General features: G+C 35.8%; 2 protein-coding genes across 3 annotated transcripts; both read left to right on the top strand.

Annotated features, from left to right (window-relative positions):
* Positions 1-13,232: 13,232 nt before the first annotated feature.
* On the top strand, positions 13,233-45,637 carry LOC146750847 (nuclear receptor-interacting protein 3-like). The gene is made up of 7 exons (XM_085493378.1): positions 13,233-13,323; positions 25,925-26,079; positions 38,236-38,421; positions 38,718-38,800; positions 40,326-40,465; positions 44,702-44,754; positions 45,188-45,637. Exons 2-7 carry the CDS (start codon positions 25,948-25,950, stop codon positions 45,266-45,268), a joined length of 675 nt encoding a protein of 224 aa, XP_085349504.1. The 5' UTR covers positions 13,233-13,323; positions 25,925-25,947; the 3' UTR covers positions 45,269-45,637.
* A 7,315-nt stretch (positions 45,638-52,952) lies between these two features.
* On the top strand, positions 52,953-67,967 carry LOC100329074 (aristaless homeodomain transcription factor). Of its 2 annotated transcripts, none has more exon segments than NM_001171214.1 (5): positions 52,953-53,155; positions 55,856-56,196; positions 63,742-63,873; positions 65,587-65,778; positions 65,986-67,967. In NM_001171214.1, coding segments are annotated over 4 exon segments (771 nt in total). In that variant the 5' UTR covers positions 52,953-53,046; the 3' UTR covers positions 65,776-65,778; positions 65,986-67,967.
* Positions 67,968-70,002: the final 2,035 nt, after the last annotated feature.

Here is a 70,002-nt window from a genome sequence, read left to right as displayed (position 1 = left end):
TCAAGGATATATCGTAGTTGAGCTAAGTATCAAGGAAAAATCGTGATTAAGCTAAGTAGCAGGAATAACTCGTGGCTTAGCTAAATATCAATGACATATAATGGCTTAGTAAAGTGTCGGGGATATATCATACCAATGATATAGCATGGTTCAATTAAATATCAAAGATATATCACGGTTGAGTTAATAAGTAGCAAGGATTAATCTTGGTTGATCTAACTAGCAAGGATATTTTTGGTAGAGCTAAGTAGCAAGGATATATCTTGGTTGAGCTAAGTAGCAAGAATAAATCGTGGTTGAGCTAAGTGGCAAGGATAAATCGTGGTTGAGCAAGTAGCAAGGATATATCGTGATTGAGCTATATATGAAGGATAAATCGCAGTTGACCTCTGTATCAAGGATAAATCGTGGTTGAGCTAAATATCAAGTATAAATCGTGGTTGAGCTAAGTAGCAAGGATAAATCGTGGTTGAGCTAAATAACAAGGACATATCGTAGTTGAGCTAAATATCAAGTAAAGATCGTTGTTGAGCTAAGTAGCAAGGATAAATCGTGGATGAGCTAAATAACAAGGACATATCGTAGTTGAGCTAAATATCAAGTATAAATTGTGATTGAGCTAAGTAGCAAGGATAAATCGCAGTTGAGCTAAATATCAAGTATAAATCGTGATTGAGCTAAATATTAAGGATAAATCGTGGTTGAGCTAAATAACAAGCACATATCGTAGTTGAGCTAAATATCAAGTATAAATCGTGGTTGAGCTAAGTAGCAAGGATAACTCGTGGTTGAGCTAAATAACAAGGACATATCCTAGTTGAGCTAAATATCAAGTATAAATCGTGGTTGAGCTAAGTAGCAAGGATAAATCGTGGTTGAGTTAAGTATCAACAATATATCGCAGTTGAGCTGAGTATCAAGCATAAATCGTGGTTGAGTTAAGTATCAAAGATATATCACAGTTGAGATATGTATCAAGGATGAATCATGGTTGAGCTAAATATCATGGATAAATCGTGGTTGAGCTAAGTATCAAGAATAAATCGTGGTTGAGATAAGAAGCAGGGATAACTCATGGTTGAGCTAAATATCAAGGAAAAATCGTGGTTCAGCTAAGTATCAAGACTAAATCGTGATTGAGCTAAATTTCAAGAATATATCGTTGTTGAGCTAAGTATCAAGGACAAATCGTGGTTAAGCTAAATAGCAGGAATAACTCGTGGCTGAGCTAAATATCAAGGATATATAATGGCTTAGTAAAGTGTCGGGGATATATCATACAAATGATATAGCATGGTTCAATTAAATATCAAGGATATATCATGGTTGAGCTAATAAGTAGCATGGATATATATTGGTGGAGCTAAATAGCAAGTATATATCGTAGTTGAGCAAGGTATCAAGGTTATATCGTAGTTGAGCTAAATATCAAGGATAAATCGTGGTTGAGATAAGTAGCAAGGATAAATTGTGGTTGAGATAAGTGGCAAGGATAAATCGTGGTTGAGCAAGTAGCAAGGATAAATCGTGGTTGAGCTATGTATGAAGAATAAATCGCAGTTGAGATATGTATCAAGGATGAATCATGGTTGAGTTAAATATCATGGATAAATCGTGTTTGAGCTAAGTATCAAGAATAAATCGTGGTTGAGTTAAGTATCAAGGATAAACCGTGGTTCAGCTAAATATCAAGGATAAATCGTGGTTGAGCTAAATATCAAGGATAAATTGTCACGTTGGTTGAGCTATGTATCAAGATCGTGGTTGAGCTAAGTAGCAAAGATAAATCGTGGTTGAGTTAAGTAGCAAGATGTGTCGCGGTTGAGCTAAGTATCGAGGATAAATCGTGGTTCAGCTATGTATCAAGAATAAATCTTGATTGAGCTAAATATCAAGGATAAAACGTGGTCGAGCTAATTAGCAAGGATAACTCATGGTTGAGCTAAATATCAAAGATAAATCATGGTTGTGCTAAGTAGCAAGAAATACTCGTGGTTGAGCTAAATTTCAAGGATAAATCGTCGTTGAGCTAAGTAGAAAGCAAGAATCGTGGTTTAGCTAAATATCAAGGATACATTCTTGTTGAGCTATGTATCAAGGATAAATCGTGGTTGAGCTAAATAACAAGGATAAATCGTGGTTTAGCTAAATATCAAGGACAAATCCTTGTTGAGCTATGTATCAAGGATAAATCGTGGTTTAGCTAAATAACAAGGATAAATCCTTGTTGAGCTATGTATCAAGGATAAATCGTGGTTTAGTTAAATATCAAGGATAAATCCTTGTTGAGCTATGTATCAAGGAGAAATCGTGGTTGAGCTAAATAACAAGGATAAATCGTGGTTTAGCTAAATATCAAGGACAAATCCTTGTTGAGCTATGTATCAAGGATAAATCGTGGTTTAGTTAAATATCAAGGATAAATCCTTGTTGAGCTATGTATCAAGGATAAATCGTGGTTGAGCTAAATAACAAGGATAAATCGTGGTTTAGCTAAATATCAAGGACAAATCCTTGTTGAGCTATGTATCAAGGATAAATCGTGGTTTAGCTAAATAACAAGGATAAATCGTGGTTTAGCTAAATATCAATGATAAATCCTTGTTGAGCTATGCATCAAGGATAAATCGTGGTTGAGCTAAATAACATGGATAAATCGTGGTTTAGCTAAATATCAAGGACAAATCCTTGTTGAGCCATGTATCAAGGATAAATTGTGGTTTAGCTACATATCAAGGATAAATCCTTGTTGAGCTATGTATCAAGAATAAATCGAGGTTGAGCTAAATATTAAGGATACATCCTTGTTGAGCTAAATATCAAATGTCACGAATGTCAAACATTAAATCATGTTTATGTTGTATGTCGTGATGGTGGCGTTTTGTGTTTGTCTTACGGCGATAGATAGGCAATGTTGTTTTTGGCGATAGATAATTGTTAAATATAGAGTGGCAAGATGTTTCTTTTAGTCAGCACTAGGGAAGCGGACTTTGATAGAACCCGATCTGAACGTTCATGTGATCAAATGTGGATGTCCGATCTTGTAGGTACCACAGTAAGCCATTGAATAATATTGCATCATGGGAGTTTGTGATCTATTCTGGAGGACGTCGGTTCGCCGTTGCTGGCAGTATACCATTTTTTTACGTGTCTACTAATCACGCGTTTGCATTTGTTAGAACAATACACTGTGTATTGTCATACAAATTAATGTATTGTGATCTACGGAATGTGCATCATAAAGATAATTCTATTGGCCAATTCCGGCCTACTGCAGTTAACGAGTGGGGAAACTCGCCAGTGAATGACATTCCCGATTTTGGTTCTGAACTGGATGTGCCTTCTAATTTATGTTACTGGCTACAGAGGTGTACTGCGGTGCAAGGGAATCCACCCGGACCACTCTCCTTCTACAAGTTACGAATATTGGACAGATAAACTCTGTAATTGATTGGTATCGTGCTCGACCGAGTGTGCAGCGTGTATTCTACGACTACAGTGCTTCTGACTGTGTTCTGTAATTACCGTCGTCGCCACCGTTAGCAGAGACTCGCTGGAAAATACACCGTTATCACGCAAAGACCCGTTTTCATCTAGTTTGAAGAAACTGTATGTAGGTAGGGCTGTGTCCGATCGCCAGTATATTATTTGCGTCCGTTGTTTGTTATGTACGTTTGTCTCTTAGTTTTATGCATGCATGCAAGATTCTATGTTAGACAATTATTTACATTATCGATTTAGGCATTTCCCCGTAATAGTATAACGTAATCCACTACCCCTTTATAGAGGGTTTGGCATTTCTTGCCTACCCTTTTCCCGTGTGAAAATATTACAATATTATTACTGAATTATATTTCTAGTGTTATATTTTTGTGTAACAAAACAACGTGTACCCCACTACCCCTTGTAACGGGTCAGGCATTTCCTGCCCATCTTTTAGGTGTGTGGAATAAAGTACGTTGTTTAAACCTTACTCATGTAGCGTGTACTTGTTGTTTATGTCGCATATAAATTATACAACTGTCTTAAGTTTCGAATTATTAAAGGACCCAGTTCACAGGGGTGTTATGGGTGTCATTTGTTTGGGACAATTTGAAACCTTAGCTCAACCCAACTAGCACCCTGTGACACAAAGATAAATCGTGGTTCAGCTAATTAGCAAGAATAATTCTTGGTTGAACTAAATTTGAAGGATATATCGTAGTTGAGCTAAGTAGCAAGGATATATCGTGGTTGAGCTAAATATCAAGGATAAATCGTCGTTGAGCTAAGTAGCAAAGATATATCGTGGTTGAGCTAAATATCAAGGATAAATCGTGGTTGAGCTAAGTAGCAAGAATAAAATAGCAAGAATAAATCGTGGTTGAGCTAAATATCAAAGATAAATCGTGGTTGAGCTAAGAAGCAAGAATAACTTCTGGTTGAGCTAAATATCAAGGATAAATCGTAGTTGAGCTAAATATCAAGGATAAATCGTGGTTGAGCTAAGTAGCAAGAATAAAATAGCAAGAATAAATCGTAGTTGAGCTACATATCAAAGATAAATCGTGGTTGATCTATGTATCAAAGATAAATCGTTTGAGCTAAGTAGCAAGAATAACTTCTCGTTGAGCTAAATATCAAGAATAAATCGTGGTTGAGCTAAATATCAAGGATAAATCGTAGTTGAACTAAATTTGCAAAGGTAAATTGTGTTTGAGTTAAGTAGCATAGATATATCGTGGCTGACCTAAATTTTAAGGATATATTGTAGTTGAGCTAAATAACAGGGATAAATCGTGGTTGAGCTAAACATCAAGGATAAATCCTTGTTGAGCTATATATCAAAGATAAATCGTGGTTGGACTAAGTACCAAAGATATATCGTGGTTGAGCTAAGTAGCAAGGAGAAATCGTTGTTCAGCTAATTAGCAAGAATAATTCTTGGTTGAACTAAATTTCAAGGATATATCGTAGTTGAGCTAAATATCAAGGATAAATCGTCGTTGAGCTAAGTAGCAAGGATATATCGTGGTTGAGATAAATATGAAGGATAAATCGTCGTTGAGCTAAGTAGCAAAGATATATCGTGGTTGAGCTAAATATCAAGGATAACTCGTGGTTGAGCTAAGTAGCAAGGATATATCGTGGTTGAGCTAAGTATCAAAAATAAATCGTGGTTGAGCAAAGTCGCAAGGATAACACGTGGTTGAGCTAAGTAGCAAGAATAATTCGTGGTTGAGCTAAATATGAAGGATAAATCGTAGTTGAGCTAAATATCAAGGATAAATCGTGGTTGATCTATGTATCAAAGATAAATCGTAGTTGAGCTAAGTAGCAAGAATAAAGTAGCAAGAATAAATCGTAGTTGAGCTAAATATCAAGGATAATTCGTGGTTGAGCTATGTATCAAGGATAAATCGTGGTTGAGCTAAATATCAAGGATAAATCGTAGTTGAAGTAAGTAGCAAGGGTAAATTGTGGTTGAGTTAAGTAGCAAGGATATGTCGTGGCTGACCTAAATTTTAAGGATATATTGAGCTATATAACAAAGAAAAATCGTTGTTGAGCTAAGTAGAAATCATAAATCGTGGTCCAGCTAAGTAACAACGATAAATTGTGGTTGTGCTAAGTGGCAAGGATAAATCGTGGTTGAGCAAGTAGCAAGAATAAATCGTGGTTGAGCTAAATATCAAAAATAAATCGTGGTTGAACTAAGTACCAAGGATAACTCGTGGTTGAATTAAATATAAAGGACATACCGTAGTTGAGCTAAATATCAAAGATAAATTGTGGTTGAGCTAAACATGAAGGATGATTCGTAGTTCAGCTAAGTAGCAAGAATAACTCGTGGTTGAGCTGAGTATCAAGAATATATCGTAGTTGAGCTAAATATCAAGGATATATCGTAGTTGAGCTAAATAACAAGGATAAATCGTGGTTGAGCTAAATATCAAGGATAACTCGTGGTTGAGCTAAGTAGCAAGGATAACTCGTGGTTGAGCTAAGTATCAAAAATAAATCGTGGTTGAGCAAAGTAGCAAGGATAACACGTGGTTGAGCTAAGTAGCAAGGATAATTCGTGGTTGAGCTAAATATGAAGGATAAATCGTAGTTGAGCTAAGTAGCAAGAATAAAGTAGCAAGAATAAATCGTAGTTGAGCTAAATATCAAGGATAAATCGTGGTTGAGCTAAATATCAAGGATAAATCGTGGTTGATCTATGTATCAAAGATAAATCGTAGTTGAGCTAAGTAGCAAGAATAAAGTAGCAAGAATAAATCGTAGTTGAGCTAAATATCAAGGATAAATCGTGGTTGAGCTATGTATCAAGGATAAATCGTGGTTGAGCTAAATATCAAGGATAAATCGTAGTTGAAGTAAGTAGCAAGGGTAAATTGTGGTTGAGTTAAGTAGCAAGGATATGTCGTGGCTGACCTAAATTTTAAGGATATATTGAGCTATATAACAAAGAAAAATCGTTGTTGAGCTAAGTAGAAATCATAAATCGTGGTCCAGCTAAGTAACAACGATAAATTGTGGTTGTGCTAAGTGGCAAGGATAAATCGTGGTTGAGCAAGTAGCAAGAATAAATCGTGGTTGAGCTAAATATCAAAAATAAATCGTGGTTGAACTAAGTACCAAGGATAACTCGTGGTTGAATTAAATATAAAGGACATACCGTAGTTGAGCTAAATATCAAAGATAAATTGTGGTTGAGCTAAACATGAAGGATGATTCGTAGTTCAGCTAAGTAGCAAGAATAACTCGTGGTTGAGCTGAGTATCAAGAATATATCGTAGTTGAGCTAAATATCAAGGATATATCGTAGTTGAGCTAAATAACAAGGATAAATCGTGGTTGAGCTAAATATCAAGGATAACTCGTGGTTGAGCTAAGTAGCAAGGATATATCGTGGTTGAGCTAAGTATCAAAAATAAATCGTGGTTGAGCAAAGTAGCAAGGATAACACGTGGTTGAGCTAAGTAGCAAGGATAATTCGTGGTTGAGCTAAATATGAAGGATAAATCGTAGTTGAGCTAAGTAGCAAGAATAAAGTAGCAAGAATAAATCGTAGTTGAGCTAAATATCAAGGATAAATCGTGGTTGATCTATGTATCAAAGATAAATCGTAGTTGAGCTAAGTAGCAAGAATAAAGTAGCAAGAATAAATCGTAGTTGAGCTAAATATCAAGGATAAATCGTGGTTGAGCTATGTATCAAGGATAAATCGTGGTTGAGCTAAATATCAAGGATAAATCGTAGTTGAAGTAAGTAGCAAGGGTAAATTGTGGTTGAGTTAAGTAGCAAGGATATGTCGTGGCTGACCTAAATTTTAAGGATATATTGTAGTTGAGCTATATAAAAAAGAAAAATCGTTGTTGAGCTAAGTAGAAATCATAAATCGTGGTCCAGCTAAGTAACAACGATAAATTGTGGTTGTGCTAAGTGGCAAGGATAAATCGTGGTTGAGCAAGTAGCAAGAATAAATCGTGGTTGAGCTAAATATCAAAAATAAATCGTGGTTGAACTAAGTACCAAGGATAACTCGTGGTTGAGTTAAATATAAAAGACATACCGTAGTTGAGCTAAATATCAAAGATAAATTGTGGTTGAGCTAAACATGAAGGATGATTCGTAGTTCAGCTAAGTAGCAAGAATAACTCGTGGTTGAGCTAAGTATCAAGAATATATCGTAGTTGAGCTAAATATCAAGGATATATCGTAGTTGAGCTAAATAACAAGGATAAATCGTGGTCTAACTAAATATCAAGGACAAATCCTTGTTGAGCTATGTATCAAGGATATATCGTCGTTTAGCTAAATATCAAGGATAAATCGTGGTTGAGCTAAATATCAAGGATAAATCCTTGTTCAGCTAAATATCAAAGATAAATCGTGGTTGAACTAAGTACCAAAGATATATCGTTGTTGAGCTAAGTAGCAAAGAGAAATCGTTGTTCAGCTAATTAGCAAGAATAATTCTTGGTTGAACTAAATTTCAAGGATATATCATAGTTGAGCTAAATATCGAGGATAAATCGTCGTTGAGCTAAGTAGCAAGGATATATTGTGGTTGAGCTAAGTATCAAAAATAAATCGTGGTTGAGCAAAGTAGCAAGGATAACACGTGGTTGAGCTAAGTAGCAAGGATAATTCGTGGTTAGCTAAATATGAAGGATAAATCGTAGTTGAGCTAAGTAGCAAGAATAAAGTAGCAAGAATAAATCGTGGTTGAGCTAAACATCAAGGATAATTCGTGGTTGATCTATGTATCAAAGATAAATCGAGGTTGAGCTAAATAGCAAGAATAACTTCTGGTTGAGCTAAATATCAAGGATAAATCGTGGTTGAGCTAAATAGCAAGAATAACTTCTGGTTGAGCTAAATATCAAGGATAAATCGTAGTTGAACTAAGTAGCAAGGGTAAATTGTGGTTGAGTTAAGTAGCAAGGATATGTCGTGGCTGACCTAAATTTTAAGGATATATTGAGCTATATAACAAAGAAAAATCGTTGTTGAGCTAAGTAGAAATCATAAATCGTGGTCCAGCTAAGTAACAACGATAAATTGTGGTTGTGCTAAGTGGCAAGGATAAATCGTGGTTGAGCAAGTAGCAAGAATAAATCGTGGTTGAGCTAAATATCAAAAATAAATCGTGGTTGAACTAAGTACCAAGGATAACTCGTGGTTGAATTAAATATAAAGGACATACCGTAGTTGAGCTAAATATCAAAGATAAATTGTGGTTGAGCTAAACATGAAGGATGATTCGTAGTTCAGCTAAGTAGCAAGAATAACTCGTGGTTGAGCTGAGTATCAAGAATATATCGTAGTTGAGCTAAATATCAAGGATATATCGTAGTTGAGCTAAATAACAAGGATAAATCGTGGTTGAGCTAAATATCAAGGATAACTCGTGGTTGAGCTAAGTAGCAAGGATATATCGTGGTTGAGCTAAGTATCAAAAATAAATCGTGGTTGAGCAAAGTAGCAAGGACAACACGTGGTTGAGCTAAGTAGCAAGGATAATTCGTGGTTGAGCTAAATATGAAGGATAAATCGTAGTTGAGCTAAGTAGCAAGAATAAAGTAGCAAGAATAAATCGTAGTTGAGCTAAATATCAAGGATAAATCGTGGTTGATCTATGTATCAAAGATAAATCGTAGTTGAGCTAAGTAGCAAGAATAAAGTAGCAAGAATAAATCGTAGTTGAGCTAAATATCAAGGATAAATCGTGGTTGAGCTATGTATCAAGGATAAATCGTGGTTGAGCTAAATATCAAGGATAAATCGTAGTTGAAGTAAGTAGCAAGGGTAAATTGTGGTTGAGTTAAGTAGCAAGGATATGTCGTGGCTGACCTAAATTTTAAGGATATATTGTAGTTGAGCTATATAAAAAAGAAAAATCGTTGTTGAGCTAAGTAGAAATCATAAATCGTGGTCCAGCTAAGTAACAACGATAAATTGTGGTTGTGCTAAGTGGCAAGGATAAATCGTGGTTGAGCAAGTAGCAAGAATAAATCGTGGTTGAGCTAAATATCAAAAATAAATCGTGGTTGAACTAAGTACCAAGGATAACTCGTGGTTGAGTTAAATATAAAGGACATACCGTAGTTGAGCTAAATATCAAAGATAAATTGTGGTTGAGCTAAACATGAAGGATGATTCGTAGTTCAGCTAAGTATCAAGAATATATCGTAGTTGAGCTAAATATCAAGGATATATCGTAGTTGAGCTAAATAACAAGGATAAATCGTGGTCTAACTAAATATCAAGGACAAATCCTTGTTGAGCTATGTATCAAGGATAAATCGTCGTTTAGCTAAATATCAAGGATAAATCGTGGTTGAGCTAAATATCAAGGATAAATCCTTGTTCAGCTAAATATCAAAGATAAATCGTGGTTGAACTAAGTACCAAAGATATATCGTTGTTGAGCTAAGTAGCAAAGAGAAATCGTTGTTCAGCTAATTAGCAAGAATAATTCTTGGTTGAACTAAATTTCAAGGATATATCATAGTTGAGCTAAATATCGAGGATAAATCGTCGTTGAGCTAAGTAGCAAGGATATATTGTGGTTGAGCTAAGTATCAAAAATAAATCGTGGTTGAGCAAAGTAGCAAGGATAACACGTGGTTGAGCTAAGTAGCAAGGATAATTCGTGGTTGAGCTAAATATGAAGGATAAATCGTAGTTGAGCTAAGTAGCAAGAATAAAGTAGCAAGAATAAATCGTGGTTGAGCTAAACATCAAGGATAATTCGTGGTTGATCTATGTATCAAAGATAAATCGAGGTTGAGCTAAATAGCAAGAATAACTTCTGGTTGAGCTAAATATCAAGGATAAATCGTGGTTGAGCTAAATAGCAAGAATAACTTCTGGTTGAGCTAAATATCAAGGATAAATCGTAGTTGAACTAAGTAGCAAGGGTAAATTGTGGTTGAGTTAAGTAGCAAGGATATGTCGTGGCTGACCTAAATTTTAAGGATATATTGTAGTTGAGCTAAATAACAAAGAAAAATCGTTGTTGAGCTAAGTAGAAATCATAAATCGTGGTCCAGCTAAGTAGCAAAGATAAATTGTGGTTGTGCTAAGTGGCAAGGATAACTCGTGGGTGAGCTAAATGTCAAGGATAAATCGTGGTTGAGCTAAGTAGCAAACATCTCTCGTAGTTCAGCTAAGCAGCAAGGATAAATCGTGGTTGAGATATAATCCAGGAGATGTCATATCCAAGCTAAATAAGGATATTGCGGTGGTGTTAAATATACATCACAGGAGAACCAAGTATCAAGAATATATTATGGTTGAGCTAAATATCAAGAATATATCGTGGTTAAGTTAAGTAGCAAGGATAAATGACTTAAAAAATTTCAACCAACCAATTATGAAAAATTATGCTAAATATAATATAATTACAATCAACGTATTGCTTCTCGCCATAGTTCTTTAGCCATTGCATACCTTCTCAGCCACCGTCTTATTCCTCTTCAACGCATAAAACCTAGTATAAAACAATGTAACGTACTACACTATGGCATGTCATAACAAAACCTAGCATAACACACTGATTAGACCTGTCATAGTTTGTTTGATTAGAATGTGCATGTCTTCGTTGGTTTGATTCGAATTTACATGTCATCGTTGGTTTGATTAGAATTTACATGTCATCGCTTGTTTGATTAGACATTACATGTCATCGTTGATTTCATTAGAATTTACATGTCATCATTGGTTTTATTCGAATTTACATGTCAATGTTGGTTTGATTCGAAATCATATGTCATCGTTGGTTTGATTCGAATTTATATATCATCGTTGGTTTGATTAGATTTTACATGTCATTGTTGGTTTCGAATTTATATGTCATCGTTGGTTTGATTTGAATTTATATGTCATCGTTGGTTTGATTAGACTTTACATGTCTTCGTTGGTTTGATTCGAATTTACATGTCATCGTTGGTTTGATGAAAATTTACATGTCTTAGTTTGTTTGGTCAGAATTTATCTGTCATAGTTGATTTGATTAGAATTTACATGTCACGTTTGATTTGATTATAATTTACATGTCATTGTTGGTTTCATTAGAATTTACATGTCACCGTTGGTTTGATTATAATTTACATCATATTATTGGTTTATTTCAAATTGATATGTCATTATTGGTTTGATTAGAGTTCGTTTGTCACTGTTGATTTGATTAGAACTTACACATCATAAGTGGTTTAATTAGAATTTACTCCACACCGTTGATATGATTAGAATTTACATGTCATCGTTGGTTTTATTCGAATTTACATGTCAACGTTGGTTTGATTCGAATTTACGTGTCATCATTAGTTTGATTAAACTTTACATGTCATCGTTGGTTTGATTCGAATTTATATGTCATCGTTGGTTTGATTCGAATTTATATGTCATCGTTGGTTTGATTAGACTGTACATGTCTTCGTTGGTTTGATTCGAATTTACATGTTATCGTTGTTTTGATGAGAATTTACATGTCTTAGTTTGTTTGATCAGAATTTACGTTTCATCGTTGGTTTGATTATAATTTACGTTTCATCGTTGGTTTGATTATAATTTACGTGTCATCGTTGGTTTGATTAGAATTTACGTGTCATCGTTGGTTTGATTATAATTTACGTGTCATCGTTGGTTTGATTATAATTTACGTGTCATCGTTGGTTTGAATATAATTTACGCATCATCGTTGGTTTGATTAGAATTCACATGTCATCGTTGGTTTGATTAGAATTTACATGTCATTGTTGGTTTGATTATAATTTACATCATATCATTGGTTTATTTCAAATTGATATGTCATTATTGGTTTGATATGATTAGAATTTACATGTCATCGTTGGTTTTATTCGAATTTAATGTCAACGTTGGTTTGATTCGAATTTACGTGTCATCATTAGTTTGATTAAACTTTACATGTCATCGTTGGTTTGATTCGAATTTATATGCCATCGTTGGTTTGATTCGAATTTATATGTCATCGTTGGTTTGATTAGACTTTACATGTCTTCGTTGGTTTGATTCGAATTTACATGTTATCGTTGTTTTGATGAGAATTTACATGTCTTAGTTTGTTTGATCAGAATTTACGTTTCATCGTTGGTTTGATTATAATTTACGTTTCATCGTTGGTTTGATTATAATTTACGTGTCATCGTTGGTTTGATTATAATTTACGTGTCATCGTTGGTTTGATTAGAATTTACGTGTCATCGTTGGTTTGAATATAATTTACGCGTCATCGTTGGTTTGATTAGAATTCACATGTCATCGTTGGTTTGATTAGAATTTACATGTCATTGTTGGTTTGAATATAACGTATATCATCATTAATTTCAGTAATATATATTGTAGTATTGGAATATTATCTATAACAACTTATTTATATGATTATTGTTTATTTTGTACATGTATCTGTATTATGTGCCGTACATGATATCTTGGCATGGACGTGACTGAAACCAAGCATATTATGAAAAGCGCTGTGTAGTAAATATAGTAAACTTAATTTCAAGCCACTGTTTTGGAGATAAAACAAGAGCCTAACAAATCAATTCTTATTTTTAGATTTGTTTACCCGACTCACGAGCGTATTTGTCTAAGTGCGCATGAGTAGTAGTAAATATCGCAAATTTGTCATTTGTCATCCAATATGTATGATCTACACATAGAATGAACAGGTCTTGATGGGCGTCGGCAAATTCGTTGCCTGGGAATTGTTGAGAATTACATCTGAGGGCGCTATTCATATTGAGGTTGATGAACACAGTGTGAACCTGATATTGCCAGTACTCGAGAAGGTTTGGATCAGGCGAACAGGTAAGAATCATGTTATAATGCAATAATGTTACGCCTTGTGCGTTTGTAATACGCACAACTATTGTGATCTTACCTTCGATGCATTGAAGTACGACCGCGTTGTACATTTCATGCAGATTCTGCTGTACCCAGAGTGAGATAAAAGAGGTCATATCATTTAACATTCGCCTTGTTGTTGGAGCTAAATATAAGGAATCAGTATATGTGAAAAACGTTGTTTTTAAACCCGAAGATGTGCCTATATTCTATAAGATGCAGTCTTCGAAATTGATTCTGTATATGCACTATGTTCTCAGTTACACATGGCGTAATACAGTGATATAAATGGCCACGTATGTAGAGACATTAACCCTGTGTTGATTTCTGTTCAGATTTCGTAAGATTTAACCATATATTTTTCCTTGAAAATTAATGCATTTCTGTGAATGACCGGAACCTAATTATTGGCATACTACTAATGACATTACGAGCATCATTATAGAAACTATTACATAATCATTGTCTAATAATAAGGTATTGAATTGGTTTATTGTAAGTAGCCTTCATAGTTAAGACAGCGTTATTATTTCTCTTGGTTTACCATTTTTATTATTTTTTTTAATTTTATTTTTTTTAATTGCGATTGAAATTATTTGATATTAACTGTCAGATTAGGATACGATTTAAAACATAAATGCTTCTAATATGACATATGATGGAAGGGACCTTCCCCGTTAATCGGCGAAGATACTGTGACAGCCAGACATGAAAGAAGTAATGCTAGCTCGTTGACCTATTAGGATCCTCGTCCAAATCTAAAAAAAAAAAAAAAAAAAAAAATTAGTATAAACATATATTTAGTTTTATTTTAAAAATAAATATTGTTGTTATTGAAATGCGAAGATTCTATAAGCTAACTGTCAAAACCACACGAACAATTATGCCCCATAATGCATCGGTGAATTATCATGTGTTGAAAGGTTCTCGTTATTAAAATGCAAGATTGTATGAGCTTGCCTGGGGCGGGGAAGGAGAGAATTGTTCTAACCTCTGTTCGCTCTGAATTTGTATTTACTCAATTATCCACGGGTTTCAATTAGAACCCCGAGCAGTGATGTGTAGAATATTGAATACGATTTTACTTTCGATATTTCAACAAAATATTTTTCATTCTAGTAACTCATTGGAAATAACAGACGTAACATCAAATCAAACGCCGCCGTTTAGTGAGAATTCGTGCAAGGTTACATCTATAAAGCAGCCACGCTGCACCCGTGTATTCGTGTTCGTGTTTTCAATATTACCTGGCAACATATGTGCCCCCTGACATACGCACACATTTTAATATTTATTTCTATTTTTCATAATCCACCATAGATGTATTGAAAATGACTAAAAAAAATATGGTCACGTGTTCTTGTGTTGTATTTATAACTGCGTAAAATATGAAGACAGCAAACCACTCATTTATTCACAAGTGTCACATTCTTCCTTTTATGAAAGCTATTAAATGATGTGGAGGAGAATGAGCTGCCCATTTTAGAATGAAGAGGTGGCTTTCATACATAGTATGCAAATTCTCGTTTCTGTGGATACCTAGCCGTGAAATTAAGTACACCATTGTTACTATGATATATAAACTAGTTTCTTTTTAGAAAATCAAAAACAATGTATATGTGTATACACGAGTCACATGTAAACGTCGGCACTGCCACAGATGTTGCGTGGCATATATGATAATAACAATTTTAATAAACAACAATATCATTTGAAGGAACAGTATGTTAAGAACAACTACATATATAGATAGGGATGTCATACTATATCTTTATCGTTGAAATGCTTTCATGTTAATATCAATTGATTTATTTATGCCAAGTTATAATATCTGTAGCATCTGTACTAAATCTGACGAATGAGCGTTGATGACGGGGATGATATATTTTCGTCTCCGTTATTGTTTTGTTTTTATCTCAAGACGTATAATTCAATGAGTATCTACTAGTAGTAAATCCATTAGAAAACACTGTAACGTAATACGCCATGGCATATCATAACAAATCCTAACATAAAACACAGTAACGTAATATGCTATGACATACCACAACAAATCCTAACATAAAAAAACTGTAACGTAATACGCCATGGCATATCATAACAAATCCTAACATAAAACACTGTAACGTAATACGCCATGGCATATCATAACAAATCCTAACATAAAACAGTGTAACGTAATACGCCATGATAAATCATAACAAATCCTAACATAAAACACTATAACGTAATACGCCATGATATATCATAACAAATCCTAACATAAAACACTGTAACGTAATACGCCATGATATATCATAACAAATCCTAGCATAAAACACTGCAACGTAATACGCCATGGCATATCATTACAAATCCCAACATAAAACAGTGTAACGTAATACGCCATGGCATATCATAACAAATCCTAGCATAAAACACTATAACGTAATACGCCATGACATATCATAACAAATCCTAACATAAAACACTGTAACGTAATACGCCATGATATATCATAACAAAACCTAGCATAAAACACTATAACGTAATACGCTATGACATATCATAACAAATCCTAACATAAAACACTGTAACGTAATACGCCATGATATATCATAACAAAACCTAGCATAAAACACTATAACGTAATACGCTATGACATATCATTACAAATCATAACATAAAACACTGTAACGTAATACGCCATGACATATCATTACAAATCCCAACATAAAACACTGTAACGTAATACGCTATGACATATCATAACAAATCCTAACATAAAACACTGTAACGTAATACGCCATGACATATCATAACAAATCCTAACATAAAACACTATAACGCAATACGCTATGACATATCATAACAAAACCTAGCATAAAACACTGTAACGTAATACGCCATGGCATATCATAACAAATCCTAACATAAAACACTGTAACGTAATACGCCATGGCATATCATAACAAATCCTAACATAAAACACTGTAACGTAATACGCTATGACATATCATAACAAATCCTAACATAAAACAGTGTAACGTAATACGCCATGATATATCATAACAAAACCTAGCATAAAACACTGTAACGTAATACGCCATGACATATCATAACAAATCCTAACATAAAACACTGTAACGTAATACGCCATGGCATATCATAACAAAACCTAGCATAAAACACTGAAACGTAATACGCCATGATATATCATAACAAATCCTAGCATAAAACACTATAACGCAATACGCTATGACATATCATAACAAAACCTAGCATAAAACACTGAAACGTAATACGCCATGGCATATCATTACAAATCCCAACATAAAACACTGTAACGTAATACGCCATGGCATATCATAACAAATCCTAACATAAAACACTGTAACGTAATACGCCATGGCATATCATAACAAATCCTAACATAAAACACTGTAACGTAATACGCCATGACATATCATAACAAATCCTAACATAAAACACTGAAACGTAATACGCCATGGCATATCATAACAAATCCTATCATAAAACACTGTAACGTAATACGCCATGACATATCATAACAAAACCTAGCATAAAACACTGAAACGTTATACGCCATGGCATATCATAACAAATCCTAACATAAAACAGTGTAAGGTAATACGCCATGATATATCATAACAAAACCTAGCATAAAACACTGTAACGTAATACGCCATGACATATCATAACAAATCCTAACATAGAACACTGTAACGTAATATGCCATGGCATATCATAACAAATCCTAACATAAAACACTGTAACGTAATACGCCATGGCATATCATAACAAAACCTAGCATAAAACACTGAAACGTAATACGCCATGATATATCATAACAAATCCTAGCATAAAACACTATAACGCAATACGCTATGACATATCATAACAAAACCTAGCATAAAACACTGAAACGTAATACGCCATGGCATATCATTACAAATCCCAACATAAAACACTGTAACGTAATACGCCATGGCATATCATAACAAATCCTAACATAAAACACTGTAACGTAATACGCCATGGCATATCATAACAAATCCTAACATAAAACACTGTAACGTAATACGCCATGACATATCATGACAAATCCTAACATAAAACACTGTAACGTAATACGCCATAGCATATCATAACAAATCCTAACATAAAACACTGAAACGTAATACGCCATGACATATCATAACAAAACCTAGCATAAAACACTGAAACGTAATACGCCATGGCATATCATAACAAATCCCAACATAAAACACTGTAACGTAATACGCCATGGCATATCATAACAAATCCTAACATAAAATACTGTAACATAATAGACCATGGCATATCATAACAAATCCTAACATAAAATACTGTAACATAATAGACCATGGCATATCATAACAAAACCTAGCATAAAACACTGTAACGTAAGGTGATATGCCATTACATAATATAACAAAACATAGAACAACCACACAACTAAATGTAATGTACGGCGATACCCCATGACATAACATAACATAACATAACATAACATAACAAAACAAAACATAACGTACTTTAATATGGCATGGTTTTTCATGTTGTAACAGCACATAGAAAAAACAACGTAACGTTCAATGACATGACATAACATAGAATAGCATAATCACAATACAACGTAACGTAATGTAATGTGAGATAATAACACATAACGTCAGCAACCCATAATAGCAAACATGACATGCAAGCATCACTATGTGCTTTGACGAAGTAGCTCCATAATAATATTACATACAACACATTACACGGATGTATTAATCTATGTATTCAACTCCCCGAGCTATTTATTATGATGGTTCTATTACAAATACTCCAAATTAACTCCAAGCCTTAATTATTCATGTCAGTACTGCTTGAGGACATAGTGGCACTTTTAATAATTGTAAATTCACGTGATGAGTAGACATGTGAAAAACGTTATCATTGAAATCACGTGACTAGATGATTGGTAAGAATATTATTCCAAGTACGTGTAATGGCTTTTCTTTCTTCTTTGTGACAAACACGAAATGACCTTTATCATTTATTTCCATGGTAACATGTATAAAATTAGTCGAAGTGCTATACATTTCATTCCAAATATAATAAATAATATAATATAATATAATATATATATGTATATGTATATATGTATATATATATATATAATATAATTACATATAATATTATAATAATATGTGTTTGGATTGCCAATCAAATGGAAGAGCCGACGACAAATGGAAACGACCGAGACAACTAGAGTATGCAAATGTGCAAGGCGACTAATGATAATTGTTTTGTTATTGCTGACTATAATCACACTGTCTCATTCATACATCACATGAATAGTTTTTTTTTTTATAGAATCCTGCGATGTTTATTACGGAAATAAGATACATGTACGACATCGAGACTTTTCTTACGGCAATGAAACGACATACCATTTTACTGTGTAATGAATACTCAGTCAATTGTCGATACCTTTAAATTGGCGTCAGACGTCTGTAGAACGTACGTCAATGATCTTTAGTAGTTACTAGAGTCATCAGCTTACACAAATGTTAGTATTACGATTGCAATCACAGACATAGCACCATATGTTAGAATACGTAGTCTATAAAATATGAAATTTCATATATACAAAAATACGGTAATAAAATATTTTGACCCAATTATTGTCACGATTATAGAATATCTGTTTATGATATTGCAAGGTGCATATGGTTTATTTGAAGAATCACTTGTATACACTTGAATTTAAATGTCACGAGATGTGAGAAATGCTGCTTTTTTAATTCATAAATATGCACCATTATGAACTCAAAGTTGAACTTGGATCACACGCTTGTGCATTTGACAGTAGCAAACAGTGCCATGGTTGTTAAAGGCTTAAATTTTAACTCAAAAATCGATGATATGAGCAAAATAGAAAAACGACGTCTTTACTGCTATATATCAAAACACAGTTCTCGGGTCAATTAATTATATCAGTGTACAGCCCCCAAACATGCTAATCAACTGACTTTCCACCAAAGAACACACAACTTTATACACCAATGGGTAAGTTGACATGTAGATAGCAGGCAAAAATATCACATAAAACGGCGAGTTACACAAAAAACAGGGCAAAACGTGAATTTCTTTGTGTCCTGTCTGTTCTTGGCCATGACGTTAAATCCAAACATAGCGAAGTTCTCATTTTAATAATGACAGAACACTGAAATTTAGTCTTCAAGTAAACCCAGTTAAACAATTTTACATTGGGATACTTAACCAGAATTGTGAATTAATATGCTAAATAGTCATGGAAGGCGATTTTAAAGTAGCTTACCCACTCGTCATATTAGAGTTTGTGCACAGTTTTAACTAGAGAATATCCATGATGCTTTGTTTCATTTTTTTAGTTTGCTATTTTCTGTTTATGAATGCTATGATGTAGATTATGAGCGAACATATTCTCCCTCTACTGCATGTCTACAGAACAGTGTTGGCTGGTACAGTAAGTTATTTAGTGGAGGCGTTGTGTGCAGCATGGAGCTCCGTGTGTGTAGCTGACTTGACTGTGAATGACTAGTTTGTTTGTTCACGGTATTTTAATACTGGACATTGCCTTTAATTACCATATACATTACTATGACAATTTTTCATAGTAATAATACATGCCCAGGTAATTCAATTAAATCTGGTCTATACAAATTGAGATGCACGTGGGTCGGTTTGAAATATAGTACGTTTCAGATAATTACTATTCAATTTGGCAAACCGATATACTGTAAAACATGTCTTTTTAGTTAGCATGTTATTTTAGCGAATTTAGCTAATGTGTAATTTCGCTAATTCAAGATATCACTAATTTAAATAAAGTATATTCTCACTCACAATGAGGTTGTTGGCTCTTTAGCTCAATTAAGATTCAGTTAATTCATGCATGGAGTCAAATTCGCTAAAATGGCATTTAACTATTTAAACATGTTTTACAGTATATACCAGACATATTTGAGTGAGCTCAGTAGTACTTTTAGACTGGGGGCCAATAACCGAAACCATCCCCCGCTTAGGGATTTTTGCACATCATGTTTTTTAGTTAGATGGGACCCTCAGCTAATGAAATCTGCCTGTTTGCCATAATATTAATGGTGGGTGTGGGCGCCAGATTGTATCCATGGCAACGCAGTGATGAAATATGAGAATTTTAGAAAATGTCATATCTCTAAAACTAAGCAACAAAAAAACACAAACTTAGTGTCTAGGTATATAGTTCTGGTCAGGCCCGATTGATTGCAACCATGAACTTAGTCATACAAGGTCAAGGTCACAAAGAACAATAGAAAAAAAACCAGGATTTTGGTCTAAAATTTGAGATTTTGTACCAAAATTCATTTCCTTTCTTGAACTATTTTGTTATTATTCAAGAAAATATTACAAATGCTTTATTATTCAACATTGTAGTTATTATACTTCATTATTAAGGTAAAAAAAACATAGCATGTGTCAAACATACAGTTTTGCTATACTTCTACTATTATACTTTTCCTTTGTAATCTCTATAATAGCACTTTTCATTTATCTTAACAATCATATAGGGATGAGTATTAACACTTTTAAAGTTTCCTTCCTTTATTATCAGCGGATTATCACTGAAATGTTATCTTTTTTTCGAGTAAATATATACACATTTACATATTGTCAGAAAAGTCATATGTAATCATCGCCATCATCACTTCCTCCATCAACAGCATATTCATCATCATCATCAAATTTATCATCTTGCATGTTGTAGTAATCATTTCCAGTATCCTCTTCTTCATCACCATGCCCAGCACCAAATCAACAAGTTCCTTCAGGAGCAATTTCTCTTCTGTCCATTTGTACAGCAATTTGTCTCCTTGTAGTTGCCAGCCATGACCATTTTCAGGCTTTGGCAAGTCCGGACATGCCACATCAGCTTGATTCCAGATGAGAGCCTGATATTGCACAGTAACTTGTTCTTTAGTGTGTAACGTGTCATAAACATAGTGTATCGAAGCTTGTTGAGATCTTTTACACCTGGCTTTGCTCCATGCATAAGGCATGTGAATGCCTGCAATTCATCAAATTCATCGATGATAAGAGCCTGGCTCGTACCTAAGCTTGTGAAGAGAGAAATAAATTGTGGGTTCCTTTGCAAGACAAGCAGGGGGTCCCACCTTGCCCTTACGCACAAATGAACTTATAGAATCACAGCCGGTGAATGCGTGAAATGAAAGCAATGTATTGCATAGCTCATTGCAAATTGCCTGGACTGCTGAGCTGATGTTGATCAACCTTTGCTTGTCTGCAACACCAGTGTCCATGATTAGTGGTATTCTGATATTCTGTGAAAACTTCATCAGCAAGAGAAAAACATTTGTATCAGGAGATCGGATTATGATGGCACTTGAATCTATGCAGTGTATTGCAATATGACAGCAGTAGAGAATGATTCCGGTGTTGGCTTTCTCCTGAAAAATAATATCGAGGCATTGTCTAGAATCAATAGCATATCAAATGTAAATTGGTAAAATAGGTGTAGTAGTGGCCTACTTGACTACATGTGCTTTAATAATGTGTATTTAATGTGTATTTTCTAATTTTGGAAATGTGGATGTAATGTGTCACGGTGTTCCCTCTCTATATTCTTGATACTCTGAGTCTGGTATGTATCTGTGATAAAGTCAACACAGATAATATTTGAGAGCTTCGCAAATATACGCCGAGCCAACTCTTCAAAGGTTTGTGGGATTCGTGGGATTTGTGTTAGTGATTGGAACATTGCATTTCCATCAATAATATGAACCACAGGATCTGGTCTGCTTGTCACAGTATGTCCCTCTTCCAGTTTGCACTGTAAGTCACTGGGCCAAGTGGGTATGCCATCACATTTTCCATGCATAGATCATGATTCATTGTAAGTAGTATGAGCTGCCCAAATACATTTCTCTCTGCTACCAGTTCCTTTGTCTTCTTTGTTGAACTTGTTACAAACTGTTTCACTGCCATCGATGCAAACTACTTCAACTTCAGTCTCTTGATTGGTGCATTAAAAGTGACTGTCTTCTGCACTAGTCTCTCTTCTATGAATCTCTTGTATGCGTTGGTGCCATGTATGTCAACTGCAAGTAAATCAATGGATATTTCGTCTGAAACTGGTCTCCCTGATTATATGCAATACAGATTGTGCACATCAGGTATCATGAAGGAATTGATAAAATTTTGAAATGCAGTGATCTTCTTCTGCACTGCAGATTCTCCAGGGTGTGTGTGTGAAAGTTTAAGGAGTACATTCAAGTACAGTGATGTATAAATTGCATAGTTTGTCTTTTCTTGACTAAAGAAGAGAGGGAACTATTCATGCAGACAGGCCATATGAAAGGTGATGTCATTGACGTTCAGCCCTTAGGAAACTCATAAGGAGCCATGCCTTATCCATCTACCCTATCCATAACTGTGGTGCTTTGCCTTTTTCTCCAGCACGCAACTTGTCCTTGTACTCATCATATTTCTGTATCCATTCTTTCCATATTGGGTTTTCCACAAGTTCTCTGAGTTTGGCTTGTTTGCTAAGTTGGACATTAACTTCATATCTACTTCGTCAATGACTTCACCTACATCGTCATGGAATGAAGTCAACAACAGTCGACCTAGAGCATCTAATGATGTTCTGATAACAAGCCTGGCCCTACTGTAATGTTTTCCATTCATGACTTTGTCTATCGACCCACTTGCACATACTGTGGATTCAACCACAACTTCCTCCAATCCACTACCCTTCATATATTTTCCTAATGCATCTATATATGCACACGCCATGTGGAATGCCCCATGTTAAATGATGACATTCTTGAATCGATCTGGATACGTCCATACAATTCCATATGCAGCAGCTAGATCGAATGTAACAATCGTGTAGGGCTGACCAACAGCAGCAGATGCCTCCTGGGAAATCGTTAGCACATGCATCACAGTCATGTTTTCAGTGATTTAGGCATTTACTGGAGGCATGTATTCCACTATTGATTCTCGTTCTTCTCTTCTCTCTCCAGTAAGAGAAATCCAACCTCATATCATGTCAGATACTTTGACGTCTGAAATATATTCTGTTGTTTGTTGAGGGTCAGTAATCTGAACACTAAGGCCGGGTTCAACATGATTTTTTGACAAAAAAATTGCTCTATTATTTTAACTTCATCTGTCACTGATCGCATCTTTGTCCTAGCCATGACAGGTAATTCATAATTGTCATCATTTGATTGGTCAATGACTGTCTCGTGAATCACTAGATGTTGTCTCTTCATTGAGATCAAAATTGTCCCAACAGAAGTGCAGCACTTCATTACCTTGTGTTTTGGAATGGACTATCATGTGGAATTGGACTATCATGGGATTTTATAACCATGTGGATAGCAGTCAGGATTTCTAGTATAACTGAATATGTCACACAGTGCCCAAATCTGTTCACCAACTTCACGATGTCTGCACTTCCTGTCAAATGCCATAATGACATTCCAAGGAGTATATGCTTAGGTGTCATCCATCTAAAATGTTGGAAAATTAATTCTGGCCTCAACTTTCAAGCATATTTTTTTTCTTCAAAATTTCCTTTGTTTACACAATGACCCTGACCTTGAATGGCCAAGGTCATGGTCATGATCATCAACTGGGCTTCATCAAAATTATATACATAGACATTTATTTTGAGTTTGTATGTTGTTTTCTTACAGAGATATGTCATTTTCTTCATTTCCCTTATTTTATAAATACGTTGCCATGGCAACAGCCGTGGCTCTCACACCCACCACCAATTTTATGGTAAACAACCTGATTAAGATAGCTGAGGGTCCTGGCTAACGAAAAATTATGGTCAATGAAAATCCCTAAGGGAGGGGAGGGGGTCTACAGTAGCCCATAGACTATTTATATTCTGCTGGATGCTGTGTGTGGGAAACAGGCAATAAGTGTGTACTACGGGATTTATTTGATGCATTGTGACCGAAGTCGCAATCATTCCCGTTTAATGGCTGCCATGCGTTTTTACAACATGCAATTGTCTTGATGTTTTATCACTTACGTAATGCTCACTTCATGCAAGGCCACTTACATGTAGTTATACCGATTCCCTAGCAGCACAAAATGAGAAATATCTATTCCAAAATCATAGGGACATGTGACCGTTGTTTCAAGCAAAACAAATACATCTCCCGCAGAACAACAACACGAACAAAAAAATGTACTTATGCACCTGAAAACTTGCGAACATTAAAAATTCGATATTATTCGAGTTCTACTAAAGTTTTTTTCTGCATACATTCTGCTGGTATGGTGCTATAAACACCAAGCTTCCAGTTAGCTACGCTGGGTGGCCTGAGTACGCTCCGCCACGTCGTGTCACGGGTGACTGTCAAATCTCAAATAAAGTATTGTTTTTTCACACACTGAACCCGCCTACTGTCATTTTAAATCATGTCCACTTTTCATCACGAATAAATCAACTGGTAGTATTATCACGTAGTTTTTAAACTTTGTTGTGTGTTTTATTTCTGTTTTGGGACTGGTAGGGGGGATCGTAACCCCTTGTGGTGAGAACCAGTGAGACTGGCCTACTTGCAGGGTCCCAAAGCTTAACGTTGTACGTTATTTCGTTTTCTTTTACGTTATTTGTCCTTGTCAAACTGCTAATTAAAAATCACTAAAGTTTAAGATCACGTGACCACATCTCGTTGTTTTTGTCCTTAACACACTAGTTTTAAAGTGTTTCATTCTAAGTTAACGATGTATACATTGATTAAACAATATGATGTGTGTACTACGTCATAGCACGTCAAGTGTTTATATCAACAAGCATCATAGTCACGCCATGTCTAGTTTGTGACCCATTGTAGCCATATTTTACTACGACGTGTACTATAATTTATTGCTACTGTACGTATCAATCTATCGAAGCGAGGAAGCTTCTTTATGAAGTGAGTGGCACGTCACAGGGTTCATGACCTGTCTGTGATGACCGAAGACATTTGATTGTAAAGTCCTTCTCGTTAATTTTCAAAAGGTCACCTAATATTCAATAGTCTTGATTTTTGTATTACTTTAGTATTGATTGTGAGTACCCCACCCTCTAACAGACCCCTCATTACAGAGTCACCATGATTACAACCACTATACCACAGTATGTCAATTACATTAATATTTGCATATCCAGACGGTTAGTCCAATGTAACCTAATTGCCTTATCTTCAAAATGACGATGAGCGATGTAGCTCATTGGTCGCCGTCAATGTCCAACCACCTTAGAGCTTGTCTATCTATTTAATTGTAGACGTGAAGCTATTACCAAGCAACAAAAAATAGCGAATGTTAAAACAACAACTGTCTTCTGTCATCAGGTTGATTCCCACCAACGTGTCACCAACAGAGAAATCACTTACAAATTTTTGACACATGTTCATTTGTGTAAATGTAATGGATTTGTTTCTATACAATGAAATCTACGCATTACATGTAATCATAGGGTTGTCTATTTTTACTCTAGACGTTTTATGTAAGTAGTATCATATGGCGAGCGGCAATCACGAGGACGCTGTTCAGCGGGGTCAACAAAGACGTCGCCAACCTGGAATTTTCACACATAAAAATTCAAAAGATTTGCTGCCATTAGATATGCGAGTGGGAACATCCAAAGATGCGGTGAGTCGTTGTTTCTTATTATATTATGTCAGGTTACGACTTTTGATAATTATCACAGTCCTAGCGTGTGTGTCTCCAAATTATGACAAAATGCAAGTCATATCGAAAGTGCAAACCACTTATCACGCCTGGGGTTTGACGTCACACACTTTTGTTTATTGTAATCATTACCAGAAGGTTACCGGGTTTATGTACACTTGGTGAACTACGGACTATGGTAAATTGAACTCTGACACGTCAACAAAATGACCATACTACGCGTGCGCAATAATGTATTCACCAATAGCCTTTTTTTCAACACTTGATCCGCCATTGCACTTTTTGGTTGTGGCAATATGCATGTGATAAATATATAATCCCACGATATGTTCTCTTAGGCTGACGTCAGCAGACACAAATGATTACTACCAGAGAAGCATCAGTCCTCACCTACGGCTAAGATTGATACAAAACTCTGTCTGCTGTTATGATCCCACGATATGTAAAGGTTATAAAATGAAAACCTACAAATCGTGAAACATTTAATAATAAATAGTACTGATCGATTTATTTGGATGTTCATCTCACAAATGACTGTGGTTTATACAAAAAAAGTAATTTACACTGGCAAGGTTGCAGGAAAGAAATTGCTGTCTCTGAATTCGAAGTTGCACTTTGTGTGCCGGGAACAAAAGAAATAACTTAACACAGCAGCAAAAAATATCGCGTGGCGGGGATGGCAGCTAAAACAATAGAACACCACGGATATCACAGCTCGTCATATGATAATATACTAAAACAAGTATATCCCTTGCATAACTAATATAAACCTTTATTGATTATTATCCAGATGATTTCCAGTGTCAATGCTAAGTGTTGCCTAGTTATCAACGATAAATAATGATCAAATAATAATAATCACCAAGTCTATAATTATCAAATGTGGGTTATAATTATCTAGTATGGATAATAATTATAAAATGTGAAAAATAATTATGAAAAGTTGATTATTATTAGCAAATGCAAGCAATATAGTATAAAAAACAATAATAATTATCGATTAATAAATGGGAAATAATAATAATAATAATAATAATATACCTATTCAATCTTTAGAATTGATATAATCTATGCATGATTCTAAATAAACAAATGACGTACGGAATGAACCGTCTAACGTGTACTTGTGAGAAACTTGAAAGCACTTCTAGGATTTATGGTGTTATGGTTTCATTCTCATTATTTCATTTTTTTTTTATTTTCTCGACTCAATTAAATTTCAAAATTCAAGAAAATGTACATGTAAATAACAAAACACAGTATTTGATTGGCACTCCATTGAGATTTTAAAAGGCAATGCAAATAACTTCGAGTTTTTAAGAGGATGTTTATACAATTTTGATTGATATTGTAGCTAGAAAAATAAAATTGGTATGATTTATCATTAAATAAAAATAACGTTTTAACTATAAATTAAAAGCTCTATTTGTTTAATGAACAGGGGATTTCCAGGTTATGATGAAGTCTAGCGTGGAGCGAGTTTGAAACATTCTGAATCGACATATTTTGTGTACTACTATGTGAAATATCTGATAGTACGAATAATGAACTATTATATAACATATCTGATAGTACGAATTGTGTACTACTATGTGACATATCTGATAGTACGAATTGTGTACTATTATGTGACATATCTGATAGTACGAATTATGCACTATTGTATAACATATCCGATAGTACGAATTGTGTACTATTATGTGACATATCTGATAGTACGAATTGTGTACTATTATGTGACATATCTGATAGTACGAATTATGCACTATTATATAACATATCCGATAGTACGAATTGTGTACTATTATGTGACCTATCTGATAGTACGAATTGTGTACTGCTATGTGACATGTCTGATAGTACGAATTGTGCACTGCTATGTGACATGTCTGATAGTACGAATTGTGTACTGCTATGTGACATGTCTGATAGTACGAATTGTGTACTGCTATGTGACATGTCTGATAGTACGAATTGTGCACTGCTATGTGACATATCTGGTAGTACGAATTGTGTACTATTATATAACATATCTGACAGTACGAATTGTGTACTGCTATGTGACATGTCTGATAGTACAAATTGTGCACTGCTATGTGACATATCTGGTAGTACGAATTGTGGACTATTATATGACATATCTGATAGTACGAATTGTGTACTATTATGTGACATATCTGATAGTACGAATTGTGCACTGCTATGTGACCTATCTGACAGTACGAATTGTGTACTGCTATATGACATATCTGATAGTACGAATTGTGCACTGCTATGTGACATATCTGGTAGTACGAATTGTGGACTATTATATGACATATCTGGTAGTACGAATTGTGTACTGCTATGTGACATATCTGATAGTACGAATTGTGCACTGCTATGTGACCTATCTGACAGTACGAATTGTGCACTATTATGTGACATATCTGATAGTACGAATTGTGCACTGCTATGTGACCTATCTGACAGTACGAATTGTGTACTGCTATATGACATATCTGATAGTACGAATTGTGCACTGCTATGTGACATATCTGGTAGTACGAATTGTGGACTATTATATGACATATCTGGTAGTACGAATTGTGTACTACTAGGTGACATATCTGATAGTACGAATTGTGTACTATTATGTGACATATCTGGTAGTACGAATTGTGTACTATTATATGACATATCTGACAGTACGAATTGTGTACTGCTATGTGACATGTCTGATAGTACGAATTATGCACTGCTGTGTGACATATCTGATAGTACAAATTGTGTACTACTAGGTGACATATCTGATAGTACGAATTGTGTACTATTATGTGACATATCTGGTAGTACGAATTGTGTACTATTATATGACATATCTGACAGTACGAATTGTGTACTGCTATGTGACATGTCTGATAGTACGAATTGTGCACTGCTATGTGACCTATCCGATAGTACGAATTGTGCACTGCTATGTGACCTATCTGATAGTACGAATTGTTTACTACTATGTGACATATCTGGTAGTACAAATTGTGTACTATTATATGACATATCTGACAGTACGAATTGTGTACTGCTATGTGACATGTCTGATAGTACGAATTGTGCACTGCTATGTGACATATCTGGTAGTACGAATTGTGTACTATTATATGACATATCTGACAGTACGAATTGTGTACTGCTATGTGACATGTCTGATAGTACGAATTGTGCACTGCTGTGTGACCTATCTGACAGTACGAATTGTGTACTGCTATATGACATATCTGATAGTACGAATTGTGCACTGCTATGTGGCATATCTGGTAGTACGAATTGTGGACTATTATATGACATATCTGGTAGTACGAATTGTGTACTGCTATGTGACCTATCTGATAGTACGAATTGTTTACTACTATGTGACATATCTGGTAGTACAAATTGTGTACTATTATATGACATATCTGATAGTACGACTTGTGTACTTTATGTGACATATCTGATAGTACGAATTGTGGACTATTATGTGACATATCTGATAGTACGAATTGTGCACTGCTATGTCACATATCTGATAGTACGAATTGTGTACTATTATGTGACACATCTGATAATACGAATTGTGTACTACTATGTGACATATCTGACAGTACGAATTGTGCACTATTATGTGACATATCTGATAGTACGAATTATGCACTGCTATGTGACCTATCTGACAGTACGAATTGTGTACTATTATGTGACATATCTGATAGTACGAACTGTGTACTATTATGTGACATATCTGATAGTACGAATTGTGCACTGCTATGTGACCTATCTGACAGTACGAATTGTGTACTATTATATGACATATCTGATAGTACGAATTGTGCACTGCTATGTGACCTATCTGACAGTACGAATTGTGTACTGCTATGTGACATGTCTGATAGTACGAATTATGCACTGCTGTGTGACATATCTGATAGTACGAATTGTGTACTATTATGTGACATATCTGATAGTACGAATTGTGTACTATTATGTGACACATCTGATAGTACGAATTGTGTACTATTATGTGACACATCTGATAGTACGAATTGTGTACCACTATGTGACATATCTGATAATACGAATTGTGGACCATTATATGACATATCTGATAGTACGAATTGTGTACTACTATGTGACATATCTGATAGTACGAATGGTGTACTACTAGGTGATATAACTGATAATACGAATTGTGTACTACTATGTGACATATCTGATAGTACGAATTGTGTACTATTATGTGACATATCTGATAGTACGAATTGTGTACTATTATGTGACATATCTGATAGTACGAATTGTGTACTATTATGTGACATATCTGATAGTACGAATTGTGGACCATTATATGACATATATGATAGTACGAATTGTGGACCATTATATGACATATCTGGTAGTACGAATTGTGTTCTACTATGTGACATATCTGATAGTACGAATTGTGTACTACTATGTGACATGTCTGATAATACGAATTATGCACTATTATATAACATATCTGATAGTACGAATTATGTACTACTATGTGACATATCTGATAGTACGAATTGTGTACTACTATGTGACATATCTGATAGTACGAATTGTGTACTATTATGTGACATATCTGATAGTACGAATTGAGGACCATTATATGACATATATGATAGTACGAATTGTGTACTATTATATGACATATCTGAGAGTACGAATTGTGGGCTATTATATGACATATCTGATAGTACGAATTGTGTACTATTATATGACATATCTGATAGAACGAATTGTGGGCTATTATATGACATATCTGATAGTACGAATTGTGTACTTTATGTGACATATCTGATAGTACGAATTGTGTACTACTATGTGACATATCTGATAGTACGAATTGTGGACCATTATATGACATATCTGATAGTACGAATTGTGTACAACTATATGACATATCTGATAGTACGACTTGTGTACTTTATGTGACATATCTGATAGTACGAATTGTGGACTATTATGTGACATATCTGATAGTACGAATTGTGCACTGCTATGTCACATATCTGATAGTACGAATTGTGTACTATTATGTGACACATCTGATAATACGAATTGTGTACTACTATGTGACATATCTGACAGTACGAATTATGCACTATTATGTGACATATCTGATAGCACGAATTATGCACTGCTATGTGACCTATCTGACAGTACGAATTGTGTACTGCTATGTGACATGTCTGATAGTACGAATTGTGCACTGCTATGTGACATATCTGGTAGTACGAATTGTGTACTATTATATGACATATCTGACAGTACGAATTGTGTACTGCTATGTGACATGTCTGATAGTACGAATTGTGCACTGCTGTGTGACCTATCTGACAGTACGAATTGTGTACTGCTATATGACATATCTGATAGTACGAATTGTGCACTGCTATGTGGCATATCTGGTAGTACGAATTGTGGACTATTATATGACATATCTGGTAGTACGAATTGTGTACTGCTATGTGACCTATCTGATAGTACGAATTGTTTACTACTATGTGACATATCTGGTAGTACAAATTGTGTACTATTATATGACATATCTGATAGTACGACTTGTGTACTTTATGTGACATATCTGATAGTACGAATTGTGGACTATTATGTGACATATCTGATAGTACGAATTGTGCACTGCTATGTCACATATCTGATAGTACGAATTGTGTACTATTATGTGACACATCTGATAATACGAATTGTGTACTACTATGTGACATATCTGACAGTACGAATTGTGCACTATTATGTGACATATCTGATAGTACGAATTATGCACTGCTATGTGACCTATCTGACAGTACGAATTGTGTACTATTATGTGACATATCTGATAGTACGAACTGTGTACTATTATGTGACATATCTGATAGTACGAATTGTGCACTGCTATGTGACCTATCTGACAGTACGAATTGTGTACTATTATATGACATATCTGATAGTACGAATTGTGCACTGCTATGTGACCTATCTGACAGTACGAATTGTGTACTGCTATGTGACATGTCTGATAGTACGAATTATGCACTGCTGTGTGACATATCTGATAGTACGAATTGTGTACTATTATGTGACATATCTGATAGTACGAATTGTGTACTATTATGTGACACATCTGATAGTACGAATTGTGTACTATTATGTGACACATCTGATAGTACGAATTGTGTACCACTATGTGACATATCTGATAATACGAATTGTGGACCATTATATGACATATCTGATAGTACGAATTGTGTACTACTATGTGACATATCTGATAGTACGAATGGTGTACTACTAGGTGATATAACTGATAATACGAATTGTGTACTACTATGTGACATATCTGATAGTACGAATTGTGTACTATTATGTGACATATCTGATAGTACGAATTGTGTACTATTATGTGACATATCTGATAGTACGAATTGTGTACTATTATGTGACATATCTGATAGTACGAATTGTGGACCATTATATGACATATATGATAGTACGAATTGTGGACCATTATATGACATATCTGGTAGTACGAATTGTGTTCTACTATGTGACATATCTGATAGTACGAATTGTGTACTACTATGTGACATGTCTGATAATACGAATTATGCACTATTATATAACATATCTGATAGTACGAATTATGTACTACTATGTGACATATCTGATAGTACGAATTGTGTACTACTATGTGACATATCTGATAGTACGAATTGTGTACTATTATGTGACATATCTGATAGTACGAATTGAGGACCATTATATGACATATATGATAGTACGAATTGTGTACTATTATATGACATATCTGAGAGTACGAATTGTGGGCTATTATATGACATATCTGATAGTACGAATTGTGTACTATTATATGACATATCTGATAGAACGAATTGTGGGCTATTATATGACATATCTGATAGTACGAATTGTGTACTTTATGTGACATATCTGATAGTACGAATTGTGTACTACTATGTGACATATCTGATAGTACGAATTGTGGACCATTATATGACATATCTGATAGTACGAATTGTGTACAACTATATGACATATCTGATAGTACGACTTGTGTACTTTATGTGACATATCTGATAGTACGAATTGTGGACTATTATGTGACATATCTGATAGTACGAATTGTGCACTGCTATGTCACATATCTGATAGTACGAATTGTGTACTATTATGTGACACATCTGATAATACGAATTGTGTACTACTATGTGACATATCTGACAGTACGAATTATGCACTATTATGTGACATATCTGATAGCACGAATTATGCACTGCTATGTGACCTATCTGATAGTACGAATTGTGTACTACTATGTGACATGTCTGATAATACGAATTATGCACTATTATATAACATATCTGATAGTACGAATTATGTACTACTATGTGACATATCTGATAGTACGAATTGTGTACTACTATGTGACATATCTGATAGTACGAATTGTGTACTATTATGTGACATATCTGATAGTACGAATTGAGGACCATTATATGACATATATGATAGTACGAATTGTGTACTATTATATGACATATCTGAGAGTACGAATTGTGGGCTATTATATGACATATCTGATAGTACGAATTGTGTACTATTATATGACATATCTGATAGAACGAATTGTGGGCTATTATATGACATATCTGATAGTACGAATTGTGTACTTTATGTGACATATCTGATAGTACGAATTGTGTACTACTATGTGACATATCTGATAGTACGAATTGTGGACCATTATATGACATATCTGATAGTACGAATTGTGTACAACTATATGACATATCTGATAGTACGACTTGTGTACTTTATGTGACATATCTGATAGTACGAATTGTGGACTATTATGTGACATATCTGATAGTACGAATTGTGCACTGCTATGTCACATATCTGATAGTACGAATTGTGTACTATTATGTGACACATCTGATAATACGAATTGTGTACTACTATGTGACATATCTGACAGTACGAATTATGCACTATTATGTGACATATCTGATAGCACGAATTATGCACTGCTATGTGACCTATCTGACAGTACGAATTGTGTACTGCTATGTGACATGTCTGATAGTACGAATTATGCACTGCTGTGTGACATATCTGATAGTACGAATTGTGTACTATTATGTGACATATCTGATAGTGTGAATTGTGTACTGCTATGTGACATGTCTGATATTACGAATTATGCACTGCTGTTTGACATATTTGATAGTACGAATTGTGTACTATTATGTGACATATCTGATAGTACGAATTGTGTACTATTATGTGACATATCTGATAGTACGAATTGTGCACTGCTATGTGACCTATCTGACAGTACGAATTGTGTACTATTATATGACATATCTGATAGTACGAATTGTGCACTGCTATGTGACCTATATGACAGTACGAATTGTGTACTGCTATGTGACATGTCTGATAGTACGAATTATGCACTGCTGTGTGACATATCTGATAGTACGAATTGTGTACTATTATGTGACACATCTGATAGTACGAATTGTGTACTATTATGTGACACATCTGATAGTAAGAATTGTGTACCACTATGTGACATATCTGATAATACGAATTGTGGACCATTATATGACATATCTGATAGTACGAATTGTGCACTGCTATGTCACATATCTGATAGTACGAATTGTGTACTATTATGTGACACATCTGATAATACGAATTGTGTACTACTATGTGACATATCTGATAGTACGAATTGTGTACTATTATGTGACATATCTGACAGTACAAATTGTGTACTTTATATGACATATCTGATAGTACGAATTGTGTACTAGTGTATGACATATTTGACAGTACGAATTGTGTACTATTATATGACATATCTGACAGTACGAACTGTGTACTTTAAATGACATATCTGATAGTACGAATTGTGGACTATTATGTGACATATCTAATAGTACGAATTGTGCACTGCTATGTGACATATCTTATAGTACAAATTGTGTACTTTATGTGACATATCTGATAGTACTAATTGTGGACTATTATGTGACATATCTGATAGTACGATTTGTATACCTCATGTGACATATCTGACAGTACGAATTGTGTACTGCTATGTGACATATCTGATAGTACGAATTGTGTACTACTACGTGACAGATGATAATACGAATTGTGGACTATTATGTAACATATCTGATAGTACGAATTGTGTGCTATTATATGGCATATCTGATAGTACGAATTGTGCACTGCTATGTGACCTATCTGACAATACGAATTGTGTACTGCTATGTGACATATCTGATAGTACGAATTGTGTACTACTATGTGACATATCTGATAGTACGAATTGTGTACTACCATGTGACATGTCTGATAGTACGAATTGTTCACTACTATGTGACATATCTTATAGTACGAATTGTGTACTATTATGTGACACATCTGACAGTACAATTTGTGTACTTTATATGACATATCTGATAGTACGAATTGTGTACGAGTGTATGACATATCTGACAGTACGAATTGTATACTATTATATGACATATCTGACAGTGCGAATTGTGTACTTTATATGACATATCTGATAGTACGAATTGTGTACTAGTGTATGACATATCTGACAGTACGAGTTGTGTATTATATGACATATCTGATAGTGCGAATTGTGTACTATTATATGACATATCTGACAGTACGAGTTGTGTATTATTATATGACATATCTGATAGTGCGAATTGTGTACTATTATATGACAATCTGACAGTACGAATTGTGTACTATTATGTGACATATCTGATAGTACGAATTGTGTACTATTATATGACATATCTGATAGTACTAATTGTGTACTATTATGTGACACATCTGATAATACGAATTGTGGACTATTATGTGACATATCTGATAGTACAAATTGTGGACTATTATGTGACATATCTGACAGTACGAGTTGTGTATTATTATATGACATATCCGATAGTACGAATTGTGTACTATTATATGACATATCTGATAGTACGAATTGTGGACTATTATATGACATATCTAATAGTACGAATTGTGGACTATTATATGACATCTCTGATAGTACGAATTGTGGACTATTATATGACATATCTCATGGTACGAATTGTGTACTACTATATGGCATATCCTAAAACGTTCAGAAATGCCTTCTTCGGGTTTCAATTTGTTCGGCAGTTGTTTGTGCATTCCCATTCGTTCAATGTGATTTATGTGTAATATTTCAACAAATGAATCATACGGAATGTTTGCGCTGGTTTGCTAGAACTACGGGGAAGGAAAGTTCTCATTGGGATTAAGACGCCATCTTGAAGGATATTATATATCGTTATGTTAGTCCTTTCTCTACACAATTTGGAAAATGAAGGATAGCCGGAATGTAATGAGATCGTTAAAATGATGGAACGAGATCGAAATGACTTCCATATACATATTTCTTAAATACCTGTATATTGCCATGTGTAACATTATCGTGTTCGTGGTTGTCTCGGTTTAATATATTACATGCCTAGAGAACTACTCGTGTTTTGTTGAATACACAGAATGATCGTTATGCTGTTACGTTTAACGAATTGAACTTAACGAGACATGCACACTGAGACTGTAAACCCCATAGCAATCTATCATTCTATCGTTACATGCATTTCATCCCTACCGCTATTAGGATTTCATCACTATTATACGGGGAACAAATACGTGGATGAGTTAGTTATCGCGTTTTTGTTTTTTTGTTGTTTTTTTTGCTGTTGTGTGACCGACTTAGAACTAACTGGTGTGTAAGTCGCTTCGTCCACAGTTGGCGAAATATGATATCTGGCGACATTTTACAACTGTTTTTTTATCAGTAATAATTTTTAAAATTATACTCAATGTATGTCGTACAATCTCTCCAGTGCTTGATTTAATACGAGGACTATGCGCAACGCAAAATTCAACCTATATTTTTCAAAGCATGTTTTTTTTTACTCACGAATATAAATGGAAATGTTACCTGTATTGGTTATGCTAATTATGTAGAGATGAAACTCTAATTGCATATAAGGATCTGCATCGGTGTTTTCAACTGTATCTGTTTCGTACAATATCATCAAGTCAACTGCTTTGTTCGACGAAGCATGGACATATGAGATCTGCGAAACAAAAGGAACACACACCAAGAGAAAGAGAGAGAAATTTCAATCGATTCTTAAAACGGGGACAAGGTGTTCTCTCTTTGGATTCGTGTAACTCAAAATATCGGCTCAGCTTGGTTTACCACTTTTTCTGATGTTTAAGAGAAAAAATGCAAAAAAATGGTTTGTAAATCATTAATGTTCAGGTGTACGCATTTCTTGAATCATTACTAATTGACATCACTATTACCAGACTGACCAATCACAGCATTGTTTGCATGTGGCAGGAAGAACTCATTATTATTATTTTTATACAATCTCAGTTTAATTAACTCGGCGGATGCCACTTCCATGGGACTCGGAATTTGAATACGTGGGCTGCCCCTCGCTCAGACGTGGGATTTGTAAACAAAATTAAATTAAATCTGAAAAATCTGAATTGGTTCATTAGAAACCTACTCTTTATTATTGATAGGAGGCTACATCAATTTGAGCAAGAAATAGTAATTGAATGTATTGCAAGTATCACTAGTGTTGTATATTCGCGGTGTGACTCTTGCCCCGTTTTTCATTTTCAATACTAATGAGACGTGATATGTGTTCAGTGAGATTATATATGACCGGTGGTCATTTTGTACAACGGCAACGTATGTGGATCACGTGGGAATATTTTATTCAGTTGTACACGCCTGAAGGCTGGAAATATAATTATCAAGTGAGTTTGATACTCATTGGATATGATTGGTCCATCAATTTTCCGGAATATCTTGATGAAATATTACCATCTCGTTAAGAGTCACGAGATAAAACAGGGTCCCTTAAAGGAATAGTGTATATTAACCACTGATAACTTCAGTACATACATTAATGGCGTAGTAATTTGCTTTATTTATAAATGACATCATCATTGCAGCAACCTCGTGCGCTGGTGCAGAAGAAACAATTAAAAGAAGAAATTGAACGAATGGAAGACGGAAAGCGAAGAGTAGTTGATGTCGAAACACGCACTACTGTTGACAATGAAGGCGATAAGTTCGATGTTATTACAGAATCTGCAGACGAGCGTGGAAAGCAATTACTACTCCTGGTGAAATGTCAGGTGCGACTCGCAGATGTTCACTCAACACGTGACTCGGTTTATTATGACGCACAGCTCAGACATTAAATTGGGGGAAATGTATTAATCATATACGCATGCGCTACTTTGAGAATTTAGAAGGGAGTATAAATAATCGATATCATTTTGTATTGAATTATATGGCGCCCTCACGAGTGTTCAGTCAGCACATATATTTACGCTTCAACTGTAAATTCTCGCAAGATGTAACTGCGAATTATTGTTACACATTTACTTATTGAAAGTTCTGCTATTGTAATGTCTTCTTTTTATTTCAGAGTGAAGAAGGGGAGTTCGAGGCTTTAATAGACCCAAGTAGTTCACATACTATTATATCAACGCAGCGAGCTGACAAGTGTGGGTATGTATCGACTTCAGTATATACTGTGTCTAGTCGCATTTTGCAAAAATAGTCGATAGCACAGAAAATATGAATATATCGCTTTTTCTATGCAGTTGGTTAATACGAACGCCGACATTTGGAGAAACAATTTGCCTATTGGCTAGGGAGTGCGTTGTATTTTATATCTGGTTAGGGAAACATCTTTTCAGTCACTGGTTAGGAAGTAAGTCTTATTTGTCAGTAAGTTAGAATAGATGTGTCAATCTATTAGGGAAAACATACTATTCTCCTCTTAGTTAGGGGGTACGTCCCTTTGTTGTGTGAACGCATGGTTACGTCTTATTTGCCAGATGATTAAGAAAAGCACTGTTGCATATTGGTTGAGATTAGGTCTTCATTGTCAGGTTTTAGGAACTTATTGGCTAAAGAATACATATACTTTGGTTGATCATTCATTCCTCATTTAGTTTGGTGTGTCATTTTCTAAGCATCGATTGAACAATTTGATTCTGATTTCCTCGAGCACGACACCAACGGCGGTAATCATTCGAAGAGCCGGCGGAGATTAGTGTGAATAGTGCAACCGACGAGGGTCATAGCTATGTTTTTTTTACGTATTTTACGCATTCATATTCAAAAGTTTTAATAGCAATTATTTTTTGATTTCACAATTAAAATCGGTATCAAACGTAAATGCATTAGTAAAATTGAAAATTGCACTTCACTTCAAAAATAAATTTACATGTGAAAACTTACTTTACTTTAAAAATAAATTTACATGTGAAAACTCACTTTACTTTAAAAATAAATTTACATGTGTAAACTTACTTTACTGTCAACATGTGAAAACTTACTTCACTTTAAAAATAAATTTACATGTGAAAACTTACTTTACTTTAAAAAATAAATTTACATGTGAAAACTCACTTTACTTTAAAAATAATTTTACATGTGAAAACTTACTTTACTTTAAAAATAAATTTACATGTGAAAACTCACTTTACTTTAAAAATAAATTTACATGTGAAAACTTACTTTACTTTAAAAATAAATTTACATGTGAAAACTTACTTTACTTTAAAAATAAATTTACATGTGAAAACTTACTTTACTTTAAAAATAAATTTAAACTTGCATTTTCACTTCAGTTTTGAAAATCACTTTGTTTTTTTTATTTTTATTTTAAAAATGTTTTCGATTTTTTCATTTCGACTTGTAATTTTCTTATTACTTAATATGCTTTTATGTTTGGTTTCGATTTATTGTGAAATCGAAAACAAAATTTTTAATGTTATTTTGAATGCGTAAAATGCGGGGGTGGGGATGGAATAAAAAAATTGAAAAAAACATACGACACTTTTCAAAAAGCATGACAGTGACTCTCCTCCGTGAAGTAATATTTCATTTATACTAGTATATATAAACAAGTGTTTTCTTAATGATGTTTAAATTCGGAAAGTATGCCAGCTGAGATTGTTACTATCAAAAATATACAATAAGTACTTTCAGTTTGATAACTCGCCTTATATCTATCTTATAATAGACTGATCAAATCACGTAAACACAGCGACAGCACAATTGAAGCATCGGACCACGATGTATGCGTTGAGATGAAAGGTCAAATAAAAGACGCCGAGCTAACAATAGGGGGATGTGTCATTCACTGTAACTTGTTATTGACAGGTAAGCATGGATTATTGTATTTCAGGTACGCAAGCGTTCAGGTACACAAGCGTTTAGGTACGCAAGCGTTCAGGTATGCAAGCGTTCAGGTACGCAAGCGTTTAGGTATGCAAGCGTTTAGGTACGCAAGCGTTCAGGTACGCAAGCGTTTAGGTATGCAAGCGTTTAGGTACGCAAGCTTTCAGGTACGCAAGCGTTCAGGTACGCAAGCGTTCAGGTATACAAGCGTTTAGGTATGCAAGCGTTTAGGTATACAAGCGTTTAGGTATGCAAGCGTTTAGGTACGCAAGCGTTCAGGTATGCAAGCGTTTAGGTATGCAAGCGTTTAGGTACGCAAGCGTTCAGGTACGCAAGCGTTCAGGTATGCAAGCGTTTAGGTATGCAAGCGTTTAGGTGTGCAAGCGTTCAGGTATGCAAGCGTTCAGGTATGCAAGCATTTAAGTATGCAAGCGTTCAGGTACGCAAGCGTTCAGGTACGCAATCGTTCAGGTACGCAAGCGTTCAGGTACGCAAGCGTTCAGGTATGCAAGCGTTTAGGTATGCAAGCGTTTAGGTACGCAAGCGTTCAGGTACGCAAGCGTTCAGGTATGCAAGCGTTTAGGTATGCAAGCGTTTAGGTGTGCAAGCGTTCAGGTATGCAAGCGTTCAGGTATGCAAGCATTTAAGTATGCAAGCGTTCAGGTACGCAAGCGTTCAGGTACGCAATCGTTCAGGTACGCAAGCGTTCAGGTACGCAAGCGTTCAGGTATGCAAGCGTTTAGGTATGCAAGCGTTCAGGTATGCAAGCGTTCAGGTATGCAAGCGTTCAGGTATGAAAGCGTTCAGGTACGCAAGCGTTCAGGTACGCAAGCGTTCAGGTATGCAAGCGTTTAGGTATGCAAGCGTTCAGGTATGCAAGCGTTCAGGTATGCAAGCGTTCAGGTACGCAAGCGTTTAGGTACGCAAGCGTTCAGGTACGCAAGCGTTCAGGTACGCAAGCGTTCATGTATGCAAGCGTTTAGGTATGCAAGCGTTTAGGTATGCAAGCGTTCAGGTATGCAAGCGTTTAGGTATGCAAGCGTTCAGGTATGCAAGCGTTCAGGTATGCAAGCGTTCAGGTATGCAAGCTTTCAATGCAAGCGTTCAGGTATGCAAGCGTTCAGGTATGCAAGCGTTTAGGTACGCAAGCGTCCAGATACGCAAGCGTTTATGTATGCAACGTAGTATTGGTGTGATACAACGTAGTATTAATGTGAGACAACGTAGTATTGGTGTGACACAACGTAGTATTAATGTGAGACAACGTAGTATTGGTGTGATTCAACGTAGTATTAATGTGAGACAATGTAGTATTGGTGTGACACAACGTAGTAGTAATGTGAGACAACGTAGTATTGGTGTGATACAACGTAGTATTAATGTGAGACAACGTAGTATTGGTGTGACACAACGTAGTAGTAATGTGAGACAACGTAGTATTGGTGTGATACAACGTAGTATTAATGTAAGACAACGTAGTATTGGTGTGACACAACGTAGTAGTAATGTGAGACAACGTAGTATTGGTGTGACACAACGTAGTAGTAATGTGAGACAACGTAGTATTGGTGTGATATAACGTAGTATTAATGTGAGACAACGTAGTATTGGTGTGACACAACGTAGTAGTAATGTGAGACAACGTAGTATTGGTGTGATACAACGTAGAATTAATGTGAAACAACGTAGTATTGGTGTGACACAACGTAGTAGTAATGTGAGACAACGTAGTATTGGTGTGATACAACGTAGTATTAATGTGAGACAACGTAGTATTGGTGTGACACAACGTAGTAGTAATGTGAGACAACGTAGTATTGGTATGATATAATGTAGTATAGGTGTGATACAACGTAGTATTTGTGTGACACAACGTAGTATTGATGTGATACAACGTAGTACTGGTGTAAGACAACGTAGTATTGTGTGAGACAACGTACTATTGGTGCGATACAACGTAGTATTAGTGTGACACGACGTAGTATATATGTGAGACGAGGTAATATTGACGTAAGACAAGGTAGTATGGGTGTAAGATGGGGTAGTATTGACGTAAGACAAGCTAGTAGTAGTATTGGTGTGATACAACGTATTATTGATGTGATACAACGTAGTATTGGTGTGGTACAACGTAGTCTTGGTGTAATACAACGTAGTATTATTGTGAGACAACGTAGTATTGGTGTGATACAACGTAGTATTAATGTGAGACAACGTAGTATTGGTGTGATACAACGTAGTAGTAATGTGAGACAACGTAGTATTGGTGTGATACAACGTAGTATTAATGTGAGACAACGTAGTATTGGTGTGACACAACGTAGTAGTAATGTGAGACAACGTAGTATTGGTGTGACACAACGTAGTAGTAATGTGAGACAACGTAGTATTGGTGTGATATAACGTAGTATTAATGTGAGACAACGTAGTATTGGTGTGACACAACGTAGTAGTGATGTGAGACAACGTAGTATTGGTGTGATACAACGTAGTATTAATGTGAGACAACGTAGTATTGGTGTGACACAACGTAGTAGTAATGTGAGACAACGTAGTATTGGTGTGATATAACGTAGTATAGGTGTGATACAACGTAGTATTTGTGTGACACAACGTAGTATTGATGTGATACAACGTAGTACTGGTGTAAGACAACGTAGTATTGTGTGAGACAACGTACTATTGGTGTGAGACAACGTAGTATTAGTGTGACACAACGTAGTATTGATGTGAGACGAGGTAATATTGACGTAAGACAAGGTAGTATGGGTGTAAGATGGGTAGTATTGACGTGAGACAAGCTAGTAGTAGTATTGGTGTGATACAACGTAGTATTGATGTGATACAACGTAGTATTGGTGTGATACAACGTAGTATTGGTGTAATACAACGTAGTATTATTGTGAGACAACGTAGTATTGGTGTGATACAACGTAGTATTGGTGTGATTTAACGTTGTATCGGTGTGATACAACGTAGTATTGGTGCGATACAACGTAGTATTGGTGTAAGACAACGTAGTATTGGTGTGAGACAACGTAGTATTGGTGTGAGACAGGGTAGTATTGGTGTGAGATGAGGTAGTATTGACGTAAGACAATGTAGTATGGGTGTGAGACATAATAGTAATGTAAAAGAAAATAGTTTTGGCACAAGACGACGTAGTATTGGTGTGAGAGGAGGTTATATTTGTGTGGAACAAGTTGAATTGTGTGGGGAAAAGAAAAAGTAGTATTGATTCGAAAGTAGGTAGTATCATATAAGGTGAAGTAGTATGTCCTGTCTGTTTACTCTCACTGATTGACAGGTTACAGTTGACTCAAGAATTGTTATATTTGTTCCCACTGCTATATAAAATTTGGTTTATTGAGTTCGACGTAATCGCACAAAGCCTTTAGCACGAGGACGAAATCTTTGGGTTTCGAAAATATTGAGCATATAACAAAAATGCAATACATCATGAGCAACAGAAATAAAGAATATTTCATTTTCATACGTATTTAGCGTTGTGTGGTTAGCCCAGGTGATATCAGATTTCATGGCGAAGTTCAGGCATTGGGTAACTGATAGTAATACACGCAAGTAATATAATGAAATGAGTGTTAGTGACACACTACATAAGTAATTTAGGGTGGCTCGTCGAAAAAAATGTATGGGGCGTCGCCCCTCCAAAATCAAAAAGAAACCCTTTGTATCAGCAAAATTTGCCCCTCAAAATGCAGGAAACAGCATTTCATAGGGTATATATTTCAACATTTTCGAGGGGGAGCATGCCCCAGACCCCTTTTCCCTCCGTGCAAAATTTCGTGCCACCGCCTATTATTTTCAAAAGTATGTTGGAGTGAGAATAATATATGTTTGTAAGCACAGATATGCACTGTCGCGTATTCATTGGTGAAACTATAAACTACGTATTTAGGAAAGAGTTATGTAGGCTAGAAAAGATGGAAGAACCTGAGCGTTGTGTTCGTTCAAATATTGCACTCTGTAGAGGAAAATAGAAGCATGACTTTTTCGTTTTAAATTTTCTTTGAAAATTAAGTTAATGAATAAAGCAATGTTTCGGGAATTTTATTTTGCTATTTATTTAGATCAGTTACTCTGCGGTCTTTTACTCTGTGTTTCAGTTATATAGGCCTGTGTCATAGTGAACTAATTTCAGTTTGAAATATACAATTACAAGGTAATGTTTACACTCTATGTTATGTTTTCTTGTAGATGACAACAAATTCGATTTGCTCATCGGCTTAGATACATTACGATCGGCAAAGGTAAGATATCTCATCAATGATTTCAGTATTCTGCAATATAGTGTAAATGTGAATGAAATAAGATCTATGTAGAGGTTTTTATATTTATTTTTTCTGATATTTGCTTTATTTTGCTGTCCCGGTGCATTCTTGTTTGCTGTTGAGAAGTGAGAGTTGAACAAGATTTTTATCTTTATAAATCGGTTAAATATATATATTTGGGATGAGGTTACGATCATGCGAAATTTACAGACAAATGCAGTAAAAGTCAGAAAAAGGGGAAATATAAACTAAAGTTCGAATTCCATGTAAACAAACAATGTATTTTACACGCGCTGTGTACGTCGCTATGGGTCAATATTGGACAGAGGTCGGCGCGACGATCACCGCCCTTTAATATTCAATTCTGACGGTTCTTAATTTACTCACAATTATTTGTTTTTTTTATTTCCAGGCTCTGATAGACTTCGATCGAAATGTCCTAATTATCGGAAATCACGAAATCAACTTTACGACGGTAAACAGCGCCATCTAACGGTAGGCCCTTCCCATCGTATCACGCCTGTCAGCCGTGCCAACAGTGAACGGAAAGCTTGAATGTATAGCCGCCTTTGTTATAAAGCAAAAATAGATCCATTATTTCCTAAAATTTAATATGACTAATTTTTACTAAAATACATTTTTTTTTTTTTTTACTTATTCAATTCATTTTGCCCGAAACGCAGAAATCCGAGTCTCTGAAGATCTTGCGTCATGATTTAAAAACATTGTTGAAACTTTCCCGACACTGCAAGCGCTGGCATGAAAAATTGCACATGTATCAAAATTTGAATTTTGTTTTCCTTTGTTTTTCAGTGTGAATTGTTGATGTTGGTCAGAATAATAAAAAATTACTATAGTACTAGTGCCATCGTATTTTTAGTGAATACGGATTTAAACATAAATAAACTAATGTAAGCATAGATCAGAATCTTTTTAAAACTTAAGTGCTGTCATCTAGGCGGGACTTATACCTTATGTGCCACACAAATGGGCTATTTTTTTGCAAAAATGTAATAGATATGGGTAAATTTTTATGGAAAAAATCCTAAATAAATTTTCGGGGGTGGGGAAAATCGGACAACAAATTATAGAAATAATGCAATTTATTCATAGACACAAATCCCGGTCACCAGGTTACCTTAAAACTGGGAAGAATTTGATATTTACACTACAGCGCATGCGTTAGTGTCTCTTCTTCCATTTGGTCTGTTTTATAATTTACAGAAACACGATTATGTTGTAGGCGATATATCAGTCAAGTGGATTGCATTACTGTGGCCTCATTGAATTAGAGGAGAGAATAGATGCTTGGCAATACCACGAAAATTAGTATCAATCGTTGTATGAACTTCTGACACATCCCTGTCATCGTCAAGTTAAAAAGGATAATAAACACCATTTATTGAACAAAACATATAGCTGGTTCGCTGGATTCCAGAGTATAAAGTTTGTGTTATACTATGTATTGGCTTATAATACATTAACAATGTGTTGGAAACGTGTGTTCTCACAATTTGAAATAATCTCAAAAACAGGTACAGAGCACATATATAATTAATGACGCCAACAACGCCCTCTACCAACTGTAAATAGAAAGCATGAATTTAAAACTGTCATTGTAAAATAGAATGACATCAGTTTATTTTCAATATTTTAACATACAATGTTGCCTTTATCATGCTATTTTGCCGGTATCATTCTGTGTTTACAATATGTTGCCGGCATCATATTTTGTTGACAGTGCCATACTATGTTACCGGTATCATTCTGTGTTGAAAGTATGTTGCCGGTATCATACTATGTTGCAGATACCATACCATGTTGCCGGTATCATACTATGTTGCCGGTATCATACTATGTTGCCGGTACCATACTATGTTATCGGTACCATACTATGTTATCGGTATCATACTATGTTGACAGTGCCATACTATGTTACCGGTATCATTCTGTGTTGAAAGTATGTTGCCGGTATCATACTATGTTGCAGGTACCATACCATGTTGCCGGTATCATACTATGTTATCGGTACCATACTATGTTATCGGTATCATACTATGTTGACAGTGCTATACTATGTTACCGGTATCATTCTGTGTTGAAAGTATGTTGCCGGTATCATACTATGTTGCAGGTACCATACCATGTTGCCGGTATCATACTATGTTGCCGGTACCATACTATGTTGCCGGTATCATGGTATGCTGTCTGTATCATACTATGTTGCCGGTATCATACCATGTTGCCGGTATCATACTATGTTGTCGGTATCATACTATGTTTTCGGTATCATACTATGCTGTCTGTATCATACTATGTTGCAGGTATCATACCATGTTGCCGGTATCATACTATGTTGTCGGTATCATAATATGCTGTCTGTATCATACCATGTTGCCGGTATTATACAATGTTAACAGTGTCATACTATGTTTCCGGTATCATGCTATGCTGTCTGTATCATATTATGTCGCCGGTATCATAGTATGTTGACAGTATAATACTATGTTGAAAGTATCATACACTGTTGACAGTGTCATTCTATGTTGCCGGTATCATAGTATGTTGTCGGTATCATACTATGCTGTTTGTATCATACTATGTTGCAGGTATCATACCATGTTGCCGGTATCATACTATGTTGTCGGTATCATAATATGCTGTCTGTATCATACCATGTTGCCGGTATTATACAATGTTAACAGTGTCATACTATGTTTCCGGTATCATGGTATGCTGTCTGTATCATACTATGTTGCCGGTATCATACCATGTTGCCGGTACCATACTATGTTGTCGGTATCATACTATGTTGTCGGTATCATAATATGCTGTCTGTATCATACTATGTTGCCGGTATCATACTATGTTGCCGGTATCATACTATGTTGTCGGTATCATGCTATGCTGTCTGTATCATACTATGTCGCCGGTATCATAGTATGTTGACAGTATAATATTATGTTGAAAGTATCATACACTGTTGACAGTGTCATTCTATGTTGCCGGTATCATAGTATGTTGACAGTATAATACTATGTTGTAAGTATCATACACTGTTGACAGTGTCATGCAATGTTGCCGGTATCATAGTATTTTGACAGTATAATACTATGTTGAAAGTATCATACACTGTTGACAGTATCATGCAATGTTGCCGGTATCATAGTATGTCGACAGTATAATACTATGTTGAAAGTATCATACACTGTTGACAGTGTCATGCAATGTTGCCGGTATCATAGTATGTTGACAGTATAATACTATGTTGAAAGTATCATACACTGTTGACAGTGTCATGCAATGTTGCCGGTATCATAGTATGTTGACAGTATAATACTATGTTGAAAGTAACATACACTGTTGACAGTATCATGCAATGTTGCCGGTATCAACATGTAAGTTCATTATCCACTTCAAACAATGTTATTAGTTATTTTTGACCAACGATTATTGCATCTTCAGTTTTAATAGTAGAGTTAACATATGTTTCATGACGCACTTGCAGAAATGTGTTAAAACGAAAGTATCTTCACAATGGGTCAAACTGAGAACATAAGATGGCGCTGTTCGTCAACCACAATTCAGTCCTAGTCCATCATGACGGACAATCGATATCCTGCGACCGAAATGTCGATATTTTGACCTCGTAGTAGAATTCTGAAATGCAGTATTTCAAAAACTGGGCGAGCCTTCAACGAGGCAAGCTGTCTCACTTTTCCCATAACTTCACCTATATCAACGTGAAAATAATCGCCAAATAAGGTTGAAGAAAAAACATTTCAACTAAATTCAACTAAGTTACAAGTTAACCCTAAAACAATATTTAATTTAAAGAAATTCAATTAATATGCTGTCACTGGCATTTAATGCGAATAATTTCATTTTTCTGGAATCTAGTAATCTACTAAAATCCTTGTCAACATGAAGCGATTAAGATGCATATAAATTGTTTTATATCTTAAATTTGCTATACTACGTTTGATTTTCGTGGACAGATTTCTACCCTGATTTGAGCATGGTGTTGCACATAAAGTAAACTTTCAAAATCCCGTTTCTTTGATGCTTCAAATTACATGCACAATTCGACATCAGATAACCTCGCTGAACATATTTACAAGAAACAAAATTAAATCAAGGTTGTCATGGCTATATCATATGATTTTGGCATATGAAATGTATACGCCGCTTTTATACACTGGTGACGGAGTCTTTCGTGTACCGTAATCATTCCACACGAGGCGAGGGAAGCTGTTCATTTAATTGTACTGGCTATTGAATGAATACCTCAAATTAATTTTTAATGAAAAAACGTCTGCTCAGTGTTGGCGGTCACACATTGGGTAACCATGTGTGAGGAGAAATGTCACCCTTGTAATATACTATTCTAGTCAAGGCAACCATGGGTCATAGGTCAATACTGTCAACTATATTATTGTTGTAGCCGGGTATCATGTAACATTTCATATTTAAGGTGACAAATATTATGTCCTCGTGGCATATTCTAATCGTTATTCATTAACGGGTCGTATGGATTCTCCGCTTTGAACAGTCACTACCGGAGGAATACTTAAATCGGAAAGGAAATATTCAGTCAGTATGATTTGAAAATAACAGCAGGCGATGTGTTCAAACAGAGTTTAACATTCAGCGCATCGTTCAGATAGGCAACGATTGGGAATTGACAGAATTGGGTCAAAGGTCAAATCTCGATATCACGGGGTGTTGTAATTTAAATTGGTTGTTGGATGAATCAGATATCTAGCATAGGTCATCGTATTGTGATGTACATTACATAATTTGTTTATCTATTAAGGTGGCGATAGGAAGACGTGCGTAGGCAATCTGTAATTATTGTAACTTTATTATAATGCTCATATCATCTTAAAACGTCTTCATGTGATGTTATTGTACGAATAGATATATAAGATACACTCTTTTCTTAATTTCAAACGTGTTTGTTTATTTTATTTGTCTTCCATTAATGATATGATGATATTGGGCGATGATTATTTCATCCTTGTATTGTTTATTGTTGAACTTGTCAGTTCGTTATTGGGAAAGCGGTGAAAGTTTGTTTTAGATGTATCCCTGATGTACTGGTATGCGAGTTAACACATAGAATGTTTCCAACCTGACTTTCTTATCATCGAGTTTTGGTGACGTCAACATTCTAAAGATTGGTTGTATATGTACTGTGATTTTACCAAAATGTTACCACATCACAAAGAAGGCGAATAACATGCTGTGGCACGGACACATTGCATCACAAAGAAGGCGAATAAAATACTGGAGCACGGACACATCGCATCACAAGAAAGGTGAATAAAATACAATCACAATACAATCGAGTTCGAAACAGTCTGTCATATAAGTGGTGTTGCTCTCACTAGAAACTATCGGAGTTTTGTGCGATCTAAATTGGAAAGTTTCCCACAAAAAATCCCTAATACATGCTATTTTTTCTAAACGTGTTATTAATTTCCGAACATATTCGACAAAAATTTCGTTAACGTGACTTCCACATCAATGAGTTTATTTTCAACCCTTATCGCTGCAGACAAATTAACAAAGTTTTGAACAGTAAAAATACTGCCATATTATTTCAAAGCAAATGGCTGGGAGCAGGTCCAATACAACTAGAAAATACGAAATCGTATCAAAACTCATACACTTGGGCCTAATAAGAAAAGAACAGTCGTCACTTGCGTTTTTATCTGAATGTGTCACGTTGTCTGCGTCTCAGATTTGCTTACAACACTTTGCCAAATTATGAACTTGACGGCAATGGAAGGTAGTTCAGAAACATAGTTATTGGCAGACTAGTTTTACTGGTTACAGCAAATAACCAACAGTCAAGATGAACGACAACATTGTTTGCTGTGTACTGTATAGCTGCACTGGATTTAAATCATGCGATTCCCGGCCCAAAAAGTATAATATTTGGTGACACTTCAAAAATTGACAATTTCACGAAATAATAACACCTTTAAAATGACACCACTTGGGAGCACATCTTATTACAAAAACTTATTCGTAGACCTAACCTTTACAACTTGTTGTTGCGCAACATATGATATTTCGTCTTTAGAATCAATTTACGTTTGCGAAATGAGGATACGAGAAAAGGTCAGTAATACCTATTTTTCATATTTTATGTGATTCATAAGCACATTGTATTATAATATATAGCGTAAATTATGAACTTTTTTAAATTTTGTGCACGCAAAAAAATAGGGTATTTGGATTAACAACACAAATGCACATGCGCTTTAATTTTAGGTGCGTACTATTAATTCAAAGCGCATGTGTATTAGCGTGATTTGTTATTTCATCGGACCGGATTCTACGGTGTGTAGGTGCTACAAAACAACAAATCTTGATCCAGTGCTGAACAAAATACTTCAAGTAATTCATATTGTCATTAAAGTTTTTTATGGATGAGAGTAAGGTTAATATCTAATTTTCACAATGGCATACTGTGTTCAAAGTACTGTGGAAAAATGGCGGATTTTACTATAATATTAAAAAGTACTACTCGGTTGACACAAATGTAATTTAAAAATTAAAGAAAAGTATTCCGTATCCAAGTATACCATTTGTGCATCTTCAGTTGATATGTGTGTTGTAGCAGTAACAGTGTATTTCCGTGTTAACAACGGGGTCCTTTAAATATATTTACTCAGTCGTAATATTGTATGTAACTGATACGTTTTTCATGAAAAACAATTGTTCTACTCGCATTCTATTATTTTATGGGCCCCGGGAATAAAATCGTTCCTCGTTCCTTCGCCGTGAATAAATTGTATATGCTTTAAAAACCTGAGTGCTAATGTTAGCGTGTTGATTTACGTACACTCGTCGAAAATTAAACAGGGTGACACAGGTTAATTCAAACGCTCGGAGCGTGAACACATAATTATAGACCACTCCGTAAATATGATTATAAAGATTCCATCCCTCGGTCTTCAACCACACCCACCCTCCGTACTTTCAGCTTTACACGGCTTAGTATATCATCATCACGATAGACTTGAAACGCAGCGCTTTCTTTCCACAAAGGTATTTGTTTCACTCGGAAATTAAATCTGACAAACTTCCTATCTATGAAGCGGTTACCGTAAATAGTGTCCCTACATGTTTTTGACAACTAAGAGTTTGGGTTATCTTAAGAGAATGTGTGTGCACATATGTTATAGTGTTTTGGTAGGCGTCCTATTGCGTTGTGTGATTGGATTTAGTTTGCATGGGGTAAGGACCAGTCACAGTAGGGCAGGCTCTACTGACATTGAATATATAATTGACGGGATTAACAAAATAGCAGGCATGAAGCTGACTTCTTAACTACTTAATAAATTCAATTAGGTGGAACAAAAACAGCAAAAGGACTCTGAATCTTACAGCTATTTGCCGCTCGATTAACATTCCTCCGCGCGAGTGGGACAGCTATCGGCTCTAACTTGGAAAACATTTGTTATCAGTCTCATTTCTTTTAATTAATTGAGTCATATGGGGGAACACCGATAGACCACGCTATCAAAACAACTGATTTTAACCAAGGCGGCAAATGTTGCGAGAACAGAGGATCGGTGATAGACTTCGCGCACAGTTGGGGTTAACGAAGTGTTCCCAGCTGTAGGACAGCAGTTGACAAGCTTGAAATTGAACGCAGCATCACACGTAAAACGATTGCTTTGGAGGTGCAATATTTCATTTAGATTACTAGGTATATCTGCCCGTGAGCATTAACAATGTTCGCTTTAAATGAATCGGCAAAAGACAACACAACATTCGAACATGTTGGATTTATCAAAAAAAAAGTCCCAGTGTGTTCATACCACTTGAGAGATGGTGTGTGATTGGTGAAATATCTCGAACGCTTGCCACGAAACTATACTGTATCACATGTACCGTTGTGACTAAAAATACACCCTATCCAATTTAAAGTGCATGCATGCCACAGTGGGTTATCGCGCAGTAGTCATGCTATAGACAAGCAAAGCGGTACACATAAAAGAAAACTAATTTTATTAGCATTACTTGATTTGAACCAGGTTTCTACCGCCATTGGTTAAAATTTGCATATATGTAAATTAAGACGTGTTAAGATTAATGTTCCTATATCCGATCCGGGCACTTGGAAAGACTGTCGATTCCCAATAACTAGAACGTGTCCGTGTTCCCTCGTGATCTTGAAATTAACAACAGCCACATAGATGGTTTTAATTTAGACGTGTTAATTGGTCGGCCTCAGTATCATTATAGGAAGAGATGCAGAGCAACAGTGTATATAGCAATAACAACACCCCAGCTAATCATTCAATAGACGATATACTGGGAAACAACAAATCTAAAGCAGCATATATCAGCAGTTTTAAAGGTAAAGTAACTATATTTCTGTTTTTGTTAGTATTTCGTTAAGATACGTAGCGTGTAACCATCGATTGTTTATTTTCTCAAAGCTGTTTTGGAAACTAACTTACAGTTTGTATATTGTGAATGTATTCGTGTATTGTGTTGGTGCGATAGTACATGGACAAGCTCTAAGACACGCTGTTGTAATATATTCACTTGCCGCGATTAATATGACTGTGGCCATACACTTTGCCGCAAGTAGAGCCAACGTGTCAGTATCAGTGTCGTGGATATAAAGCGGCGGTGAAATACCGATCTAACATCCTGCATATCATACACCGCCACTGACGGATCTCGTCTTTGGGTAGTTTCGATTGCTGTACCACGACCATATCCCATTCCCTAGTTGAAGACATTACATTGCCAGATGTTTCGGTGTGTCCGCGGTCTTTGTGACTACACATGGACATACCCTGGCCGGCATTCCAGCATTCGGGCCTACTAATCTATCGCGTCGATACCAATGAAACACCCCAAAACTGCGGATTGCAAAGTAACGTGATGATCGTTTCTTTATAGCCACTTCAATGGTGATTTGTGAAAGTAATTTGTTAAAGTAGATGGATTATAGTTAAACATCATTTGATATAGTGGGTGTCTATTCCTTGCCAACATCTGTTATTCCAGTCTGTCAGAGACATTGATGTATTTTATTGCGTTGACATATACTGACACTGCTTCCCTCTTTAACATTCACAAATTTGCCGTTAAAAGTTTCAATTACACCAGTTTAGGCAGTGTATGAATGGGTGGACAGAAAGGCTAATTCAATTGACATTAATCGCTATGGGAAATAGTGTTTTGAAATTTTATTATTTTTAAAAATAAACAATAACGACGTGATAACAGGAAGGGATCGCGTGTCGAATCGCTGTCGTGTTTATTGTTGAAAAGACTGCATGTTTGTTTCCCCCACTTACAAGTAGGAACCCAGCCGTCTTTTGTAGCATACTCGCTTGTAGGAGTAGTACTTACTAATTCGGGGAGTATAATTAAAAAGGAATAGTCGCTAATCCTACTAAAAGGAAACCAGCACACTCCGTGATGCCACTCCTATATTCGACGGTTGAAAAGGAGCATTCCAACTGTCCGCGTAATTTCAACAATAGTTTCCCATACGTTAATACATTCAATTAACAGTGAAATACTTAAACCAGCTGCTTCAAAAATTACAAATTAATCAGCTTTTTGTCTAGAAACTTGAGCGTCATACTTGGTTTTTTTTTTCTGTAATGTTAGTGTATTTTTATGTCTTCGCAATTTATTATTTTATTGTAATTTTCATCAAAACCTCATATGCGGAATTAAAGTTCCATTTTACGTTTTGCACTGACACCAATAAACAGCAATATTCAGTTCAAATCTAGAAATACATTAAAATTGTACACTGAACAATTTGTTATCTATGTTGCGAACACGTGTACACTAGCGTGGGTGTACTGAAGTTCTAGGTGATACTGATTCTTCTACTAAGTCACAGTACAATTCAAATGTATACCAGTGTGATCCTTTCTGTCAGGATCCCAGAAATTTTGTCAGAAAATTAGTCAATTTATTTTTATTTGTGTTTGTTATCTTGTATTGCTGTTTCTATTACTAATCGTCTAGATAAGAGATTGGCTGTTCCAGAGGACATTTTGAGCAGTTCGTTTTTTTTTTTTTTTTTTTTGTTTTGTTTTTGTTTTTGTAAAATTTTACTTCTGTGGTTCAGATGAACGCGCCTGAATATAGATAATAAATCATATTATCAATATTTACTGTGAATAAGCCGTGAACTACTAAAATAACAACAAAACAAGAATATGAGAGAGAGGTTTCCTGAATATCGATCAATAAAAAAATAACAGCGTTTTCTTCCTATAAAATGTTAGTGGTCTATTACAAGGGTGGATTGTTACCGAATGTAACGCAAACTGATCAGTAAACCAAACTTTAACCCTCGGGGGAACAGGAAAATATGCGAGTACGGAAATGATCTTAGCAGAAGACATTCCCAACATAGTTATTATTTTACGCTAAAATTTCAACTGAAGGCGGATTACCGCTATACCAGATGTGAAAATCAACAGAACGCAGTGTTGGCTTGGGAGTAGTGGCCTATGTATTTAATGCCATAGAGGTGTACATGAAGAAAGTATTACTGAGTTGTGTTCCGGTGTGTTTCACTTCAGACACAGTGGTATAGTGGAATGGAAGCCTGCCATGCATTAGACCCCCGCATAAGAAGAGAAAGTCTTTAGATATGAGCTAATATGTGTGTCAGTTCATAAGCGACAATGAGTATAGTGCGACCCCGAATGACTCTGTGTTTAACCGTACTGTTACTGGGATGCTTGCGATCGCATCATACAGTCAACTCTGATCAAGTGTTTTATTTGTAAATTACAACCACTTGTACGGAGTTTTTGAAGTCATGGTGAATGTGCGCGTTTAAACATCTGTTTATTGATGATAGAATAACCGCTCCGTAGCCGTATCTATATAAACAATTCCTCGTTTTAATTTAAACATCTGTTTAAACCAAGCTTATAATAGCTCGTGCCCGTTACATAAACTTGTACAGTAATATTTAATTAAACAATAACCGTATCCATGACGACGTTTTAATCAATTAGCATCCTCATATATATTATTTTTTTTATTTATTTTTTTATTTATTAATCAGTGGGTCGTGAAAAGGAGGAAATGAACATGTCGGAAACAAAAGAAGAGATTATGAGCAATGAGGACAAAAATAACAATAGCAATACGGAAGAAGATAAACTGGAGCAGGATGAAGTTGACTCGAAAGGGGATCTAATATCTGATCAAGACGAAAATAAAGAAGGCACAGAACAAAGCGACACGTCTGATAGCAGTAAAAGAAAGAAGCGCAGAAACCGTACAACATTTACCAGTTTCCAATTAGACGAGATGGAAAAGGTGTTCCAACGTACCCATTATCCCGACGTATACAGCAGAGAACAGTTAGCTCTGAGGTGTGATCTCACGGAAGCACGAGTCCAGGTATGGCACACATTTATTTATCATTGCAAATAAATCGTTGTACATTTAAAATGTTGCGTAGAGACTTACTGCAGCGCGTGTTCGATCCAGTTAACGCAATTGTCAAGGCACCCTTTGTATTATTATTTTTTACCGACTTTTTTTTGTATCTATCCTTTTCGCAATAAACATAAAATTTGCCATGTGAATGCCCCTATGCTCTTAACAGTGAACCGCATTCTATGTCTTGTATCCACGTGTAAATTTGTATCCTATTTGCAAAACGTTATCACGTTTATTTGTTTTGAAAGTGAAATCGTGAGTCAAAACATCGACTTTGATCTTTTATTTACGCGGTATGAAGTAATTGGTTTTAGAAAAACTACTCAAAAATGAAAAAATGTGCCTTTTTGCAGCTATGAAAATAAATATTATTCGTCAAAATTTCCCAATAATTCATAATCACAAGTACCCAACATTTTATAACCACACGATAGGTATGAAATATGACGAAAATGTTCACCATTGGAAGCAATAGTGATTGACACAAAAAAATGTTAGGGTGTTTGAGAATTTTTTTCTTTGTGCGGTATTAGTTCAGGGCCTTACTTATTCATTTTGATTTCATGTGCAACAACATAACATAAAGCCATATTGTAAACGTAAAGAAATCTGGCTATATGTTTGAACGGTATCCAACTACCTTAAATGTACTAACCGCAATACTTCAAATGAGCGTCGTTATGGTGACTGTGTTGCTGGTAGACAGAACACCAAGAAACTGGTTCCAGCACACCGAAATACTATGAATTTCAGTTTTTACTTAGATAATTATGTTTAAACTGTCAGTCTAGGTTAACGACATACTAATCCTAAATGAAATAGCTCAAAAAAAATACTGGCGAATGCAATTTACAGATTTTTAAAGTACATGTATTTATGTAACTTTTCTTCAGCCCAAGTTGTGTAATCCACCATCTTGATTCTCCAACAAAGTATTGTGGGTAAATATGACATCATAGGCACTGGTGAACATGATTGTAGCATACCGGTGTATATACAAAATGATTGTCATGGCAACAGAAATTTATAATTATCATTATTACATATTATATTATCATCAACTTAACTAGTTCAAATTATCCTTGTAGTAAACCCATTACAAACAGGTTTTTTTTCAAAATACACAAGACAATGACAGGTAGACACGTGAACGGTCAATTTCTGAGATTAAAAAAAAACGGTAATTTTTAACATTTGATTGCCATATTTCCTTATTTAAAACGTTGTCTTAACATTTATATCCATTCTCAATAATGTCTTTAAAATTGCCCAGACCGTGTTGTGCGATACACAAAATTTCATAAGACAAAACACACGCATATTATGATGATTTGAGTGGATGAGATGTACCATGGTTACCAATCGTAGATATTCGTGGCTGTGTATGAGGTAAATATTCTTGGCAGATACTATGTTCTTCCTACTATATCATGTCGAGCATTATTATTAAAATTGTCGACTAGAATAACATGCTGTATTATCATTATGTATATTGTGTCTAATTTCTGCCCCTCCTACTATTTCATTTACGAGAAAAATGTTAACTATGTTTAACGACTTAATAACAAGTACTCTTGACAGAATGAGTGACATCATGAGCGATACCATCCCACATTATCCTTTATATCTCAATTTAATATGATACACATTAGTGAAATACTCGAATTTATACTGCAATATTGAATTATATATATTATAATATGATCCTGTCATTTTCGATGGAAACTCGCCGGAGTATGTATGTACGTGGATTCAAAGAGTGTCATGTATTTTCATATTTAAAGTTAATGCACTGGAATAAAAAATGTTATTAACTTCACCGATTTACAGGTCACATTCTCCTGAATAGAGAGATACTGTCACGTTCGATATATACACTACTTGTGGTGGTTGGGTTTTATTGATGGCAACACGCCGATTATAACACGAGACAAGACAACTTGCAAAACAATTTCGAGAAAAATGCATTTCATTAGGATCGGCATGGAGAGGGCAGACAATTCATCAACTAAATCAAATAGTTGAACCTTTTAAACAGACAGTTAATTTCAAAAACGACTTGAAATATTTGATTAGCGCAACTTACCGCTGTGATATTTATTATAGTCAAGAGACTGGAATAACTGGCGTTCAGTAATGCGATGATTGACCCCTGTAATTAGTGACTACCAGTGCATTTGATTGCGTCCTACCGAGAGACAAGTGCCTCAAATAACCAAAATTAAACTCTAGTAGATTAAAGACTATCTCAAAAATGTCCGAAAGTAGTCCGGGTGTTGGGGGAAAAAATGTAAATATAGAAAACGTACTGGGTGTTCATAACTCTCGACTCACGAAGAAATGCGTCGAAAAATTTTAGTTGACAACTCAATGTTGTTGTTGTTGATTCTTGTCACTCGGATTTCGAGTCCGCATTGTAATTTTAGTCTTAATGAAAATAATTAAAAATGTTCATAATTCTTTAAGAACGGCCACTCCGACCTAATTGTTATTTGTTAGTCTCTCTCGGCACGGTTATCTGTTCATCCTGTCCATTGATCCGTAATACGACAGAGCTGACGCGCACTGTACATGTTTACGTAAGCTTAAATATATAAGTAGTATACACATTTTGAAAGCACCGGTATTGAACATAATTGAACGTCACGGCGTACTTGTGTTGCATTTTCGGGTAACGCCACGGTGACTCGCCTCATGCACTGAAGGCCAAATTAAAACTTGATAGCTCATTGCTAGTGATTCATATGACACATTTTTTACGGCATTGGATTTCAAAGTACACCGGTGTCGCTGAAATTAATATATTTATTTTCAAAAATCATTCCATCCTTTACCTTGGATGGGCTAATAAACAACTGATTAATATAGTGTAAATCTAAGATTTTTGAAGAACAACATTACTATTTTTTTATACTTTGAGTAATTTCCTCATAACATAGACAAGTAATATTACAATCTAAATACGTATGGTATTTAATTACAATTTGTCCATCTTCGGAGGGGTTATGACTTTCCAACCTTCGCAAACATCAAACCATGTCAACCCGTAATGTGGGATTATTTTCACCAACATTTGAGGTTAATTAAGCTCTTATCCCGAAACACTACGCGTGCCGACCGTTCGACCAAAAAATAACAGTTTATATTTGTTAGTACCGACCAGCCAGATTAACCTGCTAAATCTAAAAATTGACCAATGTTTATCTTGGAGGTTTTGTGAAAGCATATCTTATTACTCATTCTGTTGATTAATGAAGTTAAAATGCAGAATAATGTTATATGAGATATCGTTTATACCGCCACTCTGTTTTGTCAGTGTATTATATTTTAGTTTTTGAGAGAGCGCCAAGTTGCGTCAGTGATTAGACGTATCGTGGACGATGTGATCGTGTTAACGTCCAAGTCAAATTAACCCCCTGTATATTTAAGACTATACCAATTACCGTCTATGTATTGCCGGTATTGAAATGAAGTGTTTAAGCTGTGATATACGTTTCACTGCTTAATTCACTACTTGTCCTTGATTGCCAGTGTTAGATCATTTAAACAAGCGAATACTGCTATTCAACGTAGTTGAGTCTGAGTTCAAGAGTTGCGGGCGAGTTCAAAACACCTCGGCTCCACGCTGGAGAATGTGTCAAACACACCGGTAATGATTTATTTGCAGAGTAATCGCAACTGTTTGTCTTTTTCAACTTTAATCAGCGAAGAAAAAACTTGCAGCGCAAACCATGGGTATGATAATATACGCAGGAAGCGGCCCTTATAGTACAAGCTATTGGAATTTGATTAGTAGTCGACTATACACAGAGCACAGACTGCCTTGATTTGGTCATACTGTGTAGTGTATGGATCATTCTATGTGTTTATATGGATCAATAACAAGAACATGGAAATGAAGGAAATTGACTAATTTAATAAAGCTAATAGAATAATTGGAGACACACTTCGACAAACCCTTACTTATTCGCACGATAACTTAGCGTTATATTATGCCACGTAATCACGGGAGATCTAAGTAATGCTGGCAGCGCAGGAAATGTCTGTATTTTTACGGTCTTAATAACAGAGAATTTATGTATTCTTTCCAACTGATATTAATTTATAGTAATTACTCAGACAACAACCAAAATTCTCTTTGTTGCGATATTCTTTCTCAAACCATATACAGATAAAATATACATACATCGTGTAAATTTTGTGTCGCGTTGTTTCTGTTTCAAGCGATGCAGATATCCGTAACGACAAACAAAAACGTACACTTGCAAAACAAATCATACATGAATTGAAAATGAAACATCTGCTTTTTCAACTCGTGTTGTAAATGTCAAAACGCACGATAAATTGGTTCAAGATGGTTTTGGGAGCAATAAATCATGCCGTGAGAAAGTTGATGAAAATGAAATGAGAGAAACATTGATCGCTTGAAATTTGAGTTGGAATCTATCTGCAAATGACGAAACGAGGACGCCTAAACATATTTGGAACTCCGATTGAATTGATGCGTTTCAAAGGTTTTAAGTTGTCGACGCTGTGTGCTGTGTAATGTATAAACCGTACATGGTATGAGTTGGAAAGCCGTTTACTACACGATGAGTGTATATGTACTAATCAAATTTGTCTCCTATCCATTCGGCTATGCAACACTCTCTGAGCAGAGCGGAGGGGATCGCAGTTCTAACACCCGCCCTATTAGAACGGGTTACTTTCAAGCGAGTTCAAGCCCCTCGTCCCACACTTTTCTAGTCTGATACAGAGTATCATAACTTATTTATAGTATGTTGTATTCGATGCCCCCTTTTTATTTGCTCTTTGTATTTTATTTGATAGAACCTTTCGCCTAGTAAAGAATTTGATGAATTTAGATTATCCGCATCTTTCTTTCAATTTACATCTTTTGGGATGCACTGTCCTTTGTAACTGTCTTCGTCATACGATATATAATATGGAAATACGGAATGGGAATGTGGATACGTGCGTCTTGTTATAGTTCAGTATGTGCAGCAGACTCCATATAATTAACACGCAGCGTTCTTTTTGATTAACTTAAAGTGTCGAGTATCGCTGCCTACATATGAACAAATAAATTGGACAGGGTATGGCATACAGTATGACACAGCCGACAACATCATCAAACGTGGCCGCCGTTATCCGTGTAAAAGAACGCCTCGGTGGGGGCTACTATAACCAGTTTGGGGTCGGTTTATTCGCAAAATCGGTATTTGAACACAGCGTTCACATCGCGTGTTTTCTTGTCCGTATATATAGAATGTTCAGATTCACTTACGGTCACGATGGCTGGAAATCAAAATAATTAGATCAGTGCAATTCATTATAAGTTGGTTTCCATTTTTTCCCGCTACCTGCTTTTTTAGCGTGGCGTAGCCGTGGAAAGTCGGGGAGAATTATACTAAACAGTACCAGTTTGTTGAATGACGCCCTCAATTGACTGTGATTTCATTATATGTTTGTGTGTGTTGAGAAGCTGCAGTGCGCGGCTAATAAAACATAATTAATGCACAACCACAACTGTTTACTTCATCGCGGTGCCCTCTAGCTAGCGGTGTCACCCTGCGGCAAGGTATTTGTAGGTGCATGTGATGGGGTTGAATGAATAACTTATTTCCATGACAACGAGCTTTACATGCAAGGCAAACAAAATATCGAAAGTATTCTCGCTGGGATAGATTGATGTGGTACATACATGGAGAAAGTAAAGTCCGATATGGCGGCACTTGGTATGATAGTGGTGTCTATACGATAATCGTCCGTCTATACTGTGTTTTCATTTGCGTAATTAAGAAGTGTGTCCGTTGTTCGTGTTTCCAGTAGGGTTCACAATATAATTTCTTAAACTCGTAATATTTACATTGCGAGTAACGTTAGGAACGTATTCGCAGATATTACACCATTGGCTCAAACAATAACATAATAGTATAACTATTTGTCTGAGAGTACCAATTGTGGGATAGCATGTTTTCATTGGAACTAGTGGTAACTTCAACAACACATTGTACTCGGACGCCACACTTGCTGTATCAGTAACATCTCAGTTTGATTTAATTTTATATTTCCTCTCTTAAAGTGAATCTACTGGAGAGTGTGGGCATTCCAACGCCAAACGTAATGGACGTAACTATTTAACGACATATATAAAACTAATCAAATCAAATATGAAAAGTTAATTACTTGATTTGGTATTTATTGATATTTGATATTTGGGTATGGACACCATTGTCTCATCTCATAACTCATCGTATTTATCGCTGGCAATGTTCGAGTCATTTGACACCCGGACATTTCCGCTTATACGGAGTAAAATGTCCCGAGAAGGATAGTTATACGCTCTGTTATGGGGTATAATGTTTTGTTTTTTTCAATTCGCTTCTTAAACGGTTTATCAGATGATGAGTATGTGTTTACTTCGTGGAATATATAGAGGGCGCAATTCGTGCATATGAGACGTATATCACGAAATAAATTGGCGCTCCGTCGCCCTTTGTGACCAGGTACGGTCTGAAATAGGGCTAAAAGAATATAATCAAGGAAGTATGTGCATTTACAAGCTAAGAAAACGTGCTAGAGTGAGGAGAGTGGAGATGGAAGCCAGCGGCTGAGATCACGTGTCTATAAACTGATTATTAAATTCTTTCGTGGCGGGGATAACAACAGCCAGGGTGCTGTGGAGTTAATTTTGAATTCAATCACTGTTATGCGATATTTGTACCTATGTATGTTTGTTAACTTGCTGTGATTTGCCAATCTAAAGAGTCTAGGTTATACGTGGTTAGGGTAACCCAATCCCCACGTATTAAATGCCGCTGACCTATCAATAGACTATTCCTAATAAAATACACACTCATACCTTATTACTTTCTTAATAAGTGTATACTTTTTAAAACACGAAATACTATGACTACTGTGTAGGCCGTGTGTGGCGCCATGCAGTGTTATCATCACAATGGAACAGATCACGAAAACACGTTATTATTGTTGCTATGGCTACAATATATGTTAGAGATATGGCGCCACGCATTTTTATCGTTCACAATGCAACAGATCACGAAAACTCGTCATCGTTGCTGATATGGCTGTGTGTAGCGCAACGCAGTGTACCCATTCACATCGAAATAGATCGGGACGTGATTGGCTGACAGTAAACTGCATGTGATGTAAAGTAATCCGTATATGAATTCCTGCTTCAAATCGTAGAATAATAACACGTGATGTGAAAGGCAAGACTCGTCAGATGGTCATATTCAGTTAAAACTAGAATTATTATTGGATGCTCAATTGTTTCATATCTCGGGTATCAACGTCAGGGGGATCGACGTGGAACGTGATATCTACGAACTAAAATTGCATTCGTTGTGAACTACAGAGGGCGCCAACACTCTAACTTGAAGACCCCTTTACAACACCGTTTCTAAAATGTACAAGTTGACATAACAATGTTCAAATTTATTTGATTTCAAACAACAGGTTATTTCCTAATTCTTCCAGGTGTGGTTTCAAAACCGAAGAGCCAAGTGGCGAAAGAGGGAAAGATTTGGTCAACTTCCGGTCCGGCCACCTGGTATTAATGGAAATGCCTACGATATGCCATTTACACCACGGCCAGATGGTTACACACAGGTAATTATAACAACCAAATACTTTTCGTATTGGTAAATTTTACAAAAATATAATTTCATAAGCAATTTATTTATTTAGTATTTATTATCGTAACTAGCAGTCACGTGTTTATAGAATTAATCGTCACGCTGTGTAGTAATAAATATGGGTGAAATACAACGTATTCAAATCGTGTAGTGTTCATTGCGAGGTTATACGACGTAAACAAATCACGTTGTGCTTGATCTGAGTCACATGTGACGTATTCAACTTTCTAGTGTTCGATATGGGTCCAATACACAGTCACTTGGGGGCTGAAAATCAATAAATACTAATTTTCAAAAAAAAAATGATCCGCTATACGTATATAAATAAACAAGTTGTGAAACATGGCACCTAGTAAATCGACACCCTGTCGGTTTCAAATGTTGATTTCTTACCTTAAAATGCGAAACAAAAAGTGCAGAGGGGGTCAGGTGTTATGTTAATAACCATTGTTCATAATCGCTAACTAGGTTTTATTCAAAACTGCACAAATCGCGCGTTTTCTGGTGATATCCGACAATTTCATGATCGAAAATGGCCAGCAGCCAGAATCAAGGGGGATTCGCACAGAGTTCTGGTTAAATCAAGTGCGCATACTCATTTTCAGCCAATCAGGCGTGCCGTAACAGCGAGTATTTCCTTCATTTACCCAGAACTCTGTGCGAATCCCCCTTGATTCTGGCTGCTGGCCATTTTCGTTCATGAAATCGTCGGATATCATCAGAAAACGCGGGATTTGTGCAGTTTTGAATAAAACCAAGTTAGCGATTATGAACAATGGTTATTAACGTAACACCTGACCCCCCCCCCCCTAAAAATTTTGTTTCGCATTTTAAGGTAAGAAATCGACATTTGAAACCGACAGGGTGTCGATTTACTAGGTGCCGTGTTTCACAACTTGTTTATTTATATACGTATAGCGGATCATTTTTTTTTAAAATTAGTATTTATTGATTTTCAGCCCCCAAGTGACTGTGGTCCAATACGACACACTAGTAGTACTCAGCTCATCAGTGTCCGATGTGGGTGGGGCCCGTGTGACGTATATAATCCTCGTAGTGTTAGACATGAGTAGATAATGTTAAATATTACATTCGAAGAGCGCTGCATCATTCCTTGACATACTAAGTATTCACTTTAGTTATATGCGTGGCATACTATAGGGCATGTGAATATCATATAAACATATATCGTCGTTTGTTTGTATATCACCCCCCCCCCCCTCACACTGGGGTTGTTCGGTGGCGTTCTATCTTAAGCGTTAACAGTACCCTGATGCCGGTTGTTATGTATTAGCATGTTACCTTGTGTAAACAGGAACGTGATTTGTAATACTGTTGTTTGATACGCTGACAAACCTTGTGTTGTAGCACCCAACTAAGTATTAGTTTGACCAGACATTGAAACTCTCTAATACGCATGCGCGTTTATCATTGCGTACAATAACAATCCCTGCTTATGCTTGTATGTTGCAAGCAGTTTGTAATATTTAATACACATATCAAATTTGGTGTAAATTGTCTATTATAACCAAGACTGCACAAATAAAGAGATACTAGTAGATAGACACGGATTTGTTACACATGTGTATATTGCATATTTCGTACGAGGATTTGGATTCGTGAAAATGGTATATTGTAACACATTATTTTTGGCTGACGTTTTATGTTTTATTGTTACTTATTTCAGAACGGTGTAAATTACCATCATCATCCTGCTGGTCCAGACTTGAGAGAGCATACCAGGCTGTTCCACTTACCTAGTAGCACACACAACCAGTTCGGATCCTATGAATCCGAGGTATATCCGGACATTACAAGAACTGGCCTAGCATATATCCCCCCTCCAGTCTGGGCCAGTAGGAAAGAATTAATCTGAGAGGTTGGTTTTTCTAAAAACAAATTACAATTACATGATATTTTATTTTTCATTTTAAATAGTCTTGAAATACTACGTTATCATTGGAAATTATTGAAAAAATAAATTCGAAAAATCATGTGTATGTAGTGTGTTAACACATAATAATTATTAATAATAATTTAGTTACTTCATTTTCGTAATCATATTCCTTTTTCTTCTTTATTTCAGATACCGAATTCTCCGTGGACTGCAATATCTCATATTTCTGCGATGCCAACCACAATCGATGTGTCCAGCGTACAAAGTCCGCATGTGCATACGTCCTGTATGTCACCGCATACAAGTTTACCAAGTTTTATGGGAGTAGCTACCTCAACCCTCACCTCTATAGCGCCACCAACGTCGACAACATCAATAACCCGACCGACAAGTTCGCTGATCAATGGGAACGAGTTGTGCAATGACACGGAAAGGCGGAGCAACAGTATAGCAGCTTTGAGACTACGAGCAAAAGAACACTGTGCAGCACTCGAACATCACACGGCAACAGCTTCAAATATTATAGGTGCTTACGGAAAATAGCCAATACATACGAGATTCGAACTCTGTGATTGTCCCGGTGCTGTAACTGATCTTTTGAACTATTGCCTTCACTTCAAGATGTTGAAGGAGGCAGATTGAAACAATGTCTAATATTGAGTAGACTCGAGTTCTAAATGACCAGAATAAATTAATTGGACCAAATAATACCCCCACACCAGGAACAGTTGAGACCAGAGTACCATCGACACAACGGGTGGTATTGCAGCCATTTTTTTTAATAAGCTAGATGTATATAATTGAATTCAATATAATTATTATTCTTTCTAAAATATTTAAAGCTTGCCGTTCGTATGTAGCAATACATCCCTGACACGATAAACGGAATCATGTAGCAATACAACCCCGACACTGTAGATGGAGTCATGTAGCAATACATCCCCGACACGATAAACGGAATCATGTAGCAATACAACCCCGACACGATAGACGGAATCATGTAGCAATACAACCCCGACACTGTAAACGGAATCATGTAGCAATACATCCCTGACACGATAAACGGAATCATGTAGCAATACATCCCTGACGCGATAGACGGAATCATGTAGCAATACATCCCTGACACGATAGACGGAATCATGTAGCAATACATCCCTGACACGATAGACGGGATCATGTACCAATACATTCCCGACACGATAAACGGAATCATGTAGCAATACAACCCCGACACGATAGACGGAATCATATAGCAATACATCCCTGACACGATAGACGGAATCATGTAGCAATACAACCCTGACACGATAGACGGAATCATGTAGCAATACATCCCTGACACGATAGACGGAATCATGTAGCAATACATCCCTGACACGATAAACGGAATCATGTAGCAATACATCCCTGACGCGATAGACGGAATCATGTAGCAATACATCCCTGACACGATAGACGGAATCATGTAGCAATACATCCCTGACACGATAGACGGGATCATGTACCAATACATCCCCGACACGATAAACGGAATCATGTAGCAATACAACCCCGACACGATAGACGGAATCATGTAGCAATACATCCCTGACACGATAGGCGGAATCATGTAGCAATACAACCCTGACACGATAGACGGAATCATGTAGCAATACATCCCTGACACGATAGACGGAATCATGTAGCAATACATCCCTGACATGATAGACGGAATTATGTAGCAATACATTCCTGACACGATAGACGGAATCATGTAGCAATACATCCGAACGCAATCATGTAGCAGTATATTCCCGACACGATAGACGGAATTATGTAGCAATACATCCCTGACACGATAGACGGAATCATGTAGCAATACATCCCTGACACAATGGACGGAATCATGTAGCAATACATCCCTGACACGATAGACGGAATCATGTAGCAATACATCCCTGACACGATAAACGGAATCATGTAGCAATATATCCGAATGCAATCATGTAGCCATATATTCCCGACACGATAGACGGAATCGGGTTAAACTTAGAGTTGACCCCACAATATGCACATGCAAAATGCACGGGATATATTGTTTATATTGCAAATCATTGAGACACATATTCATGTCTGTCCCTCGATGTTTCTATGGTTATAGTAATAAAATGATGTGATAATCTTTATAATAAGACGTAGTGTAATTTATCGTATTCAAAACTGACGACACTACTACGAACAGACAGTTCATGGCATTGTTGTATACACGTTATTTATTATTTACGGGCGAGAAGATGGAGGGGTTCTACAACCATCGTTCAAAGCCCAAGGCAGTAAAGTATACATGAGATCTAGTGATTTGATGCATACGAGTTATCATATCATCGTGAAATATCCCTCGAGTTGGTTGTGTCAGGTCTACACAATTAGATTATACTTACTTACAAATTCCAAAAAAAATATTGGTTAGCATAGTAAGTAGTTGTGTATGTCTGTATTGTGGACTGTAATCTATTTTAGTCATGTGACCTACCGATTATTCAGGCTTTCGTTTAGTGTAGTTAATCGCACAAGTTGGAGTGCGTTTACAACTGTAAATTCTATAGCCTTTCGTAGCAGTTTGTAAACGCACGAGGCCGAAAGCTGAGTGTATTTACAAAATATGCCGAAGTTACGTAGCTAAGACAATGCAGTTTACAAAATACGCCAAAGTTACGTAGCTAAGACAGTAACGGTTTACAAAATATGCCACAGTTACGTAGTTAAGACAATGCCGGTTTACAAAATATGCCACAGTTATGTAGCTAGGACAATGCCGATTTACAAAATGTGCCACAGTTACGTAGCTTAGACAATGCCAGTTTACAAAATATGCCACAGTTACGTAGCTAAGACAATGCCAGTTTACAAAATATGCCACAGTTACGTAGCTAGGACAATGCCGATTTACAAAATGTGCCACAGTTACGTAGCTTAGACAATGCCAGTTTACAAAATATGCCACAGTTACGTAGCTAAGACAATGCCAGTTTACAAAATATGCCACAGTTACGTAGCTAAGGCAATGCCGGTTTACACAATATAGCAAGTACACTTAGCAGGTGAACGCAGAAATTACACTCTGCACGAATAAATGCAAGTGTCGTCGGTTTACAGCTAGCACAAAGACAAAGAGACATGTGTGGATTTAGTAAAATAAACCAAAAAAGGTAGTAGTCCTCTATTCGGTAGTCCTACTACCTTCTTTAAATGAACCAACGGTCAGAACAATGGGTCATGTGACCAAGAGTGGTATAATTACTGTCAATCAACATTTGTCTCTTCGTATGCAAATATATGCAAATTAGTGAACTTATACCGTTTATACAATAGACTCTTATAAATTCCACGCGTATTACTATGAATCTTGTAAACGCCACACTGAATAAATCTTTTAGACGCCACAGTAAAAAAATCTTCAAATAAGACATTTGGTATAAGGAATTATGTCGATAACATATGAATTATGCAACCGACATACTTAGACCAAGGAATTATTTAGACTACACAACGAAATTTCATTACTAGCAGTTGAATTCACTGCTCATCAGTTTGAGTCGCGGTACTCATGGAGCATTGATTCTATTCTTGGAGTGAAAATTACCGATATACTGGTGGTTTGACCTGCCTCTCTCTCTCTCTTTCTATTTCAAATTTGGTGAAAGTATGAGCGATCGCAATAATTGATCATGAAACATCTGTTTTATCTAGACTTGAATCAGTGGCGGATCCAGCAAAATGTATTGGGTGGGTCCAAGCTACGCTTAAAATATACAGAGCGTAAATCGCAGAGAAGCTATGCGTAATCCAGATGATATGAATCGTCATGCGTTTGGGGGGGGGCATGGCCCCCTGGACCCCCTCTGGATCCGCCACTGACTTAACTTTGGTTTATTAATTAGTTTTACCGTTATCCGTATGTAGTGTTCCCTGGACAAAACTACATATGTTCTTTCGCATGTTGTCACTAATCTCGCCTTCGACGATACAGTTGGTTTCAATACTAACAACGTCTAATAGTAAAGATAATTAGCAGTGCACACGAGATAAATGGCAATGGCATAATCAAATACCTTGAATAGATAAATTGTGTTTTCACAAGCCCAGACCTCGTGTCAAAATTGTCGCCTGCTCGAGACAGAAAATGATACCAAGATTCCTTCTTCAGCTCAGTTCACAATTTCG

This window comes from Saccoglossus kowalevskii, chromosome 1 (assembly GCF_978046115.1).
Source record: "Saccoglossus kowalevskii chromosome 1, keSacKowa6.1, whole genome shotgun sequence".
NCBI classification, from domain to species: Eukaryota; Metazoa; Hemichordata; class Enteropneusta; family Harrimaniidae; genus Saccoglossus; species Saccoglossus kowalevskii.
This window is presented reverse-complemented; position numbering and strand designations above follow the sequence as displayed.

What these genes read in the sequence shown, in the direction of transcription:
- LOC100329074 (XM_085506014.1), top strand. Translation starts at nt 55,876, where the DNA reads ATGAACATGTCGGAAACAAAAGAAGAGATTATGAGCAATGAGGACAAA. An exon ending in TCACGGAAGCACGAGTCCAG is followed by an intron (nt 56,197 to 63,741) that starts GTATGGCACACA and finishes TAATTCTTCCAG; the next exon opens with GTGTGGTTTCAAAACCGAAG. An exon ending in GGCCAGATGGTTACACACAG is followed by an intron (nt 63,874 to 65,586) that starts GTAATTATAACA and finishes TACTTATTTCAG; the next exon opens with AACGGTGTAAATTACCATCA.
- LOC146750847 (XM_085493378.1), top strand. Translation starts at nt 25,948, where the DNA reads ATGGCGAGCGGCAATCACGAGGACGCTGTTCAGCGGGGTCAACAAAGA. An exon ending in CAGCGAGCTGACAAGTGTGG is followed by an intron (nt 38,801 to 40,325) that starts GTATGTATCGAC and finishes ATCTTATAATAG; the next exon opens with ACTGATCAAATCACGTAAAC. An exon ending in CTGTAACTTGTTATTGACAG is followed by an intron (nt 40,466 to 44,701) that starts GTAAGCATGGAT and finishes GTTTTCTTGTAG; the next exon opens with ATGACAACAAATTCGATTTG.